Source organism: Drosophila obscura, unplaced genomic scaffold (genome assembly GCF_018151105.1).
Source record: "Drosophila obscura isolate BZ-5 IFL unplaced genomic scaffold, ASM1815110v1 contig_208, whole genome shotgun sequence".
Classification (NCBI taxonomy): domain Eukaryota; kingdom Metazoa; phylum Arthropoda; class Insecta; order Diptera; family Drosophilidae; genus Drosophila; species Drosophila obscura.
The window spans coordinates 1-65,883 of NW_024542799.1; the positions used below are offsets into that span (position 1 = coordinate 1).

The 65,883-nt window shown below is 45.5% G+C and overlaps 16 protein-coding genes across 21 annotated transcripts in view; 7 read left to right on the forward strand and 9 right to left on the reverse strand.

Moving 5' to 3' along the window:
• Positions 1–5,708: 5,708 nt before the first annotated feature.
• LOC111080212 (cuticle protein 16.5-like) lies at positions 5,709–6,130 on the forward strand. The gene is made up of 2 exons (XM_022375692.2): positions 5,709–5,720; positions 5,780–6,130. The coding sequence occupies exons 1-2, from the start codon at positions 5,709–5,711 to the stop codon at positions 6,128–6,130; spliced, it is 363 nt and encodes a 120-aa protein (XP_022231384.2).
• Positions 6,131–6,902: 772 nt separating this feature from the next.
• On the reverse strand, positions 6,903–7,387 carry LOC111080211 (cuticle protein 38-like). Its single transcript, XM_022375691.2, has 2 exons — positions 7,336–7,387; positions 6,903–7,262 (listed from the first exon to the last, which is right to left on the reverse strand). Exons 1-2 carry the CDS (start codon positions 7,345–7,347, stop codon positions 6,903–6,905), a joined length of 372 nt encoding a protein of 123 aa, XP_022231383.1. The 5' UTR covers positions 7,348–7,387.
• Positions 7,388–7,710: 323 nt separating this feature from the next.
• LOC111080210 lies at positions 7,711–8,173 on the forward strand. The gene is made up of 2 exons (XM_022375690.2): positions 7,711–7,740; positions 7,811–8,173. The coding sequence occupies exons 1-2, from the start codon at positions 7,729–7,731 to the stop codon at positions 8,171–8,173; spliced, it is 375 nt and encodes a 124-aa protein (XP_022231382.1). The 5' UTR covers positions 7,711–7,728.
• A 1,312-nt stretch (positions 8,174–9,485) lies between these two features.
• Positions 9,486–9,910, reverse strand: LOC111080209 (cuticle protein 16.5-like). Its single transcript, XM_022375689.2, has 2 exons — positions 9,880–9,910; positions 9,486–9,809 (listed from the first exon to the last, which is right to left on the reverse strand). The coding sequence occupies exons 1-2, from the start codon at positions 9,889–9,891 to the stop codon at positions 9,486–9,488; spliced, it is 336 nt and encodes a 111-aa protein (XP_022231381.2). The 5' UTR covers positions 9,892–9,910.
• Positions 9,911–10,232: 322 nt separating this feature from the next.
• On the forward strand, positions 10,233–10,654 carry LOC111080208. The gene is made up of 2 exons (XM_022375687.2): positions 10,233–10,284; positions 10,358–10,654. The coding sequence occupies exons 1-2, from the start codon at positions 10,273–10,275 to the stop codon at positions 10,652–10,654; spliced, it is 309 nt and encodes a 102-aa protein (XP_022231379.2). The 5' UTR covers positions 10,233–10,272.
• Positions 10,655–15,193: 4,539 nt separating this feature from the next.
• On the reverse strand, positions 15,194–17,422 carry LOC111080207 (polycystin-2). The gene has a single exon (XM_022375686.2). It carries the CDS (start codon positions 17,420–17,422, stop codon positions 15,194–15,196), a length of 2,229 nt encoding a protein of 742 aa, XP_022231378.2.
• Positions 17,423–19,967: 2,545 nt separating this feature from the next.
• On the reverse strand, positions 19,968–24,133 carry LOC111080192 (venom acid phosphatase Acph-1). Its single transcript, XM_022375671.2, has 5 exons — positions 23,913–24,133; positions 21,890–21,988; positions 21,385–21,468; positions 20,976–21,134; positions 19,968–20,823 (listed from the first exon to the last, which is right to left on the reverse strand). Exons 1-5 carry the CDS (start codon positions 24,072–24,074, stop codon positions 20,113–20,115), a joined length of 1,215 nt encoding a protein of 404 aa, XP_022231363.2. The 5' UTR covers positions 24,075–24,133; the 3' UTR covers positions 19,968–20,112.
• A 1,547-nt stretch (positions 24,134–25,680) lies between these two features.
• Positions 25,681–27,997, reverse strand: LOC111080191 (venom acid phosphatase Acph-1). The gene is made up of 5 exons (XM_022375670.2): positions 27,717–27,997; positions 26,896–26,994; positions 26,749–26,832; positions 26,534–26,692; positions 25,681–26,470 (listed from the first exon to the last, which is right to left on the reverse strand). Exons 1-5 carry the CDS (start codon positions 27,897–27,899, stop codon positions 25,760–25,762), a joined length of 1,236 nt encoding a protein of 411 aa, XP_022231362.2. The 5' UTR covers positions 27,900–27,997; the 3' UTR covers positions 25,681–25,759.
• LOC111080190 (venom acid phosphatase Acph-1) lies at positions 26,918–30,228 on the reverse strand. Of its 2 annotated transcripts, none has more exons than XM_022375669.2 (6): positions 29,651–30,228; positions 29,422–29,505; positions 29,210–29,368; positions 28,617–29,144; positions 28,346–28,556; positions 26,918–26,994 (listed from the first exon to the last, which is right to left on the reverse strand). In XM_022375669.2, exons 1-5 carry the CDS (start codon positions 29,948–29,950, stop codon positions 28,356–28,358), a joined length of 1,272 nt encoding a protein of 423 aa, XP_022231361.2. In that variant the 5' UTR covers positions 29,951–30,228; the 3' UTR covers positions 26,918–26,994; positions 28,346–28,355. The 2 variants fall into 2 exon arrangements, with proteins under 2 accessions (XP_022231361.2, XP_022231359.2); XM_022375667.2 differs by lacking the exon at positions 26,918–26,994 and adding an exon at positions 27,833–28,120.
• Positions 30,229–33,967: 3,739 nt separating this feature from the next.
• On the forward strand, positions 33,968–36,428 carry LOC111080189 (polycystic kidney disease protein 1-like 3). 2 transcript variants are annotated; one of them, XM_022375665.2, is made up of 2 exons: positions 33,968–35,769; positions 35,830–36,428. In XM_022375665.2, the coding sequence occupies exons 1-2, from the start codon at positions 34,060–34,062 to the stop codon at positions 36,274–36,276; spliced, it is 2,157 nt and encodes a 718-aa protein (XP_022231357.1). In that variant the 5' UTR covers positions 33,968–34,059; the 3' UTR covers positions 36,277–36,428. The 2 variants fall into 2 exon arrangements, with proteins under 2 accessions (XP_022231357.1, XP_022231358.2); XM_022375666.2 differs by having other exon boundaries at positions 35,825–36,009.
• Positions 36,429–43,350: 6,922 nt separating this feature from the next.
• Positions 43,351–43,991, reverse strand: LOC111081790. The gene has a single exon (XM_022377931.2). The coding sequence runs from the start codon at positions 43,989–43,991 to the stop codon at positions 43,386–43,388; it is 606 nt and encodes a 201-aa protein (XP_022233623.1). The 3' UTR covers positions 43,351–43,385.
• A 1,397-nt stretch (positions 43,992–45,388) lies between these two features.
• Positions 45,389–46,110, forward strand: LOC111080194 (adult-specific cuticular protein ACP-20). The gene has a single exon (XM_022375673.2). The coding sequence runs from the start codon at positions 45,410–45,412 to the stop codon at positions 45,992–45,994; it is 585 nt and encodes a 194-aa protein (XP_022231365.2). The 5' UTR covers positions 45,389–45,409; the 3' UTR covers positions 45,995–46,110.
• Positions 46,111–47,053: 943 nt separating this feature from the next.
• Positions 47,054–52,489, forward strand: LOC111080196. Its single transcript, XM_022375675.2, has 3 exons — positions 47,054–47,158; positions 48,460–48,618; positions 51,159–52,489. Exons 1-3 carry the CDS (start codon positions 47,147–47,149, stop codon positions 52,362–52,364), a joined length of 1,377 nt encoding a protein of 458 aa, XP_022231367.2. The 5' UTR covers positions 47,054–47,146; the 3' UTR covers positions 52,365–52,489.
• Positions 52,490–54,087: 1,598 nt separating this feature from the next.
• LOC111080198 (MICOS complex subunit Mic10-like) lies at positions 54,088–54,588 on the reverse strand. Its single transcript, XM_022375676.2, has one exon. It carries the CDS (start codon positions 54,463–54,465, stop codon positions 54,259–54,261), a length of 207 nt encoding a protein of 68 aa, XP_022231368.1. The 5' UTR covers positions 54,466–54,588; the 3' UTR covers positions 54,088–54,258.
• A 3,076-nt stretch (positions 54,589–57,664) lies between these two features.
• On the forward strand, positions 57,665–63,411 carry LOC111080202 (mucin-12). Of its 4 annotated transcripts, none has more exons than XM_041594139.1 (6): positions 57,666–58,301; positions 58,878–60,006; positions 60,286–62,037; positions 62,094–62,518; positions 62,589–62,835; positions 62,898–63,411. In XM_041594139.1, the coding sequence occupies exons 1-5, from the start codon at positions 58,296–58,298 to the stop codon at positions 62,832–62,834; spliced, it is 3,558 nt and encodes a 1,185-aa protein (XP_041450073.1). In that variant the 5' UTR covers positions 57,666–58,295; the 3' UTR covers position 62,835; positions 62,898–63,411. The 4 variants fall into 4 exon arrangements, with proteins under 4 accessions (XP_022231375.2, XP_041450073.1, XP_041450072.1 ...); XM_041594138.1 differs by having other exon boundaries at positions 58,878–59,993; positions 60,273–62,037; XM_022375683.2 differs by having other exon boundaries at positions 57,665–58,301; positions 58,878–62,037; positions 62,589–62,846.
• Positions 63,412–63,780: 369 nt separating this feature from the next.
• The window catches only part of LOC111080201 (dynactin subunit 1), a 4,383-nt gene continuing 2,280 nt past the window's right edge, over positions 63,781–65,883 (reverse strand). Inside the window, 3 exon segments of the mRNA XM_022375681.2 lie at positions 63,781–65,530; positions 65,590–65,668; positions 65,670–65,883. The exon segment at positions 65,670–65,883 is cut by the window's right edge and continues 1,589 nt beyond it. Coding sequence (XP_022231373.2) covers positions 63,915–65,530; positions 65,590–65,668; positions 65,670–65,883 — 1,909 coding nt within the window. The 3' untranslated portion in view covers positions 63,781–63,914.

The window sequence follows — 65,883 nt, forward strand, 5'->3', positions numbered from 1 at the left end:
AGAGCAGTGGAAAGTGGAGGCAGATAATGAGAAAAATTAGAGCAAAAAGAGAGAGCAACAAAACACAAAGAGAAACAAGAAAAAACGAGAATTTAAAAAAAGCAGCGACCCTCTGCTGATTTCTGTGCGCCTGGTATTTCAGGTTTGAATTTAACGGTTTTTTGCCATTTGAGCAGTGGAAAGTGGAGGCAGAAAATGAGAAAAATTAGAGCGAAAAGAGAGAGCAACGAAACACGAAGAGAAACAAGAAAAACCGAGAATTTAAAAAAAACCAGCGACCTTCTGCTGATTTCTGTGCGCCTGGTATCTCAGATTTGAATTTAACGGTTTTTTGCCATGAGCGGTGGAAAGTGGAGGCAGAAAATGAGAAAAATTATAGCGAAAAGAGGGGGCAACGAAATACAGAGATAAACAAGAAAAAAAGAAAATTCAAAAAAAGCAGCGACCTTCTGCTGATTTCTGTGCGCCTGGTATTTCAGATTTGAATTTAACGGTTTTCTGCCATTTGAGCGGTGGAAAGTGGAGGCATAAAATGAGAAAAATTAGAGCGAAAAGAGAGAGCAACAAAACACGAAGAGAAACAAGAGAAAAACCGAGAATTTAAAAAAACCAGCGACCTTCTGCTGATTTCTGTGCGCCTGGTATTTCGGGTTTGAATTTAACGGTTTTTTGCCATTTGAGCGGTGGAAAGTGGAGGCAGATAATGAGAAAAATTAGAGCGAAATAGAGAGAGCAACAAAACACAAAGAGAAACAAGAAAAAAACGAGAATTTAAAAAAAGCAGCGACCTTCTGCCGATTTCTGTGCGCCTGGTATTTCAGGTTTGAATTTAACGGTTTTTTGCCATTTGAGCAGTGGAAAGTGGAGGCAGAAAATGAGAAAAATTAGAGCGAAAAGAGAGAGCAACGAAACACGAAGAGAAACAAGAAAAACCGAGAATTTAAAAAAACCAGCGACCTTCTGCTGATTTCTATGCGCCTGGTATCTCAGATTTGAATTTAACGGTTTTTTTCCATGAGCGGTGGAAAGTGGAGGCAGAAAATGAGAAAAATTATAGCGAAAAGAGGGGGCAACGAAATACAGAGATAAACAAGAAAAAAAGAAAATTCAAAAAAAGCAGCGACCTTCTGCTGATTTCTGTGCGCCTGGTATTTCAGATTTGAATTTAACGGTTTTCTGGCATTTGAGCGGTGGAAAGTAGAGTCAGAAAATGAGAAAAATTAGAGCAAATAGAGAGAGCAACAAAACACAAAGAGAAACAAGAAAAAACTAGAATTTAAAAAAAAGCAGCGACCTTCTGCTGATTTCTGTGCGCCTGGTATTTCAGATTTGAATTTAACGGTTTTTTGTCATTTGAGCAGTGGAAAGTGGAGGCAGATAATGAGAAAAATTAGAGCAAATAGAGAGAGCAACAAAACACAAAGAGAAACAAGAAAAAACGAGAATTTAAAAAAAGCAGCGACCTTCTGCTGATTTCTGTGCGCCTGGTATTTCAGGTTTGAATTTAACGGTTTTTTGCCATTTGAGCAGTGGAAAGTGGAGGCAGAAAATGAGAAAAATTAGAGCGAAAAGAGAGAGCAACGAAACACGAAGAGAAACAAGAAAAACCGAGAATTTAAAAAAACCAGCGACCTTCTGCTGATTTCTGTGCGCCTGGTATCTCAGATTTGAATTTAACGGTTTTTTGCCATGAGCGGTGGAAAGTGGAGGCAGAAAATGAGAAAAATTATAGCGCAACGAAATACAGAGATAAACAAGAAAAAAAGAAAATTCAAAAAAAGCAGCGACCTTCTGCTGATTTCTGTGCGCCTGGTATTTCAGATTTAATTTTAACGGTTTTCTGCCATTTGAGCGGTGGAAAGTGGAGGCATAAAATGAGAAAAATTAGAGCGAAAAGAGAGAGCAACGAAACACGAAGAGAAACAAGAAAAACCGAGAATTTAAAAAAACCAGCGACCTTCTGCTGATTTCTGTGCGCCTGGTATTTCGGGTTTGAATTTAACGGTTTTTTGCCATGAGCGGTGGAAAGTGGAGGCAGAAAATGAGAAAAATTATAGCGAAAAGAGGGGGCAACGAAATACAGAGATAAACAAGAAAAAAAGAAAATTTAAAAAAAGCAGCGACCTTCTGCTGATTTCTGTGCGCCTTGTATTTCAGGTTTGATTTTAACGGTTTTCTGCCATTTGAGCGGTGGAAAGTGGAGGCGGAAAATGAGAAAAATTAGAGCGAAAAGAGAGGTCAACGAAATACAAAGAGAAACAAGAAAAAACGAGAATTTAAAAAAAGCAGCGACCTTCTGCTGATTTCTGTGCGCCTTGTATTTCAGGTTTGATTTTAACGGTTTTCTGCCATTTGAGCGGTGGAAAGTGGAGGCATAAAATGAGAAAAATTAGAGCGAAAAGAGAGGTCAACGAAATACAAAGATAAACAAGAAAAAAAAGAGAATTAAAAAAAGCAGCGACCTTCTGCTGATTTCTGTGCGCCTTGTATTTCAGGTTTGATTTTAACGGTTTTCTGCCATTTGAGCGGTGGAAAGTGGAGGCGGAAAATGAGAAAAATTATAGCGAAAAGAGGGGGCAACGAAATACAGAGATAAACAAGAAAAAAAGAAAATTCAAAAAAAGCAGCGACCTTCTGCTGATTTCTGTGCTTCTGGTATCTCAGATTTGAATTTAACGGTTTTCTTGCAGTTGAGCGGTGGAAAGTAGAGTCAGAAAATGAGAAAAATTAGAGCGAAAAGAGAGAGCAACAAAACACTAAGAGAAACAAGAAAAAACTAGAATTTAAAAAAAAGCAGCGACCTTCTGCTGATTTCTGTGCGCCTGGTATCTCAGATTTGAATTTAACGGTTTTCTGCCATTTGAGCGGTAGAAAGTGGATGCATAAAATCAGAAAAATTAGAGCGAAAAGAGAGAGCAACAAAACACAAAGAGAAACAAGAAAAAAAAAGAATTTAAAAAAAAGCAGCGACCTTCTGCTGATTTCTGTGCGCCTGGTATCTCAGATTTGAATTTAACGGTTTTCTGCCATTTGAGCGGTGGAAAGTGGAGGCATAAAATGAGAATAATTAGAGCGAAAAGAGAGCGCAACAAAACACAAAGAGAAACAAGAAAAAAAAAAGAATTTAAAAAAAAGCAGCGACCTTCTGCTGATTTCTGTGCGCCTGGTATCTCAGATTTGAATTTAACGGTTTTCTGCCATTTGAGCGGTGGAAAGTGGAGGCATAAAATGAGAAAAATTAGAGCGAAAAGAGAGAGCAACGAAACACGAAGAGAAACAAGAAAAACCGAGAATTTAAAAAAACCAGCGACCTTCTGCTGATTTCTATGCGCCTGGTATCTCAGATTTGAATTTAAGGGTTTTTTGCCATGAGCGGTGGAAAGTGGAGGCAGAAAATGAGAAAAATTATAGCGAAAAGAGGGGGCAACGAAATACAGAGATAAACAAGAAAAAAAGAAAATTCAAAAAAAGCAGCGACCTTCTGCTGATTTCTGTGCGCCTGGTATTTCAGATTTGAATTTAACGGTTTTCTGGCATTTGAGCGGTGGAAAGTAGAGTCAGAAAATGAGAAAAATTAGAGCAAATAGAGAGAGCAACAAAACACAAAGAGAAACAAGAAAAAACTAGAATTTAAAAAAAAGCAGCGACCTTCTGCTGATTTCTGTGCGCCTGGTATTTCAGATTTGAATTTAACGGTTTTTTGTCATTTGAGCAGTGGAAAGTGGAGGCAGATAATGAGAAAAATTAGAGCAAATAGAGAGAGCAACAAAACACAAAGAGAAACAAGAAAAAACGAGAATTTAAAAAAAGCAGCGACCTTCTACTGATTTCTGTGCGCCTTGTATTTCAGGTTTGATTTTAACGGTTTTCTGCCATTTGAGCGGTGGAAAGTGGAGGCATAAAATGAGAAAAATTAGAGCGAAAAGAGAGGTCAACGAAATACAAAGATAAACAAGAAAAAGAATTAAAAAAAGCAGCGACCTTCTGCTGTCCGCCGTTCGGTTTGTTACGGTCGCCATTGAGCGGTGGAAAGTGGAGGCGGAAAATGAGAAAATAGGAAAGGAGCAACAAATAAAAGTAAACAGAAAAAAGAGAATTAAAAAAAGCAGCGACCTTCTGCTGATTTCTGTGCGCCTGGTATTTCAGATTTGAATTTAACGGTTTTCTGCCATTTGAGCGGTGGAAAGTGGAGGCATAAAATGAGAAAAATTAGAGCGAAAAGAGAGAGCAACGAAACACGAAGAGAAACAAGAAAAACCGAGAATTTAAAAAAACCAGCGACCTTCTGCTGATTTCTATGCGCCTGGTATCTCAGATTTGAATTTAACGGTTGCTGAGCGGTGGAAAGTGGAGGCAGAAAATGAGAAAAATTATAGCGAAAAGAGGGGCAACAAATCAGAGATAAACAAGAAAAAAAGAAAATTCAAAAAAAGCAGCGACCTTCTGCTGATTTCTGTGCGCCTGGTATTTCAGGTTTGAATTTAACGGTTTTTTGCCATTTGAGCAGTGGAAAGTGGAGGCAGAAAATGAGAAAAATTAGAGCGAAAAGAGAGAGCAACAAAACACAAAAAGAAACAAGAAAAAACGAGAATTTAAAAAAAGCAGCGACCTTCTGCTGATTTCTGTGCGCCTGGTATTTCAGGTTTGAATTTAACGGTTTTTTGCCATTTGAGCAGTGGAAAGTGGAGGCAGAAAATGAGAAAAATTAGAGCGAAAAGAGAGAGCAACAAAACACAAAGAGAAACAAGAAAAAACGAGAATTTAAAAAAAGCAGCCACCTTCTGCTGATTTCTGTGCGCCTGGTATTTCAGATTTGAATTTAACGGTTTTCTGCCATTTGAGCGGTGGAAAGTGGAGGCAGAAAATGAGAAAAATTATAGCGAAAAGAGAGAGCAACGAAATACAAAGATAAACAAGAGAATTTAAAAAAAGCTGCGACCATTTCTATTCTGTTTCTAATTTCAGATTTGAATTTAACCGTTTTCTGCCAAAACCTAAATTAAAATTCTAGACGCACCTCTGCCAATGTGAACGTCTTTTCTACTTGATTGCGTCTATTCCGATATCGATATCGGCTGAAAAGGCTATACGCACTAACCATTCGGTATACAGTATACTGTATGGTTAGTGTTTATAGCCTTTTCACACTGAGCGCGTGTCCTATCGATATCGGAATAGACGCATGAAATAGACAAGTTTCTTTTCTTTTTTACAGTATACTGTATGGTTAGTGCTACAAGTGAGTGAAAATGGTAAAAAAGAAACTGAACATATTTAGCATTGGAAATTTCAATTTCTTGCCTATTTCATGATTAAACGGAAATGATGCTAAACCTTAATTTTTGTTGCCATAAATTTGTGGTATTGTCTGTCATCTCTATCCCAATAAAACACTCTTTTTAAGAACATTTCCTGATGCTCTGACTTTGCTTTACTTGCAGCTGAAAATTGTATGCAAAGCACCTGTACGAGAGTATTTTTTGGCACTTTATAAACGCGTAGACATGCATAGATATAGCCACGCAACAGAAGCAGCGCACTTATTACAGCTAGCCGTAGAGGCGTACGCTCTGAATGCTAATTTCCTGGGAGACCTCCGTCACGTTCGCTTGTCGATTTGCTATAAAAATAAATCGAATACGTTGCCCGGGCATCAAACACATTTTCGCTCCTCAAGCAACCACAAACTCAAACCGAACCAAATCAATATGTACAAATACGTAAGTGGAGTTCAGCATTTTCCTGAATGTCCGATAATCATCTTATTCCACCTTTCTAGGTGTCTGTCATTTGCGTTCTGATCGCCTGCGTTGCCGCCAAGCCAGGACTGCTTCTGTCGGCTCCACTGGCCGCTGTTCCCGCCCCACTGTTTGCTGCACCTGCTCCCGTTGTGACCGCCACCAGCAGCCAGGTGGTGGCCAGAAACTTCAATGGCATTGCTGCGGCACCCGTGATTGCCTCTGTGCCGGTTGCAGCTCCAGTTCCGGCTGTCAAGGTCGTGGCACCAGTGGCCCCACGCATAATCTTGCCCTTTGCGGCTCCCCTGATTGCAAAATATGCTGCCACTGCTCCATTGTCATACACAACATCCTTGGGCTACGCCGCAGCCCCTCAACCAATCTTTTTTTAGGCCGGTTCCTGTGATAATTTAGTAATAATATTGAAATTAAAAAATAAAACCCTCTGAGCAACAAAAACAATTCAAATTAATTTTCTGGGAACTACTGCTGACGATTTGGATACGCTGGCATGTTATAGTTCACGAACTAGTCGGGTAGTGGGAGATCCGAAGTATAACTGGGTGAAATCATAATTTTAGGTAAAGATGGAAGGGCCACACAATTCTTGGATGAATACCTATCCAATCGATCTCTTAACTCGACTGCATCCAAATGCAAATTTATGGATAAATTTCACCCATTGATCTACTCATTGTATGCCAGTTCACGATATGACTGTCACATTTGGGGGTAAACAGATCACGGTCAGAAAGCGTACAATGAAGGTGGCACGCTGCCCTGTGGCTGTCAAAGCTTGCAACGTATTGCATGGCACTGCATATAAGGCACCTAAAAATTAATTAGCGAATCCTATTTTCATGGCCATCCTTTGACCGTGACATTATTGTAAATGACCAACTAAAATTACACCAAAAAAACAAATTAATTTCGAACAAATGAATTAAACGAACAATGGACACCAGCACCAGCTGCTGTCTATGTGGACAATAATTTTTATTTCATTTATGTGACTAGCATTAGAAAGTCCTCAAACTGGCGATCAGTTTGCTGGGCCTTTGTTTAAAAACTACCGTTAAATCCAATTAGCAGAGTCCAATTTCTTTTTAAAAATGCAACCAAGTCGAAGTTTCTTAAATTCAGATTTCTTTTATTGAAAGGTTCCTAGAACAGAACTGGCGCAGGGGCAGCAAAGGTGCTATAGGCCAGAGGGGCTGAGTATGCCAGCGGACTGTTCAGAGGCGAGGAGTAGGCAAGAGGAGCCGAGTGGTAGGCCAAAGGAGCGGCAAGAGGAGCAGCTGCATACTTGGCGATCACTGGCGCAGCCAGAGGAGCAGCAACTGGAGCTATCACGGGGGCAGCAGCGATTCCATTGTAGTTCCTGGCAAAAACCTGGCTACTGGTGGCGGTGACAACGGGAGCAGGAGCAGCTACGAAGGCGGCGGGCGCAGTGTAGGCTAGAGGAGCACTTAGGAAGCCAGGCTTGGCAGAGGCGCAGGCCAGGATGGCGAAGATGACAGCAGCCTGCAGATGGAAATGCAAATGCATTAGGCCACGGATTCGCAGTCATTCGCAGTCTTCAGAATTGTATACTCACGAATTTGAACATATTGTTGGGGTTGTTTGGTTGTTGTGAGCAGCTCGGAAACTTGAACTTGTCTGATGTCGCTTAACACCATCCCGGGCGGTATTTATATCATGGATCGAAGGCGCGACTCAGCCAGACTCAAAGTACGACTTTGACCTCGCATTTAGTGGCAAATCCGAGCCGACGCGCTGTACATTCAAGAGAAGGAAACACCACAAAGTGCAAGTGAAGCGGCACAGCGGGCCAGGCGTGGCATTTAAATGAACCACATAACGTACTCGGATTCGTACTTCTACTTGTTGTGGACACAAGTCAATGCGGCAGACAGACTTGGGTATAAATAAGCAGAGCTAACGGCAGTGGCTATCAAACGCAATCATCCCTCAAACAAGCAACACCAACATGTTCAAATACGTAAGTTCTTCTCGGAAGAGTGCGGGATAAAGTAACAACATTGAACAACATCCTTCTCTTCCACTTGCAGGCTGCTGTCATCCTCGCCATCCTGGCCTGTGCCTCCGCCAAACCCGGTTTCCTGAGTGCTCCTCTGGCCTACAACGCCGTTCCTGCCGCTGTCCTTGCTGCACCTGCTCCCGTTGTCACCGCCACCAGTAGCCAGGTGTTTGCCAGGAACTACAATGGAATCGCTGCTGCCCCCGTGATCGCTCCAGTTGCTGCTCCTCTGGCCGCGCCAGTGATCGCCAAGTATGCTGCTGCTCCTCTGGCCACTCCTTTGGCCTATCACTCGGATCCTCTAGCCTACTCCTCGCCTCTGACCAGTCCGCTGGCATACTCAGCCCCTCTGGCCTATAACACCTTTTCTGCCCCAGCTCCAGTTCTGTTTTAAGGACCTTTCAATAAAAGAAATCCAAATTTAAGAAACTTGGACTTTGTTGCATTTTGGGGAAGACATCGGACTCTGCTAATTGGATTCAACGGTAGCCTTAAAACAAAGGCCCTACAAACTGCTCGCAAGTTCGAAGTCTTTACAATGCTAGTCACGTAAATGAAATACAAATTATTGTCCGCATAGACATCAGCTGGTGCTTGTGTCCATTGTTCGTTAAATTCAATTGTTCGAAATTGATTTGTTTTTTTTTTTTAGTTTATTTGGTTAGTTTCTGTATACAGCTATACAGCAATAATGTCAAGGTCGAAGGGTGAACTGTTACCTTGGAAATGGGATAGGATAATTCATTTTCTGATTTTGAGTTAGATTTAACTCATTGCAAGCATTGATAGTCCCAAAGCAGTAAGCAGGCTTTTATGTTCACCTTTGACCCAAAACTGTGGAAATTGCCATATACATACATATTTATATTATGAAATACTTACATATGTATGTACCGACATATGTATATGGCAATACGCGTTCGCCTGAAAGGAATTACTCGTCCATCTCCCATAGATGCTTTGGTGGTATCAGCATTTGTCTTCTCTATTGCTTCGTAGGGAAAGACAGAAACTTAGTCGCTATAAATTATGTACATAAATATGTGTTCAAAAATATAAATCCGTAGCTACCACTTGTAGGATGTATAATCTATTAGTCATAATTGATTGTTATTATTCTTTCGTTCTTAATTAGTTTGAGAGATGCCAACGCGTGTGTAATATGCTTCTCTTATTTGTACTTATTATACATATTAGCTTTTTAGAATACATTTTATATTGCTACACAGTAGTGGTAATATTTTTCAATTTTATCAACAACATACATCTATAAAACCTCTATTGTTGTTGGTGTTAATATCAGATACACAAAATATCCCAGTCAAAGAGTGACACAAACCTTCGGAAAGTTCATTGTACTTTAAAAAGCGTTTGCGGCCCTGCGACCTTGGCCTAATTGAACGCTAATGCTAAAAAAACCTGACAAACAAAACTCTTTATTCATCTTAAACGTCACGCATCCAGCGGCGGCCACCAGTGACCAATAACTCGTCCGCTGGCTACGTGAGCTGCATGCACTCGGGAAAAAACAAAGAGTCTTGTATATGGACAGTAGCTGCCGTCGTGTTTTGTATTCGCCATAGACAGCTGATGATTCACTTAAAATTGTCCCCGCCAGGTGAGACGCTGTTAATTATGGATTTAAGAGATGTTTATTGTTCATTCTAGATTCTTACAACAGAACTGGAGCTTGGGCAGAAAAGGTGTTATACATAGGTCAGAGGGGCTGAGTAAGCCAGCGCACTGACCAGAGGCGAGGAGTAGGCAAGAGGAGCCGAGTGATAGGCCAAAGGAGCGGCCAGAGGAGCAGCAGCATACTTGGCGATCACGGGCGCGGCCAGAGGAGCAGCAACGGGAGCGATCACGGGGGCAGCAGCGATTCCATTGTAGTTCCTGGCAAACACCTGGCTACTGGTGGCGGTGACAACGGGAGCAGGTGCAGCAAGGACAGCGGCGTTGTAGGCCAGAGGAGCACTCAGGAAAGCGGGTTTGGCGGCGGCACAGGCCAGGATGGCGAGGATGACAGCAGCCTGCAAGTGGAAGAGAAAGATGTTGCTCAATGTTGTTACTTTATCCCGCACTCTTCCGAGAAGAACTTACGTATTTGAACATGTTGGTGTTGCTTGTTTGAGGGATGATTGCGTTTGATAGCCACTGCCGTTAGCTCTGCTTATTTATACCCAAGTCTGTCTGCCGCATTGACTTGTGTCCACAACAAGTAGAAGTACGAATCCGAGTACGTTATGTGGTTCATTTAAATGCCACGCCTGGCCCGCTGTGCCGCTTCACTTGCACTTTGTGGTGTTTCCTTCTCTTGAATGTACAGCGCGTCGGCTCGGATTTGCCACTAAATTCGAGGTCAAAGTCGTACTTTGAGTCTGGCTGAGTCGCGCCATCGATCCATGGTATAAATACCGCCCGGGATGGTGTTAAGCGACATCAGACAAGTTCAAGTTTCCGAGCTGCTCACAACAACCAAACAACCCCAACAATATGTTCAAATTCGTGAGTATACAATTCTGAAGACTGCGAATGACTGCGAATCCGTGGCCTAATGCATTTGCATTTCCATCTGCAGGCTGCTGTCATCTTCGCCATCCTGGCCTGCGCCTCTGCCAAGCCTGGCTTCCTAAGTGCTCCTCTAGCCTACACTGCGCCCGCCGCCTTCGTAGCTGCTCCTGCTCCCGTTGTCACCGCCACCAGTAGCCAGGTGTTTGCCAGGAACTACAATGGAATCGCTGCTGCCCCCGTGATAGCTCCAGTTGCTGCTCCTCTGGCCGCGCCAGTAATCGCCAAGTATGCAGCTGCTCCTCTGGCCGCTCCTTTGGCCTACCACTCGTCTCCACTTGCCTACTCCTCGCCTCTGTTCCTGTAAAGCTGTCTACGTTGTCTTGAATAAACCTCTCGGCGACTGATTACCGCCTGAACTGCCAAAGCTTCTCCTGTTTTTCCTTTTTTGCTCCTCCCTTCGCATCACACACACACATGAACGTGTTAGTTTCCGCTTGCGCTTATCTTAAGCGCTTTCAGCGCGTATTTCATGCATAGATGCACAATTTAAATGGCCATTTTGGGTTCGTGCGCACAGATAAAGGGTGAGCTACTTGCCAGCAGCTGCCAAAAGCCAAAGCAGGAGCCGCAACAATCCCTGGCATATGTTATCGCCTTCGACAGGCACACATGCCACTGTTGGCAATGGGAATTTCTTAGGGACAGGTTTCCATCGCGCTTGGATTGCCTTTAATTTAATAAGTCGCAAGTGGTTGCTGGGCTTGTGATTATAAAAACCGAAAATTGCATATAGGGAGACAGAAGTCGCTGCATAATTAAGTTTACCTCTGAAAAAATATCTACATCTGCAACAAAAAAATATATATATATGAAATGTGACAAAGCGACTTTTGCGTTTGCTCGTCTAAATAATTAAAAGTTTGCCCTTGCCCTGCGTCCATGCCCTATTATTTTTTTTTGTTAGCAGGTTTTTGTTTGCCATTTTGTAATTGCTGTTAATGGCCAAAAAGAAAAAAAGAAACAGCACAACGAGTTCATGGAAAGTGGGAGAGTAGGAGCTGGTACTCGTACAGCGAAATTCTCCCAGCAGTACACGAATTGTGCATTAAAAAATGTCGCGCATGTTGGGACAGTACCAAAAAAAAGCCGACAAGGAACGCAAATGAAGTTCATCCGGCAGAACAGCAACCAGATTCAGGTTCAGATTCAGATTCGGAGCCAGCCTAGTTGCGAAACTTTATGAGTGGCTTATACTCCTCGGTCCCCTCTCTGTTTGTGTGTTGTCTGTTGGTACGTAGATGTTTTCTGCTGGCTGTTAATTTTGTTTGTCGACAAGACACAAAATGGCTGAATAATGGCCAGGCGACATTTCACTTAACACGGAACCTGATGCAGATGCCACCACTGGGTACAACACCCGAAAGCACAGTCGGAGAAGGCTTGCTAAGATTATTTTCTAGTCTGTCGCTTAATTTAATTATTCCTCAAATTCCTCAAAAAGTTGACACTGCGTCGGGGAACTGGATGAAACCACGGAATGGCAAGGCAAGGCTATTTTGGAGAAAAGAGGTCAGAATTTATTCTATACCTGAATTTTTGACGAAGAAAGCGATAAATCAGTGCGCTGTAGAAACCTGAAGCTTTGGTTCATTTTCCACTCGTAATTAGTTTTAGTTAAAATTCTTATAAAATCCTCCTTAAATATAGAATCAATTGAGAGAAAAGTTAACTCTGAATTAAAACCATCCCAAATTTAATTAATACTGACCTAACGCCACATGCTCCACTTTCTAGCAGTGACACAAGACTCTTTGGACCATCGCTAATGATCCGCAAGGCAGGCCAATGGCTTATGGCTTATCCCATGGGGACTACTCCCCTCGGTTTTCTATCTATAAGGCTAATTAGGCTAAACAAATTACGGAATATGATTAATAGAGAGCACGGGCTGGCAATTAACTTTTTGCGATAAATACGCAACCAACAAAAACATTTGTATGTGTATAAATTAAAGCAGATTTATCGGCCCGCCCACTCAGAGAAGAGCCCAAGGGCCAAATCTGAGTTCTGAGGGAAGGAAGGATTTGTTTAACAATTCACGTAGTGACATTTACATTTTTGATTGCTTCAATATTTCTTGCATTGCTTTCGGCTTTATTGCCGTTGAAGGTGTTGCTGTAGCTGTTGCTGTTGCCCAGCAGTGAAGTGTATCCCACCGGACAAAAAATGCGACTCGAGCAACGTGTCGTGTAAATTAAAAAAGGTTTTTTGTTTTTGGGGAGTTTTCGTTTTCGGTTGCAGACTGATACACGAAAGGTCAGCGAGGCTTTAAAATTTCCCCGTCCGAGTTTTATGCAAATCATGTTCAAAGAGTGGGTGGGGGGGGGGGGGCTCTAGGTCTCGTCCCAAGCGTGACAAGGTCTAATTATGCCGGTCCGTGGTTTGTCTTCTGTCTTTTTTAGGTTCAATATCATTTGTCTAAACTGATTGTTGTTCCTTTCCACTCGGCCATCAGTGTGAGGGGAAATTTCAATCAAAAGGATTCTCCTTTTCTTCGCCGTGGATTAGAGACAAAGCAAAAGTTGGTGCAACCCACAAAGACCCAACAAAGACCCGCTGTACGTACATATATAATATTTCCTCCGCAATTGTTTATGGTATCCGTCCATCCATGCTGCGAAACAGAAATCGAGATGATGGGTCGACAGTTCTAAGGTTGGGAGATTCGTGCTCAAGCAGCGGGTCAAATAAAAATAAGGAATAAGGAGAGGCAAAGGCAGGAGGCAAACGAAAGGCTCGAGAGTTGCGCCTCTGGACTTCAGGACTCAAAAAGTGACGTGTTTGCCGTTGCAGCAATACTTAACCTTGGCTGTATACGGCCGAGGACACGGCACTCTAGTCATGAATTAAATTCCTGCCATGACTCCTGCCTGTAGAGATAGCACATGCCAGGATATACATGTGTACATCTATATCTTTGTCAGAACTTTAGCCCAAAAGCCCTGCGGAACGACGTTCGTTCGCTCTGTTGTGGCAGAGAGAAAGCTTTCGCTGCTTTCCATTCAGCAGCTGCTCTTTGCTAAGAGCTTTCCGACTTAAGAGAAATGTGTGCCCATCAAGTGAGCAGAGGCAGAGAAATTGAACAAAAATGTTGCAAATAAAATGTTCTTGGGGTTATCTTTATCCTATTATGGCTTTCGTGGCTACAAATTTAAATCTTAAATTTCAAAGCCTGAGCAAGTCGATCAAGGGATCAGTTTACAGAGTGTTAGGAAGTGGATATTATAGCAAGCATGGGACCGTGACCATTTCTGCCAGATAGATTAGAGCAAGTCTTCATTTTTGCAGTGGAGAAATAGGTATATAAAATAATTGTCCCCAACGGTTTTTGTTTTTTGGTTTTCGGTTTTTTTCTTCACGCCTATTTAAGTATTTTTATCGATCAATTAAAATCCTCTACAGCATACTTTTCGGTCAATGTTTTCTATATGCACAATGCCGTAGCATGCAGCTTTCGTGATGATCATAATTTGCTGGCCTGGCGTACGAAGTGCGCGCCTATTGCATATTTTTAGCTGCAAAAAATACACAGTCGAGTGCCTTCGACAGGGAGTTGGAGCTCAACAATGTTAATGTTGTGCAACTTCTCGCATTTTAGTATTGTGAACAATGTTTTGCAGCTTTCTGATGCTGTCTAGTGCTTCGAAATTTATTGCAGTTGCCTATTTTATGACTATATGTACCTACAGCTTACTTTTCGATGCAACTTTTCGGGGACGGGAACACATTTTTGGAGCTATACGTAAAGTGAGAGCATTAGCTTTAGCTGCACTGCTGATTGTGGTATCCATGCAAAAAGCGATCAAAAATTAAAAACTTTCTGCCCAACTCTTCCACCCCACACAGAGGTACACACACACACACACACACAAATGTGGGAGATATGTAACTTTAGGTGGCTTTGATTCGGGCACTCTTTCTTTTGCCGTTTGTCTTTGGGTACGTAGCCACATACTTCACATCCGCATGGAGGGTGGGGAAGGGAAGGGAAGGGAGTGTGGAGCACAGAGAATAGTCAGGTAGTTAAAACTTTTAAATTGGGGGCGGGGATCATTTGTGATTCTCTGTCTGGGCAGAGCGGCAAAAAGCGGAGAGGAGACCAAAATCAGTGAGAGGAAGCCAAAGGAGGTAAAGTTACAGTCATGCTAAAAGCGCTCTGTCACTGCTCATTTGTTGCTAATAATTATAAAAGTTTCGTTCAATTCCCTCAAGTGACATAAGTGCCACAAAAAATATAGAAAAACCGCTTCAGACTCTCTGTCTCTCCCTCTCTCTCACCCTTTGTCTGCCTGTCTGCTGATGGATAAAAAGAGGCGAAGGCGACGGCGACGACGTAGGGCGGCAAAAGTTTAGCAATTGTTTAGTTTGGCCAGAAGATGCGTCGTTGGTTTTGGAAAATGCTTGAAAATGTTTGCTGGAGCTCAGATTTCACCAAGAATAGTTCTGCAGGCGGCGCTGCACAGCCTAAAAGCTAGTAGTATTCAATTTTTATTTGCTTACACCACAACAATAGAGTGGGGCGGTGGGGGTGGGGAATGAGAGGACCCTTTTATATACATAAGTCATTTAGTTTTTGGACTTGGACCGCAGCCAGAATGCCACGCTAGCAAACAAGTCGAAGAAAGCGAGCGCCAAATTGCCTTAAAAGCCTTTTGAAGTCAAAAGTTTGGCCTGTTTGCGCATAATTATTTACCCATGACATAAAACAAAAATCCCTCGAGCCCCGGATTCCGAACCCCGATCCGCGAACCCTCAACCAGTTTAACTGAATGCACATACACATATGTATTTATAATATTATTATTTTCCTGCAGACACTTGCAGACAAAATTCAGATATCACTTTACACGTATTGTCTGGGAAGATCCGGAACCTGCTCGTGCAGGTCATTCTCGTCCTCGCCGAGGAGATTTCCCTCCTTGTCGCCGAAGAGGGTTCGCTCAGCGATTTCCATCTGCGTCTGGAGAATGGCTGCTATCGTGTATGTCCTGGCAATGCGATCCTTGTGCTGGGCCTGCGCCTTGCGCTCATGTTCCTCGGCTTCATCATCCGTCACGACCCCGCCTTTCAACTTAATTGACGACTTATGGCCTTTTCCCCGCTTGAAACGAGCTGAAGCAACAGCAGCCGCTTGAAGGTCCATCGTGTGCTTGATGTTCTCGGCAACGGTGCGGTTCTTGCGCCTGTACTTGTGCTCACACCCAAATGCTTCCCGTACGGTACGGATGATGTCCGCATACTCGACGCAAAGGAATTCCCAGAATGAGATCTGATCCTTGCGTTTACGATCTCGCACTGCCTTGGCTGCGGTAAAGTAGTTGTTGAGTATCGACACGAACACATTTGTTAGCAATATTGCGATGGTAAAGGACATTATGCCGTAGATAAGAATGCCCATCCATAAGCCACCGTGGAAGAGATCTTTCGGCGCGACGTGGCTAGTGAAGCCAAAGGAGAAGCACATTACGGTAGCCATGCCTTGCAGCAGGCTCCTAAAGTTATCACTGTTGTTGCCATTAATGCAGACCGTGGCAATGCCGAATCCCATCATGAAAATGCCGATCACACAGGCCGTGCTGAAGAGCGCTTGCCAGGCCAAGGACAGCGTCATCGTAAAGACCTGAAAGATGCTGGAAAACTGCATCACCTTCCACAGACGCAACGTGACCAGGCAGACGAGGAAGCCCATTAAAATCACGGTAAACTCGGTCATGCGCGCCGGTATCCGAAAGTCAATGAAATCAAGCGTGTTGGACATCTCTAATACAGCGAGCAGTCTGGAGACAACGCCATCCCTCATAGCCATTAAGGTCACAACTATCATGCTGAGTAATAGGATCGCCAGGTCAATTTTCACCCAGAACAACTTCAATCGCTTTGGCTCAAACCACAAGGGCACAATCACGGTCATGCCAAGCTCCAGCCAGATAATCACGTAGGCGAACAAACAAATCATGCCAAACCATGGCAGGGTCTCCGCCGACTCCGTCAACGAAACACTATTGACGTACATGCTGCTGTGTATAATGCCGTAGGGCAGATTCTCGAACCGCAGAGTGATCACACTGAACATATTTGCATCCACATTGTACAGCGTGAAGTCCAAGAAGAGAGCTGCGGTCCTTTGGTCGAGCCAATTCTTTTCGTACAGATATTCGAGCACCTTAATGCTGTCCTTCCTCGTATTCCGCAGAGTAGTTGCGTAGCCTGTCAGCTCGGGATACATTGCAAAGTATCCGTACTGTCTAATGCTAAGAAAAAATTTCTCAAAGAAACTGTAGTTTTTGGACATCGGCAGCCAAGGTAGATAGATGGACCAGTACTTGTTGGTGTAGGGTTCGCGTACATTAGGCAGGCTCCAGCCCTCGGAATATTCCTTTTTGGTGTACTCCGGATCACTTAAGCCGTAATGTTCTCCGGTGTCCCGTAACAGCCGCATTTGTATTACGCCCACCAGCTGTGTGCTATTCACATGGTTCCAGTGCGAGGTGAGACGATGATGATCATTGTTCAAGAAGCCATTGATCAGCGTGTGCTCAATGAAGGGATACAGTTGATGTAGGAACAGTACGTTGCTCAGGCCAATCGAATCGGTGTGATTATACTTCATTAGGTTCTCGATGGACTCCCCATTGTAGTACAGCAGCCGGTTCACCAGCGCCAGATTCAGAAACAAGTGAATAAGGAACAACTTTCCGTACACCCAGAGCTCGCGGACAATGGTCCTGTACTTGAGGTTCAGCTCCTCGTTGCGATGTTTCTCCGTGATCAATAGCTGACTGCGCAAGCTGCGTAGCCGCAGCTTCAGATAGTCCATGCGGGTGTGCCTCTTTGCTTCCGGGTCCGGAACGGGCGGCCGTTGCAGCCTTGGCCAGCAGGCCGCGTCAATGGCAAGTACCAAAAATCGTAATGGATCGAAAACCAGGAACTGAAATAGCATCACCATAAAGAACGTTATCAGGATCGCCTTGAACTTTCTATCCTCGTGTTCCATGCCCGAGTACTTCCATATGGTCAGGAAGCACACAGAGAATATGCACAGAGTGACAATAAATATCACGTTACTCGCCATTGGACTATTTCGGGCTTGGACGTTGATTTGCTAGTCGGAATATATTGTGTTCTTTCGACAGAAAATTGAGAAGTTTTCCTGAGTAATAGATTTTCAAGAGGTCACTCGGCTCGTATCATTTTTCAATCAAGTATTTTCTCTCAGTCTCATTCATATTTTTTCTTTCAGTTTTTGCCACCCTTTAGCTAACCTTGCATTTGTCTTGGCCGTGTACAAATTATCGCACTATCATTTGCTCCCAGCAGCAGTTGCCACTTAAACCCATCCGAGCCCCTGCTGGCACTGCAGCAGCCGACGGACTGGGTGCTGGCAATAAAATAGCTAAACCTAAACCTTTTTTGACAAATGAAACGTGCAACAAATAAGACGCCCAAGCAGCTGCAGGCCAAACGAAAGCAGGAGTGAACGGGGCTCCAGTTCCGGACACAGACACAGACCCAGACACAGAGCCCGCTCGAGTGCCAACAAAGATTTATGCATTTTACAGGGAAGACTACGCTTTATGCGAAACTAAACGGCAAACAGTTTGAGTGAGTAACGCTTTTACTCCCTCGGCGCTCCTTCTGTTCCGAGGAAGCGGAAATGAAGCATCGCATGGCCCTGCTCCCATCCGGCTGGGGGCGGCAGCGCTTTCCATGGGCCACGGAACGGCGTCTATTGTGCCTTTTAATAGACTGGAACTACACGGCACTGCGTCCTGAGCCCCTGCCTCATCGTCATTCTCATCCTGGCACTTTGTTTGCCGACAAACATTTGTGCAGCTTATTAATATGCATGCCACCGGGCCCGCACTCCGCACACCCACTCGCTGCCGCCCAGGATTAGCCCAGGGAACAGGTGCGGCATAGCCGCACCTCCTCCAGCTGGCAATCGGTAAATTTTATCTCCTAGGCCAAGCGCAAAAGTTTTTCGGCCTTCGGTCGGTATCGAAAAGTCGTTAGTAAGCTGACCACAGAAAGATGTGAGCCAGAGAAAAGTGCAGCCGCCAAGAGGGAAACTTCCACTGTCCACCAGGCAATGGCAACGGACCCGGCAACGGCAACCGGGCACCCAAGGCTCTTATGTCTTACGTCTTAGTCGCAATCGTCCTCCAGCAGGAGGAGCAAGAAAAAAAAATGCAAAAGTTTACCCAAAGACTTGCACTTAGCCCAGCCCGCACAAAAGTTTGCTCTCTCTCCATCTAAAGTTTTGTGACTGAGTCGAGGTTTCAGCTCCAGCTCTAGCTCCAGCTCCAGCTTCAGTTCTAAGTAGATTTGTTGGCCTGGGCATATGTCTAAGGCTGAGCGGCAAAATGGCAGAAAGAGTGTGAGAAAGGGGCAAAGACGGATGACTGGCATAAGTAACTGCATAATAGGGTTAATAATTATGATAGTCTGGGAAGCAGGAGCCTGAAATGATCAAATTTATGAATATGAAGTCCCCAGATGATGAGAGTGGAGTTACTTGTGATTGCATTAGGAAAGAGAGATGCACAGATGGTTGCAGATCTGTAAAGGTGACTGAAGATGTTTCAGAATATTCTTTAAATAACAGAAGCTATAAAGAAGTAGAGGAAATATACTGAAATCATTGGACAGCATTACATATCAACTTGGTATACATACATCTGGATTAGCATCTTAATCATATGAAACTTCCTGTCAAAGTCCCATCCAAAGACACACATGGCGCATACTTAATTCCGGCAACACCCTGTCTTCCTCCCGCTCTCTCTATCTCTCTCGCTGTCTCATTAATCATTGAAGTAGAACAAGTACTATAGCTCATGGTCTTATAGATTTGTCAGCCACCCACTGCCATTTCCTCGTGGCACTTCCTGCAGCCAGCAAATCAAATTAAGCGAAAATTAAACGGAACAACCAACACACACAAGAACTGAATGCAATGGGGAGTGCTCCGAATACATGGAAGGAAGCGGGGGGTATTCGTTTATTTTTTGGCAAACACAACATATGCGTCCCGTTGACAAATAAAGTTTACAGATATGCAAACAGGGAAAAAAAAACCCCCCGACTATCCGAGAGCGCGACTCTCATCTGAGGATGGAGGATGGAGGATGGCGAAGGAGAGATGGCAAACGCACACGAGCAAACAATGCCGGAGCAGATGCTGGGGAATGGGTACGGGAGTGGAGGTGGAACTGGAACTAACGTAGGAGCTGGAACAACTCCCCAATGAAATAGTTTATGGTAAACCGCAATGCGAAAAATGTCACCTCCTGGCAAAAATGAGCAAGACAAGGCAGCGGCAGAGGAAGAGGAGACGGGATGGCTGGCTAAACAAGTGCGGAAGTTGTTTGCGTTTGCTGCTTCTGCTGCTGCTGCTGCTGCTGCTGGCAAAGGGCAAACGGAAGCGGCCTATTGGGCAATGGCAATGACAGGCGACAGTCGACAGGCGGCAGGCGACGCCACAAAGCGGAAATGAGCCAACTTGGCTACCACATGAGGCGCACTGGGAGCAAACTGGAAGCCATAGGCACAGTCACAGACACAAACAGCCACAGACTATGACGATGACGTTGACAGACAATATCTGAGCTGAACTCTGAACCTTTACACATTTATTAGGCTTAGGCTAAATGACAACGACTGACTTAACTAGTTATTTGAGGCTTACTGGCAGGACTGGCATGTCCCACTCCCTGAGATGTGTAGCACCTGTAAGAATTCTTTCGACCTTTATCACTCTCTCTATGGGCCACGCAGCGGTGGCTCCGTGAATGCCTCGTTGCGGGAGTCGCACCGATTGTCATCCAGCTCCGTGGGCACCACATCCCTGGCCAGCTGCAGCAACTTGTCCAGCGGACATTTGAACTCGCAGCCGGGCACGGTCAGTTTCTGGGCCTGCGCCTTGGGTTCGTTGCGGAAATAGATCTCCACCCAGTGCTCGCCGGTCTCCTTGCTCTTGTGCAGCTCGAAGATTGCCATTGACGAGTAGCGCGGCAACTGACGCTCCCAGATCTTCAGGGCGGAGAGAATGTTCACCACCGTCGAGTCGTGGCCGGTGTAGATAAACATCTTTCGGGCACTCGGCTTGAGGGTGTCGTTCCGTTTCTGCTGCATCTCACCGAACATCTTCTTGAGGAATGGCCCACCCTTGATCTTCTGCATCTCGGGTGTGTACACATTGTACACGTAGCTCTGCTCGGCGAGGAACTGAAGTTTCTCTGGGAAATACGCGTTGGTCCACTCGGGCAGCTTCAGGCCCCATTCCTGTTCGGCCAGCAGCGTCAGATACAGGGATTGAACGTCCTCAGGCTCCTTGAAACTGAGACCTGTATGCGTCTCCAGCTCCTTGTACATATCCAGATAGGGTGCCACTTCCTGCTTGACCTCAGGCAGGTCATAGACCTCATGCAGCGCCTCGAAATAGCGCGGACAGGGCGTTCGAACGAGCAGCAGCTGTGCGATCGATTATAAATAATTAAATTGAATTCCAGCCCAGTTAAAAATAATTGAGTGCCAAGCTAAATCATAGTATGAACCTAATGAAATACCACTCAATGCGAATCTGGCTGTACAATAAATCATTATAGTTTATGAAGTATACGCACCGTGTCCTCATTGAGCTCCTGCGAGAAGACAGGTATGGGCTGCCAATTAAACTTGCTATTCCACTCCATGTCAGTGCCCTTCGGGGGCAGGAAGCTGGCCAAAACCGTCTGCATGGTCATGTGGGTGCGCGGCACTCCCGTCGCCTGTGCGTGCACCAGCTGCACGGACGGAAATCATCGGGAAAGCACAGAAGCGAACCCGGCAACGAAAGAGAACAGCAAAGCAGAAGAGCAGCGAGAACGAAAAGAAGGAGAAGAAGAAATTGAGTGATGAGCCGAGCGCGCTTGAGCTTTGCAATTTGTAAACGTCCGCACTATCAGACACCAGCCGCCCCAACCCCACACCCCATGGATGGAACGTGGTCATGGATAGTGTGGGGTGTCGGTTCGTTAGTGACTGCTTACTCACATCGGGACTGTAGTGGGGCGCCAGAAATTTGCCATAACGCTTACGCAGCCAAGTACCAATGTTGAACAGCTCGCGTTTGCCATTCTGTAGCGTTGATTTATTGCATGGCATGAGCGGATGGCACGTGAGACAACACCAGGCCAGAGGAACACCAGAAAGAGTCCAAGCAGCAACAGCAGCAGCAGCAGGCATGGAGCAGACGGAGACAGCAATCGAGACCGAGACAGAGATGGAGAGAAGTGTTATAAAATAATAAATGCCTTGCATTTTTGCAATTGCATAAACATATGCATGTGTATATGTTAATGCAGCCGTCCCTACTCCTCCCAGACTGCCACCCCCCCAACCAAAACCGAGCATCCTCTCCCCAGCATTCCTGGAAAACATTTGCATTTCAATTTATTTAAATGCTTTGCTGGTTGGGCGGCTCTCAGCTCTGGGTTTGGGTTTGGGGGACAGAATGATGGTGCAAAAGTTTTTGCAGCACAACTTTTTCTCCACTCACATTTGTTACTTGTCCCCAGCCATAGGGATAGTAGGTCTCATTTACATACGGATCCCTTGGATACGTATCCGCCGGCGTTCGTGGTCCATGTCGGAATACCTGAAGTTTAGCAATTACAATTTTTATTAGTCAAACAGAGTTACCACCTAGAACCCTACCCTCCTTCCCTTTTCACAAAGTGAAAGAAAACCACTTTAATTAGCTCTCCCAGCTTTAAGGCTCACTCGCACTGGCACTAGCACGCGACTCGCGGTATGACCACCCGGAGTATCGAGAGAGAGAAAGAAAGAGAGAAAGAGGAGGGGTCCAGTGCCGCAATCAGACATGTGCCGTCACCCAGCTGATTCCAAAGTGTCGGAAGTATTTTCCGCATCTATTTTAAATGCTGCTTCTCGTATCTCTGCGGCTGATAAGAGTGCGTCTCGGCCGAAGGTCAACCACGAGCTCTGCCAAATGGGCTTCCATTTCATCAAAGGCGTCAAACAAAAATCAAAAGTGCGTCGCAGTTTTACACATTTCTGGTTTGTTTGTAGACTGGTTTTTTGTGCGAACCGTAATTTTTGTAGCCGGTTTTATATTTTTTTTGTGTTTTTGTTTTGATTTGCTTTTGGTTACTTTTTGGTGATTTATAAGCTTGTGAACTTAATTAAAGTAAAAGTTATTATGGATGAATTCGTGTGTTTTTTTTTGTGGGACTAATTAGTGAATTTAAAACAGGTTTTTTCCAGGTTCATTTAAACACACAGAGCTACCACCAACAAGGTTCTAATTGAGTCGCAAATTTTAAATTTAAATATATAAAATACGTATTTATTGTGGCAGAGATTAAACAACTTGAAACTAGGTTTCGAATCCAATTTTTGAGGGTTCAAAGTACATAAAAAAACCAACAAAAATCATCCAAGACATTATTTAATTGGGCCTGGCCACGTTCCAATATATTTTCCCAGAGTTAGATATAACTCACTTTGAACTGACGTTCCAAGAAAATGGAATTTCAGCTTGAGAAATAATTTCCGTTGAGCTCTCCGCTTGGCTGCACTTGAATATATATTTATTTTTTTTTTTTGAAAATCAAGTGTAATTGATAATAATTATATATGTAAAGTATTATTCAATTCAGTGGCAGTGCCCGACAGCTGATGTAGCACTGCGCGGTCGGGTCGAGTGCCAACAACAGCTGAGACAACTTTTTTGGTAATTCCACCTGTTTCAACAGCCATGGCTTTATCGTACACCTTCACTTTCCCCACCCATTCCCATGGTTAGTCATTTGACTCGCTTTGATAATTCTACTCGCGGTACTTGACTCTTATCTGCTACCGCTGACGACAGCCTATTTAATTCATAGAATTCCATCGAGTAATTCTACTTTTACACCCTGCTACAGCAAATTGGCGATTTGTGTTGTTATATTTTGTTTTGCCCGCATCTTTATAAACGAAATGCTTTATCAACGTAATAATCTCTCACTTGGCCTCTATGCAAATGTCAATGCCAGGGAATTCTCAAGGCTGTGCAAAACTAAATTTTATTTTGTACGAAAATACTCGTAATTCGTGTTATCAGCTATTCTGGAACGGGAAAATAAACAAAACAAACAATTCTGCAATAATTTGAGTTACGGCTAATGATTGTGGGGATTTTTTGTATGTATGTAAGAAAGTATACGATAGATCATAAAGATGTTTACTTGTTTGCCGTGTCTTCCATGTGATCTCAACGATGTTTATTTCCATTGTAGCATAACCTTCTTGGACTGATATTCACCTTGACTATCAACTATCCACTGTAATTTTGACGCCTGAATTTCTGTGGAAACTTATAGTTTCGCCAAGCAAATTTCTTCATTTCTATGTATTCACATTTCAGATCCACTCTCAGTGTTTGGATGCACTACAAGCTCTTGCTGTCTGGACAGTTTCGTTCATTGAGAGCTCTTCGCCACAGCTGTTAACACGTCTTTGTTTTTGTTGGATGCACACGAGATGCTCACGATTCGCGACACACGCCCCTGACTTACCACATGAAGCAGCTCGAGCGTAGATTTATCAGCGGCGGGATCGTACAGCTTTCCCGATACGATCGTAGAGTGTGCCAGACACCAGATCAGCAGCAGCCCCGTTGCAATTAAACCGCCCGTCATCGCTAGACAATGCCTCCGAGTGAAATGCGAACGCGGCATTTTGACAGACGCTCTTTATAGAACTTGTGACGGTGGTGCTCGGATTCCGCTTGCGTTTCGGTTTGGTTTGGTTTGGAGAGCTTGCCCGGTCCGTCCACAGACTCGCGACAGATCACCGACTAACGTGTTCCTTTTGCCGTTGGCTTCGCATATGTATATTTGGCTTTTGGCTTATGTATCACTTTTTCGGGGTTTTTAATTATTGTACCCATAAAACACGACCACGAAACTAGCTAATTTAAAAACATCAAACTGGTTTTGTCCCACTCTCCAAGCAGAATCAATTGATTACATGCGTTGCTCCAAGTGTAGCCATGCTGCTATCATTTGTTTGCCTTGGACTAACTTTTAAAAATAATTTCAAATTTTGACTCCTCGATTTTCGGCTGTGGTCTTCGCACACGACTGTGTCAATGTCTGAGCGATGCACTATCTACAACAATACTGTGGGCCTGTATCACTGCAAAAGGCAGAGCTCAAAAGCATGTGTTCCATAGGTCTTTTATCGTTTCATTATCGCCAAATGCTGTCGTCACCGTCGCCGTCGCACTTTTTTTTTTTTTATTACTATTATTCGGTTTTCCTATAGTGTTTTGTTATTTCTTTTTATTGCTACTATTGTAGTGTCTTTTGTGTTTGCTTGTGTGTGGGTGGGGTTGGCGGGCTGGCGGGTTTGAACCGAACCGAACCGAACGAGCAGAAACAGAGCAGAAGCCCAGAGGGAGAGACTGCGACAACAATGCCGTTGCGTTTGAGGCGATTTAAATCGCGCGGGCTACTTTTAATTTATATGAACTCGATTCTTCCCCGCTTTACGAGTGTTCCCCGTGAGTGTGTGCCCCCCTGACCACTTCCCGCCACAAAGCAAACGAATTCGTCACCAAAATTGCGTACTTAAACACTCGTGTAATAAATCCTTCAGCAACCAACCCGAATCCAGATCGAACATCTTCTTAATTGCACAAACGAAACAGAACTTGAATTATATCATGTTTTTTTTGGCTGGGCTGTGTTGTTTTTTGCTGCCTTATGGTTCCGTCATAGTCCGGAAGTTAATGTAAATGGTTTGAATTTCAAAAAATTATATTCTTTTGCCCTTTTGTTTTTCTTTTCATGCGGCTGTTTTTTTTCTGATTCCGATTCGATTGAGTGGAGCACGTAAAGCCCCAAATGCCAACTGTTTGACTTCGAATGGAATAGCAAACGTTTTATACGATGCAAGGGGATCGACTATGTTGAGAGAAGGGGTTGATCGAAGTGTAACTAAAGATCCAAGTATCCATGCAGAAGGATTGGCAATACATAAGGCTGAGTGTTAGTAATGAACATGGTCTCATTTTTAGTAATATACAATATTTCGAGTAAAGTATACTTCAGCATAATTATCTATCAAAGATAGCCTAAAAGTATGCCCTCTGATCTCTGATATTTGGTCAAACCATCTGAATGGTAGGGTATTTTCTAAGAGCTTTTATTACTGATGAATCTCCCCGGGATTACGAGAGATCGACATCAAACACGCACACTTCAGGTAACACCCATTATTTCTACATCAATCCATATAACAATTAGTCGTGCCAATCACTCAATAAGTCAATTAAAAGTTGTAGAGATAAAATATACTTTATGTAAGCTTAATACTGCACAATATATCATCATTCAACCCATCAATCGTCGAGCAGGTATCACTTGTGATAGCTGATCTTTGCACCATTGACGGGGCCCTTGGCCAGGCACAGCTGCTGGTAGGAGCCGTCTGGTAGGACGTGCTCCATAAGCTCCAGCAACTTCTCAATGGGACACTGTTTAGCGCAGCCCGGAACCTGCAGTTGCTCCGGCTCTTTGTTGGGATCGTTTTGGAAGAAGATCTCCACGAAATACTCCCCCGTATCGTCATGCTGCCGCAGCTCGAAGGCAATGAGGGAAGAGAATCGTGGCATCTGCGGCTGCCACACATCCAGTGCAGATAACACGTTTGTAATGGTCCAATCGTGACCGCAGGAGATGTACATCTTGCGATCGGAAGGCTGAATCTTCCCGGAGATCTTCGACTGCATCTGCTCGAAGATGTGATCCAGGAAGAAGCCGCCCTTCAGCTTGCGCAGCTCGGTCGTGTAGGCGTCATAGATGTAGGACTGGGCAGCCAGTGGCAGCATCTTATCGGGAAAGTACTCCTTGGTCCATTGAGGCAGCTCCAGGCCGTAGGTCTGCTCACAGAGCAGCGTAATGAAAACATTGGTCACATCGTGGGCATAGGTCACATTGAGACCCGTAAGATCGGTCAGTTCCTGCAGCAGCTGGGAGTTTTGGGCATGAAACTCTTTCACCTCGGGGCTGTTCATCACCTCCTGCACGGCCTCGTCGTAGCGGGGACAAGGAACCTTCATCCGTAGACGCTGATAAAACAATAAAATATTTAAATTACTTCACTGTATTATGCTGTTTTAATTTCCACTTACAACATCCGTTTCCTCGGGCTCCACAAGGATTGGTATGGGCTGCCAGTTGAGCATCAGATTCCACTCCATGGGCGTGTTCTCGGGTGGAAAGAGCCCTCCCAGCACCATTTGCAGTGACATCATGGTGCGTGGGGATGCCGATGATTGGGCTCGGATCATCTGAAATGATTTCATTCTTAAAATGGGACCGATTATCATGAGTTTGTGCCACTTACGTCGGGCTGATAGTAGGGAGCCAGGAAATCTTTATAGCGGCCTCGCAGTTGTTTGCCTATCTTGTATAGCTCAACCTTGGCAGACTTTGCAAAACAAAAATATATTAAAAATTTTTATTTTTTCATGAGTTTTGCTTATATACTCACATTGGTCAACTGTCCCCAGCCATAGGGTTCGTATGTTTCGTTGATATAGGGATCTTTGGGATAGGTGCTGACGGGTGTGCGAGGACCATGGCGAAAGAGCTAATATAAAATAATGGTAAATCAATTAAAATACATGTATGTGTGTAGCTACAAATTTAATTTAAAAAGCAATCTATTTTTAATCTACTTTCAATATTTTAACGCTGCTTCACCCTAAGGATTATTTAAGCTTGACCACCTTCTAAATTTAATCAAAAAATCAGAAAAAACTTTTAAGAGTTGACTTGCCTACTAGTAAAATCTCTTAATTTGTAATCTAACAATAATTTAAATAACAATTAATATGGGACTTTTCCAATACGTAATAAATTTAAATTGTACAATAAACTATAATGTAGATATTAATGGGAACACAAATTATACAATAAGTTGCTACATTAATTGAAGTTTACTCAGTTGAACCGGTTTCCCACAGCATACTTAATATATTATTAGGTATACGCCATGTCGCCACGCGCACTGGCCTAGGAACAGTTTCCAGTACGTTCTGCTTGCGCTGTGTGTTAAGAGATTTTTTCTCATGGGAAAACCCATTTGTTGGCACGGTTTACTTAAGAGAACAAACTGAAAGTTAGGAATTAACCAAACACTCGAATCGTTCGCTCTATGACTTCACGTTAATATTTAACCAATTTTGTTTAATTTTATGGTCTGCTGACTTGGCAAGTTGTCAAATTTTTAACAAGCCCTCAATTAGAACAATTTTCACAAAAAAATTGTTAATTTTGTATATAACTATTCACACTTCACTTTGATCTCACCACATGCACCAGCTTCAGGGTGGAGTTGCTGCTGCTTTCACTGCTTGTATTCTTGGCTGTTTCGTTCTCCTCGGGGAGCACCTCCTCGGGCACCTCCACGGGCACTTCGATGCCGGGCACACTGGCTGCGCGAATAGCCATCAGCCAATAGGCCACAAAGAGCAGAAGGCCCAATAGCTTCATAGTTGATTTGGCTTGGATTGTGTTGGGTTGGGTTGAGCGGTAGAATGAAGTAGACCGACTGAGCTGAGGCTTGTGCGTTGAGTGACTGCATCAATAGAACGTCGGTCGGCTTTTAAGTCGCGATTATGTATTCACCCATACATTAAGCAAAACACACACACACACAGTGAAACACACGAAGAGCAACGAAGAGCGAGCGCTTCAATCAGCGCAATCATCCACTATAATAGCAAAAAAAACAAAATTATCTTTAATTTGCTTCACACGAAATAAATATTCGCTCATTGAACTCTTGACTCTATTTTTTGGGGTTTTTTTCATCCATAATTTATTTGTATTATTTGTTTAATTTTTGAATCTTTTGTTAACACAACTTTCATTCGACTGCTATTATAATACTGAGTTCATTGCGACTGAGCAGCAGCAGGGGCGAAAATTGCCCGTACCCAATTATTGCTAGCGTCCCGCATTCTGATCGATCAGACGCGGCGGCGGTTCCACAAAATCGGGGCTGTGGGGCCGACACCGCTGTTCCATTGGCTCGTTGGGCAGCACCTCGCTGCTTAGTTCGATGAGGCGACTCAGGGGGCACTGACGATCGCAGTCACGGAGCTGCAACTGCTCCAGGCAGCCGTGTTTGTCGTTCCGTAGAAAGATCTATGATAGCGAAAGGGGAAATGATACGATTCACATCTAAAGTCACTTTTCATTGCTTACCTCCACATAGTATTCGCCTGTCCGCTTATCTCTGTGCGTCTCAAAGATAGCCATTACCGCAAACCTAGGCATTTGACGCTTCCAAAGCCCCAAGGCAGACAGTATATTGCCCACAGTCCAGTCATGTCCCGCATAGATGTACATGCCCCGATCTTTGGGCTTCAGACTGCCATCTCTCTTCTCGGACATCTCCTTGTACATCCTCTTGAGGAAGGGTCCACCCTTGATCTTCTGCATCTCCGGCGTGTAGGCATTGTAGATATAGCTCTGTTCGGCCAGGAACTGCATGCGATCGGGGAAGTAATCCTTGGTCCAAGCGGGCAGCTCATAGCCAAACTCTTGCTCTGCCAGCAGTGTGATGTACAGGGAGTTCACATCCTCGGCATTCCTCACCGGCATCCCAGTCAGATTGGTCAGCTCCCGGAACATTTGCTCGTATGGCTTTGTCTCTGCAATCACTTCGGGCCGCTTGAACACCTCTTCCCAGGCCTCAAAATAGCGCGGACACGGCGTCCGAACCAGCAAAAGCTGCAGCAAAATTGTAAATTTTATTTCAGCTTACTTTAGTTATACGAGGATGGATATGAACGTACCGAATCTTGGTCTAGAGGTTCTGAAACTATAGGTATGGGTTGCCAGTTGAGTTCCTTGTTCCACTCCATTGGAGTTCCACGGGGCTCAAACATGCTGGCCAGTGTCGTCTGGAGGGACATCATGGCGCGGGGTGACGCTGTCGCTTGTGCATGTAAGCGCTAAGGGATTCAGACTTTTACAATTTGGCAACCAAAGAGTGCACAGATCTTACATCGGGTCTGTAGTAGGGTCCCATAAATTCGCTGTACCGACGATTCAGCCAGTGGCCCATTTCGTAGAGTTCTCGTTTGCCAGACTGCATTGGGAGAGAGAGAGAGAGAGGAATTCTTTAGATCATAATTCTTTAAACGGTGATAAAAACGGAGGATAAGATAACTAGCAGATATCTTAATTGAATCATAAAATAAACAATGGTCCCTCAACTCTTGTGATCTACTCACATTGGTGACATGTCCCCAGCCCGTTGGCTTGAAGCCATCTCTCAAATAGGGATCGTTGGGGTACGTATCCACGGGGGTGCGAATGCCGTGCCTGAACACAATGTGGACTAGTTCCAGTGTTGAGTGGGTTGTATTGGGACGGGTCTTATAGCACTTGGATGTGGCTGCATCATGCCAGGGCACCTCCTTGGCAGACACATTGCTGTTGAGCACAGCGATTATAATTATAGCGCCCACAACAGCGCCACCCAAACCGCACATCGTGAGTATTTGCTTACGCGTCCAGCGGCCGAATATCATTTTGAGGGAATTGTTCTTTTTTATACAAGTCTCAAATTTAAATCGAAGCCGGAAGTGGAGCTTGAGATTTCTGGTTTCACGCACGCACGGACACAGGCACACAAAATACAGGATTTTGTTATATTAATTGTTTTTTTATTGTCTGTTTGTATGATATTTTTATTGGGGGAGCCGCAAGGCGCGTGTAGTTCACAGCACGACCAGAGCTGAAGTAGCGCACCGACAGCTAGAGACAGAGAACTTAAAATAGAGATAAATCCGCGCTAGTCTATGCGTCTGCGTCTAGTTGTTTCTGCCTCGAGCCGCTGACTAACTGTTGACAGTCGTTTTCACTTTCCACCGAACTTCGGGCGAGATCAACTCGCCCCAAGCCCCAAGCCCCAAACCCCAAACCCCAGGCCTAGCGACTGACAAAACAGAAACAAAGTCGAGCAAAAGCGACAAAAAAAAAACCCAACTAATTGGGCATTTCTCATTCAACCTGGTATTTACGAGATATTTTGCGGAACGAGGTTTATCGGTGGCCAATCCGTCCAGCAGCCAAACCCCCACTAGGGTCTATATATAGCCTTGCACCGCCCTCTGTAAGACAGGTTTGGTCATTTCTTTGCCAGCTAACACAAGTAGTCATTACCCACCACCACCCGAGATGATCATGGGGTGTCCGGATCAGGCCATGCCAGGGGTTGCTTGGGTTTTTCATGGTTCGCATAACTGAGTACAAATTTGGGCAGATTTTGAACACCTCGTTGGGTTCATATATTGGAAATGGGAAACCTATTGTGATAATTGCATATAATCATGCGAAATTTTCTATGAATTTTATTTAATTGATTGTTAGATCGTTGGGAAATTACTTAACACAAGTTACGCCAGCAAATTATGGGCGTTTTTTTTTGGATAGGGCTGATATAATACAGTATCAAATGTCGTAGGTTAGTAATCACAGGGTGCGAGATGTTAGCATAACTGGAACTATCCGTAAATTATTGGGGCATAAAGTCGGTTCTACAAATTATTCTGCAATCTCTTTCTTGGCCTGTTTTGTTTCTCTTTTGCCAAAAATGCACTAAATTTCTATTAATATTAAATGTAATTTAATTTCCTTGAATATTTTGTGCACCAAAATCCCCCATCAGATCTCCCATCTCTGGCTGAAAATGCTCTAAAAAACCAACATATTTTAAATGTGCTGTGTGCTTTTGGCTTTACTAATTATTTGAATTGTTTCGTTCTATTGACCCTCTGGATGGTGGAGATCAGATAATAATTTTGTGTGGCTTATTCGTCGCTTTGTTTGTACAAGTTGTTTGGCTTGTTTTTAGCTTGGTGACAAATAAAGAATTTCTGAAAATGTCTCTATTTCGCCCCTCCATTGGCTTGGTTTCATATATATATATGGGCTTATTTTGGTGTATTTTTTTTTCAAGCTAATTATCTGGACGACACACAGGGTAAGCCTGTTGTCAGAGCTGCCACTATTGTACGCGCGTATCGAGGCTTTGCAATGTGGCTAATTGACTAAACTGAATTTTATGGCTAATTAATGGCAGCCCCGAGACCGTTAGCCGATAACTGTGTCTTTGCCAGCTTCCGAAGCGTACAATTACTGGCAGCAGCTAAACAGCTGAGCGCTGAATACTCTACAATTTCGTGATTGCTTATGACTCGTGTCTGTTTGTCTGTGAACTTTCGTCTAGTTTTGAGTTGTGTTGAGCTGATTTCAGTTCAATCTAATTTATACATACGACTACACATGACAGACAACTAAACTAAGTAATGGATCAACGCAATTGACATTTGAATTGCATCAGCTAAAAGCGATTAACATTTTCACAGTCGAATAGTGAAAACAAATGGCCCTGAACGTTTTATGTGAAAGTACATAATGTTTAATTGAATGTTTATTTTTGCATAGGCTTAGGAACATTTTTTGGCTGATTTATGTTGCACCAGAATCAGCATTAAATGAGCCCTTTAATCAATCAGTAATTTCAATAGAATATTTTTGAAAAAAATTCACAGAAGCTAATCAGCTACATACCAGAGCTTCATATGAACAAATATATACATACATATATAATTTGTATTTCTTATCGGTGGTACTGGTCGCTTTTATTACATAGCAATTAAGTACCACTAAAAACTGCCTCCTGCCGATTTATTTATATTATTTCTATTATTTTCGAGAACACTATGTATTATGCAATTCTTGCTACCCCACCCCACAGATACAATTCTGTGAAAAACAATACCGACATGTTCCCATATTGCTGATTCGCAATAAAATCATTATTGACCTTAGAACTGTCCCTATACTGAAACTGATGGCCAATCTCTTCCGCGGCGAATAGTAGTACGAGTATGTACTTGATTTGTTGTCTTAACATTTGAACCTTTACACAAATTTCTACGTATTTATTTCTTAGAAATTTTAAATCAAACTACTTATTTATTATTTATAATTCCAAGAATATTGGATTCCTATGCAATATTTGTACACCCCTTAAAGAATCGAAACAGTTTCAATATATATAACGAAATGTCGATTATGTAATCTCAATTCTCACCCTTTGCCACCCCCACAAAAGACACATGCTCCACACACCGAATTTGTATTCCGATCGTTGTATGACTCTCTTATGCCTATTTGCTAATGACTTTCACTGAAATTTATAGTCACTGCGGCATTGATGCTGCTGCAGCAAAATAAAAATAGCAACTAAAAACAGAAGAGAAGAAAAACTGAAAATATTTTCAAATAATATATTTTCTGCCGGTCAAAGGTGGATTGGTTGAGGGGGTGGGTAGAGGTAGACACGTGCTAAGTTCCCCATAAAACGTGCATTAGACAAACGGCAGAAATGGGCAAACGTTTTGGCCCCGAAAAAGCATCTTCAGGCTCAAGAATCCATCCGCACTCTGGCATTAATATTTATCAGACCCGCAATTACGATTACCGACAGCACAAACTATGGATGGGCGATGGAGATGGAGTATAGGAGGGAACTGGAATGGCCCGGATGGGCAAGCTGCAGGAGCAGGAGACCCGGGGGGAAATCTAGGAAATGCCGGCAAATTGTCAGACAAAACGTTGCCGCGAATGGCTCGGAAAATTTATTGATTCCGACGCATTGAAAATAGTTCTCGGTGGAGCAATTTCAAAGATTTGTACGACACATTTTTCTTGGCTCTCACTCTCTCTCTCTCTGTCTCTCTTCAATGGACCCTGTTTTTGGGTTTTCTTTTTTTTAATTTTCGCTGAAATGGCCGAAAATTTCTAACTGACGAACATAAAAATTCGAACACGCGTAGTTAAACACGCACACACTCACAGATCGGGGACTGGCGGGCCCAAAAGGGGCGTGGCCGGCGTCTATTCAATGAGACAAAGAGCGCCGAACCCGAGCAAGACCGGACCGGACCCCAGTGGCGCTCAGGGATTACGTCTGAACCGCTCTTTTTTTTGGTTTTTTGGCAACGTTCGAGCAGCTGAGAGTCATCTGGGTGTCGGGAAGGGAAAGGGAAGGGACCTCTGTGTTGTCGCCTAAACGATAAAGCAATGACAAAAGTCAGCAGCGATTAAAGTTCAATTGGTGTGACCTGCCAATTGGCATAAAGGAAAAAGATTTCCACTGGCTGGGGCCAGAGGAAAAGTGGCGGAAATGGCCGATGCGAATGGATATGAAATGAAAATGAAAAGTGAAGGCAATGAAAACTACGTACTGCAGAGGGATGAGCAAAATCCTATATAGCTGCCCGAAATCCATCGTGCTGGCAGGCAGATTCGGGTAAAGTATTATATTTTGTTGAATACATATTGTTTGCTTCTACTATACCTATAAAAAAAGTAAAGTAATTTGGCAAATTTCTAATAAAGATGGTAGCTATAAATATACCTTTATCATTCGTTTGAAATCTGCGCTTAGATTTGATTTTTTCTCCACTCCTCTGGGAATGAGCAAGTCGTTGAAAAAGAGAGCTCTTGTTCCGTTTCGTCGAGTGAGCTGTTGAATATCTATTACTTAGAAAAACTTCTAAAGTCAGTCACAAGAAACAGAAAATATTTTTTTTGGTTAGAAAAGGCCGAGCCCGATAATACTAGTTAAATGGCGAATCCCATGGTATTTATTGTCACTAGTTTCGTAATAATTACGTGCTTCTTCGTCACATGCCTTGGCTCCGGTTTCAATCACGAGGAAAGAAAATTCAAGGCGATCCTGGCGATGTTCATAATGGTGGTGGTATTTCAGTTCCTGGTTTTCGATCCATTACGATTTTTGGTAATTGCCATTGACGCGGCCTGCTGGCCACGTCTGCAACGCCCGCCCGTTCCGGACACGACTGCGAAGAAGCACACCCGCATGGACTATCTGAATCTGCGGCTACGCAGCTTGCGCAGTCAGCTATTGATCACGGAGCGACATCGCGACGAGGAGCTGAACCTCAAGTACAGGACAATTGTCCGCGAGCTCTGGGTGTACGGAAAGGTCTTTATTATCAATCTATTTATCAATGTGGCGCTGGACGACTACAAGTACCACAACTGGGACACCATCACGACCCTAATGAATTATGGTCACCGCAAATCGATGGGCCTAAATCACGTGCTATTTATACATCAACTGTATCCCTTCATTGAGCACACGCTGATCAATGGCTTCTTGTCAAATGATCCTCATCGTCTCAACTCGCACTGGCACCATATAAATAGCACTAAGCTCCTGGGCGTAATACGACTACGGCAGCTGCGGGACACCGGAGAACAATTCGGCTTAGGTGAACCGCGATACACCAATGAGGATTATTCCGAGGGCTGGATTCTACCTTATGTACGCGAACCCTACACCGACAAGTACTGGTCCATCTATCTACCTTGGCTGCCAATGTCGCAAGTTTATAATTTTTGGGAGAAAATAGTCATTAACCTCAAGCAGTACGGATTCTATACAAGCTATCCCGAGCTGAAGGGCTACATAGTTACGCTGCGGAATACGAAGTGGGAAAGCCATAAGGTGCTCAGATATCTGACCGAAAAAAATTGGCTCGACGACAAGACCGCAGCTGTATTCATCGACTTCACGCTGTACAATACGGATGCGGATCTGTTCAGTATTTGCAGTATACGGGTGGAGAACATGCCCTTTGGCACTATCCGGAGCAGCGTGGATGTCAATACTGTGTCCATGACGATGACGACGGAGACCCTTCCATGGCATATCTTCATATTTTTCATTGCCTATGTGATTATATGGATGCAGCTCGGAACGGCAGTGATTGTGCCCTTGTGGTTCGAGCCCAAGCGAATCAAGTTGTTCTGGGTGAAAATTGACCTGGCGATCCTATTACTCAGCATGATAGTTGTGGCGTTGATGATTTTGAAGACAAACATTGTCGTCACTCTAATGCATACACTAGAGGTGTCCAGCACGCATGATTTCATTGACTTCCGTGTACCAGGGCGAATCAACGATTGGAACAGCATTGCGACGGGCTTCCTAGTCTGCCTGATCACATTGCGTCTGTGGAAGGTGATGCAGTTTTCCAGCATCTTTCAGGTCTTTACGATGACCCTGTCCTTGGCTTCGAGTGCTCTCCTTAACACGGCCTGTGTAATCTGCATTTTCATGATGGGAATCGGCATTGCCCTGGTCTGCATTAATGGCAACAGCAGCAATAGCTTCAGGAATCTGCTTAGCGCATTGGCCTCCATCATGTGCTTTTCCTTTGGCTTCACCGACAATGTCGAGCCGAGGGATCTCTTCCACGGCGGCGTATGGCTGGGGATTCTTATCTACGGCATAATGGCCTTTACCATCGTAATATTGCTAACAAATGTGTTCGTGTCGATACTCAACAACTACTTTGTCGCAGCCAAGGCGGTCCGAGATCGTAGCCGCACGGATCAGATCTCATTCTTTGAATTCCTGCTCGTCGAGTATGCGGACGTTATCAGGTTCATACGGAAAACATTAAGGCTGGAGCACAGTTACAAGCGCAAGAACCGCACCGTCGCCGAGAACATCAAACACGAACTGGACCTTAGGGATGCTGCTGCTGCTTCAGCTCGTGTCAAGAGAGGACGAAAACGACTTGATAAACCCAAGGTGATACAAGAGATGGAAGACGACCAATATGAGCGCAAGGCGCAGGCCCAGCACAGGATTCGCATTGAAAGGACCTACACGATAGCCGCCATTCTACAGACGCAGATGGAAATCGCTGAGCGAACCCTCTTCGGCGATCAGGATGGAAATATCAGTGATTCGGACGGTGATGGAGATTCCTGGCACGAGGAGGATCTTCCCCGGCAATATAAAACATAAATATTTATGCGCAAAGTCTGGAATAAGTTTTGAGTTGCTCTCAAAAGCCAATGCAATACCTGGAATAACCTTCGCTACGTACCGTGTATTTCGATTTAAATAAAAATGGAACCTACTCCACCTCACTCTGCACATCCGACTCGTCTTGAGTTCGGAGGGACATCTACATCTACAGCCCCACAAACAGCATTTAGTAGCATTTAATGTGTGGCCAGATTATCGTATATTAATGAGTTTATTTAACTTTTTCGTTTGGATTGATAGCCTGCGGGTTGGGGTCAATGTGGGGCGTAGGTCTCGTTAAATGCGTTCATCTCATGCGTTACCGTGAAGCTTTTCACAGCAAATTACAAAAAATTATACACATAATTACGCTTTAATGCTTGGCCTACAACCGCTCCTCCTGCTCCCTGACCCTGCCCCTGCCACAGGCTGTCGTTCCACCCCCACACACCGTTCTTGTCGTGCATGGCATCAATGTAAAGTAAAATTGTGTGTAAAAAATGTGATAATTAACTTAAGTCCTTTGAGAATTGGCTGGGAACAGAGTCCTGAAGCCAGTAGCCAGTAGCTGGGGGCAGGTGCAGGAGCAGGGGAAAGGTTATGTCCTTATGTATGAAAATGCATGTACATACATATATGTCAGTATATGTATGCATGCATGTTGTCTGTTTGTTTGTTTGTTTGCGTGTTTGTTTGTGTGTGTATCTACATAAGCCCATTGTCAGTTAATTATGTAAAATGTCATGCATATATGGGCTCGTATGTATATTCATTTCAAGCGAAACAAAAAAGAAAATGTGTACGCATAAAAGGACTTTCCTTTCACTTCAAAAACACAAACAAGCCACACACGAACACCCACGATTATATTCACTTAAATGTGTGTTTGTTTGTGTGTGCATGTTTGTATGCGTATTGCGACAGGAAGCCTAATTGTAGGGCTGCCATAGAAGCTGCACCTCAGGGTATACCGGTTCTGTTGAGCCAGTTGTTCGTTCACTGTGGAAGAAATATCTATAATTAAAGCCAATAACCTGCATGTTAAAGTGGAACGTAAAAACTGCAGCTCTTCACTTTCGTATAAATTTAATTATATTAATTATATGAAATATAGAAATTATATGTATTATTCTTAAGAAATTTAAGTGGCAGTGTGTCAGCACATGTTATTCGATCAATCACTTAAATATTATTATCCTTTATAAACTATTAATGAATCGTTTCCTATTTAAATATCTATTAAGCAATTATCTGCTGGGTAAAGTGTATGCAATTGGCATTTCGCTTTTGCAGCTCAAATTTCCTGTGGCTTTATAAATTTAAATTATATTTACCCGCAGCCTCTCTCGCACTCACACACACATGCACAGGTGTTTTATAGAATTATATGCCTTGCTTCCGGGGAAGGCGGAACTTGCTGGGAACGTTGAGGAGCTTTCATTTCATTTTTGGCATTCAGTGCTCCGACGGAGCGAACCCTTCGACTTTTCTTCATTTGCTTTGTTAATGAGCGTCTCATAATGCATATAATTAAAGGCAGCAACAATGGAGATATAATTCTGAAGACAAACAGAGATTCAGAGGGGCAGATCTCCTGTCAGTGGCAATTAGTTGTCCTCGTTAGGCAGAGGTTGACTTCCTGTTCTGCTGCCATGCATGACGCCCAGGCTTTCGGTCTCTCCTGCCTGATAATCCTTTATAAATAATGCATTAAATGTTTTTCTGTTCCCGACCGCTGTCGGATGCTGCTGGTAGAGATGCTACCGGCCAGGGCTTCCATTTAATTCAATTTGCATAAAAGTGCTTGGCATTTTATTAACCCACTAAACGTAATTTAGTGCCACAGGCATAACCCTCACCCCGCCACCAGCACACGCTTCAATTGCCCCGCTGATGGTGGCCAGTCCCCAAAAACCATCTCCAACCTGAGCGGCACCAAGCAGTGCGGCGTGCTGCTCCTTGCCAATTTCTTGGCCCTTATCCTTCGAAGCCCTGGTTCCCTGGAGAGCTCCTCCGGTGGTTTAACCCCTCCAATTATCGAAAGTCCGCCCAGTTCCAGCGCAGCTTTTGTAGATTCTGCTGGTCGACCTTGTGCCTAGTCAAGCGTTAAGTGGACCATTTTGTGGGTAGACGGGTTTTTGGCCAAGACTGCGGACGCAGAGTAGGTGGATGAAGCACCAGAGCGATGGGCATTATATTTTGAGCCTGCCGCTGCAGTTTCTTGGGCCAATATTGCCTCTGTTTTCTGCCAGGGATTTATGCAAAAAATTCAGCTGAAATGGGTCAGGCCATGGAGCTGAAGCACTTAATGGGAGGCTTAATACCACGATTGAGTTGCTGGAGTGGGGCTGGTAAGAGGTTTATGAGTAATGTGTTTGATGGAGGGATGGCCCACCTAATTGGATTGTTATCCTATCATTTCGATATGATTCCGTTAGCCTACACTATGGCAGTTTTCTACTGAAAAGGAAAAGGAAAAAGACGTTAGAGCGTCGTACAATACATTACAACCATTGACTGATGGAAGTACGAACTTTATTGCTATTCGAATGCCCTAAACAAATACAAAGAAGACGGTTCCTTTATTTCCTGTAACAGTCCTCAGTCCTTATATTACAAAACATAGCAAAAATTCAGCGTGAATTTTCTCGTTTCAATACCCAAAAACTCAACTAATTTCGTGTGAAAACCCAAACCAGAACGTTCTTCGCATTTCCCGCATTCCGAAGTCCGCTCAACGTTTGCCCATTAGCAAAAGTTTTCTTTTGTCTTTGGCCAACATCTGTTTGGGCCATAATTAAAGCATTTTTAATGGCCATCAAGGATGACCTTCGGGCTAAATCTCCGACTGACACAGTACATAAATACATATATAATTTTAGGTTAATTACGCAAAATAATCATATTTTTTTTGTTGGTTGGCTTGCAGGCGGCAAGGAGTCAGGTCTGACCAACAAGCAGAGGCAGGGTCTGTGGCAGTCTGTGGCAGCGTGTGGCTGCCACTTGGCGTCCACTTTGACCTGCTTTTGTTATCATAAAATGCTGCCACAGACGCCACTGCCACATGTGTGGGGAAAGTTTCGGCACATTAAATGAAATTTAATTCCTGCCATCATAAGCAGCCCGGAACATGCCTGGACAGCAACTGGACAAGCCAAGAGAACGGCAGAGAGCAGCATCGGAGTGCAGGGGACGGCAACCGCCAAAAACTGAAGCCAATGTTGCTGGTTTCTGCTTTGGCAGAGCCTCCTTGCGTCATGTTGGCCTGCCCGCATCCTTCTAGTCCAGACCAGACACCATGCATACACGTACCGCCCCTGGTACGTGGCCTGGGCCTCTGTTTAAATGTTATTTAACGCTGCCCCAAAAGTGTCATGGCTGCCTGCCACTGGTTCCTCGCTCCTCTCTCTCCCACTCTGTGTGTATGTGGGTGTGGCATACTCATAAAATGCGTCACAGTTGTTTCAAAATTTGTGGCCATTCCTCGTTCTGCACTGACCACTCCACTGCTCATCTTTCATGATTCCCATCTTGTTTCGCAATCTTTAAAGTGGATCCCACCAAAAAAGCAACAAATGAAAGGCAATATTCCAGCAGCAGATATTTCCTGATTCCTGAAAGAACTTTTGATTGGAATGCGGTCACAAATCGAGATAAATGTATATGCCTATATGTAGTTGTCCTGTATTTGTGCGTGACAAAACCCCTGTCAAATTGTAAATACCCTCTGTGATGGCATATAGAAAGCAGGGAAATTTCACGCTCATCTGGCTAAATGGTTTTATAGGTTTTGATATTTGCTCATTTGTTGATCCGTCTCGTTCCCTGAATTTCCTATTAATATTGTTGTAGTGATTGTTGCAATTTATGAGGCGGTCAGTTTCGGTTTGCCAGACCCAAATTCCATGCTTCGTTATCCTTTGTTTTGCCTGCTTTCCCTTTTTGTTTTGTTTTTTTTTAGGCGCCGACGCCCCCAATCATATGGGGTGCCTTTTGTGTCTGCGTTGGCAGAATTTGGTTGTGGGCTTTGATATGTTAATCATATTTTATGTTTTATATTTTGCGCTTCAACTATTTGATTGCTCGGTCTGACGAAGGCATTTGTCTGCTGGCCAAAAGGGCGTGAAATCGGGGTATAGTCGGTGGTGTAAGAGAAACCGGGGTGGAGTAGATGCTTTGGGTACAAGTCAAGAAATAAAATTCCCAATAAGAAGGTCAGAAATTAGCGCATACATATACGAAAGAGCTTTATTCTTCTGTTCTTGGGTTCTTATGTAGTTTTTAATTTATTTTCAAGCTTTTCAGGTTTTTCTGTTATGTATATTCCAAGACTTTATAGAGCGAATCATCTTCAAGGAACTGAAGCACTCATATAATCATCCAATTATGTTATTCATATGATAATCAAGGCATAAAAGGCAACATTTTTATAACCTAATCCTTCGTTTTGATGTCGCTCAAGTGCCATAGAGCACATCTTCAGTTGATATGACATTTAGGCCAGTTTATAGCTTGACCTCAATGCCATTTGTGTGCCCCTTGTCCTCGCTGTGTCTGCAGTCGCAGTCGCAGTCCCACGGGGGCGTATGCGCAATATTTCAGTTGCCTTCAGTTGCTCGCTTAGCAGAGCCCAGCCCAGCCCAGCCATCATCGGCCATGCCCATCATCATCAACTGGCCTCGTATTCATCTCCATCATCATATTCCCAACTTAACGTCCACTTTTCCGTCAAACAGGCCGTAAAGTGGCATTTCCGTTGTCGTTCGTTCGTTCGTTCGTTCGTTCGTTCGTTCGTTCATTCGTTTGCCGTTTGCCAGTTGCCGGTTGCCTGTTTGTATCCAGCATAAAATTAAATTATTTGTTGCATAAGCCTCATCCTGGCCCTCGCACTCTCACTGTCTCCAGACCAAGGCTCGGCTAGGCTCGCCTCGCTTCACTTCCCCTTACCCTTGCTGCCGTCACCCTACAAAAGCCAACGAGGCATGCAGCAAAGTGCTAAGCCATGAGAAAGTGTGCACTTGAAGCAGCACAAGCCGCCGCCGTGCACTTTTCCCCGGCCCTGACCACCACACCCCGCACCCCACATGCACACTCTGAGGATGGTTGGAGGATCGCAGGGGTCGTTGGGTCACATTATTATACTTTGAGCGGCGCCGAAATCAGGCAAAACTTTGCACGGCTCCTCCTTGAACTCCGCCTGTCATAACAACAAGGAAGAAGGACCACCAGTATCAGAAGAACAAGAACTCGATGGGAAGGGGAAAAAGGACCACCACAGTCTTCCATGAGCTGCTCTTTTCAACTGCAGCCCCCACTGCATTCAGTTCACCCCTTTGGGATTCATTTCGTTTCATTCATTTATTCGTCGCTCGCTGCTTTCATTCATTTTGAACTTTCGACGATTTAATTCAGCTTTCGAGCTGCCTTTCTGTTCTGCAGTTCTGCAGTTCTCTGTTTCTCTGTTGCTTTTGTACTGTCTCCATTTATCTGCTTCTCTGTAGCTATTGCTCTCTCGTTTTGGGTCTGGTCTCTATGTCTGGCGAACGCCTTTGGCCCCCGCAACAAATAGTGGCAACAAATATGCTGAGGAGGGGAGATACAGTGCAAGTATTCCATAAACTATGCCATTGAGAATACACTTGCAGAAATTATTGATCCAGTGGCGGACTCTAACAAGAGCTAGTTGACGATAACTTCAGTTATGTATACAGTCGAAACTATACCCCATAAGATATAAATTACTTGCAGCACAAACTTCACATGATATTCGATATACTCGCACCTGAGTGGCTACAATAAATTTCAGAATCTGAACCCCTGGCATAAATTTCACTGTGTCTGTGTCTGCTCTTTTTCTGACCTCACCTGGTCGCCTGGCAAGCGCCCCGATTGCAATCTCCACTGCTCATTTGCATTTTTAATGAAACCATAAAAACGAAGGAACGTCAGAAGGAGGGGAACGGGCCAAGACCGACCTGGCCGAAAGTGTGTGTTTGTGGAGAAGCTGCAAATTATGAGCCAAAGGCAAAGGATTTCACCGTCCCTATATTTTCCACACACTCGCCTTACACCCAGCTGCTAGCTGGACAAAATAAATTCGAACGAACATATCCCTTGCCAAACCGAATCCAAACTGTCAACAGTTTGTCGCTTATCGCGCGGCCTGGAATTGTTCTCTCTGTAACCAATAAATGTTTCAACATCATTTACATTTTGGTGGCAGTCTTATCCTTCGAGCATTGGAAATGGAATTTTCCCTTCGAGACGGCTTCAATCATTTTGGGGTTCTGTCCTGGGGTCAGCATCAGCAATCGTTGCGGCTTGGGTCGGGCACAAACAACACTCGCAGATTTATGTGACCGCAAAACTTTGCCTCACAGCATAAATTAATGTTTAATTGATGAATTTATATGACGAGCGCCAGATTCTTTGGTTTTCATGGCAGCATTGCATCAATGTGTGTGGGGAATACTGTCAACTGGGAGTCCAAATTATAAGGGGGTTGGTTGGAGTTTATTTTCCGGTAATTTAAAGAATTTAAAAATTTCGGTCTCAACAAAAATCAAAAGTGAGACCAACAGAGAAATCAATTACTCCTCGATAGGTATATAAACAGACTGTACTGAGCCACTTATAAGCATTGTTAATACGTGATACAAGTACTGAGAAAGTTTCCTGCACTCCCAGGTTCCCAAAGAAGAGGAAATCCGCACACATCACCGGCTCTAAGCGTTTTTGTCGTAAAAAAACAAAATTTCAAATGTTAAACTGCTTGGACTGCTTTAACATATACTGCTTAAGCGTCTGAGTGCAAACAAGCGGTTCAAGTGTATGTAAAATATGATAGTTCCAAAATTGAGCGCTGCCCGGCGCCACTGTTTCTGTGTAATTTCTACACTTACATTTTTATTACATTTATGCGCAAATGCGCGCCAAATTCAAAAAATAAAGTCTTTAGATGAGGCAAAACCAACATTCTCATATTTTTATCGCACTTTCTTGCACTTTGCTTCGATTTATTTAACTAAAGTTCATAATTTTGTCAGTATTTACATTAATTTGTTAGTCGGAATCATCAGTTCTTTCAATTTCTTCAGTCAGTTCTGTTACCACCACTTGCTGCTCTTGTCCACCCACTTGCTGCCGGTATCCTGCTTGACATCCACATAGCTGGTGGCATGTTCATGTCCGTGAGAGTAGCCATGATCCTGCTGCTTGTGCTCGAAATGGTCGGCATGTCCGAGGTGCTTGACTGTGGCCTGGAATCCGTTGTGGGCATCGGCCGTGTACTCGACGACGCGGGTGCGGCCATCGGCTTCCTTCATGGTGTAGCCTCCCTTGACCTTATCACCATCCCGGGTCTCCCACTGCTGCTTGATATCTCCGGTCTTTGTGTCCTTGACTCCATAATCGAACTGGTATTTTGGGTGATGCTTCGGCTCGTCGTGGTGAGATGTCCACTTGTGGTGCTCCTGTGGAACTGCCCATTGGTGGTGCAGCTGCTGAGGAGCTGCCTCCCAGTGGTGGCTGTGCTGAGGTGCCGCCGCCCATTGATGCTGCTCCTGATGATCGTGCCACTTCTTGGGCGCCTCATGGTGCGTCTGAATGCTGAAGCCGACTGCATGTCCATGCTCATAGCCGCCATGGGGAATGTAGCTGGCAGCGGCTACTCCCAGCAGGGCACAGCAGAGGATCGTTAGCTTTTGGGCCATTTTCGATGATTTATTTCGACTGATTGACGGATTGACTGACTTGCTTGGCCCAGATTGCAATTGGAACTGTGATGCCCAACATACACTGCCCAATGCTTTTATACCTAGTTTGGCCCATTCTATCAGTCCATTAATTACATTTTACTCTCGAGGCTAAATAGGCTAGAAAAAAAAGTAAGAGCCCCAAAAAAAATGCTTCGAAAAATGCCTCAAATATTTGTGCAAATTTTCATTTTTCCTCATTCGTATTCATAATCCGGGCGATTGGCAAATTAATTGTGGCTCACTCAGCCAGCAACAACAGCAACAAAAGCCATAAACGGGGCGTGAACATCGCCCAACTATGAGAAAAAACGCAATGATTGTTTTTGTTGCTTAGAAATCAATCAACAAGTGTGGCCCGCTTTCAAATTAGTAGTAAGCCTCGCCTCGCCTCGCCTCGCCTCGCTGCGTTTCTTTGGTTGCTGCCTGCCTGCCCCATCGACTTCACTCCGCGTGACCTTGAGACAGCCAACCGACCGGGTGGGGGAGGAGGCAGGGAGTGCGGCAGAGAAGGGTGGACTGGCCGACAATCGAGTGGAGCAGTCAGTGGATCGGTCTGGGGGGTCCAATGCTTCCGAATTGGTGTTAACGCAGTAAATGGTGGCTAATATTTTCCAAATATTTATAATTAACAATGACTATGCGAGGGTCATTGTTACAAATTTTGGAAATGTTGGTTCGTTTTCTTAGAACTTCTAGAATGCCATTTTGGCGTGGGTAAAAAGGTTCAAATATTGCACAGAATTGTGTAACGAATATTACAATATTATAGCCATGAGGATAATTAATATTGTATTCAGTATACTCGGTGTCAGATAAAGGGCATCTACAAGAACTGATCTTAAATCAAATATAGAAGGGATTAAACTATTAAAATCATATTATAATTGCCTCAAGAACGACTGTTTCTATAGCAAATCTTGGTCTGGTTTTTGTTACCATCGGAAAACCATCAATTTGTAGCTTAAATATTTCTGAATATCTAATATAATACTTTTCTGTTTGGGGCTTTATTACCTCAATTACTACCAACCCAAAAACGAATGCAGCAGCAACGAACTATACAGACATCACATTCATTGTTTACAGTTCTTTTCAACCAAATTTATTTGTAACGGCTCTGCTCTAATATGCAATTTATTAGATTTTCTGTACTGCTCAATAGCCAATAACAATAATAGTAATTATTATGAATTAGTAAAGTAATTAATAAATTTGCCAACACGAATGGTGAATGGCTAAGCCAAGAGAATGACCACCCGATGGTTTCAATGGGTTTCTATGGGTTTTTGGCTAGAGCATGGGGCTATAAAAACCAGCAGAGGCCCCACCAAGAACCAGCAGACCTCATCAAAGGTTCGACAACAACGATCAAAATGAAATATTTCTGCTGTGGTCTGGTGCTGGGCCTATTTGTGGCTGCAAGTATGGCAACTCCATATGGAGGACACGCTACGAGCTACAGTGTGCTGACCAAGCACGAGGAGCCGGTGCATAAGGGTCACGGATACGGCTACGATCACGACGTGATCAGTGCGTATGGAGGTGTCTACGGGCATGGATATCCCAGCCCTGGCTATTCCGGCTACGAAAAACACGAACCGCATCACTATCCCAAATATCACTTTGACTACGGGGTCAAGGATGCCCATACTGGCGACCAGAAGAGCCAGTGGGAGTCGCGCGATGGCGACAAGGTCAAGGGCAGCTACTCCTTGAAGGAGGCCGATGGCACCACCCGCGTGGTGGAGTACACAGCCGACGATCACAACGGCTTCAATGCAGTTGTCAAGAAGCTGGGCCACGCCCATCATCCTCAGGTCTACCAGAAGGGCTCCGGACACGGTGGCATCTATGGAGCGGACTACGGCTACGGCCATGATGTGGCACAATACGGTGGCTATGGACACGGCGGACACGGTCATGCCAGCAGCTATGTGAGCGTGAAGCAACTGCACTGATCGACGAACCGGGACGGGACCTCTGATGTGAATGGAACGTATTTATCTGACCCAGAACAAGATGTTTAAACACATGTAGTATTTTTATTGAAATATATAAGCAAATAATATTTAATAACCAGAAAAACACTCGAAACTGAAGCATTTGACTTGAATCTATCAGAAATTGATTTTAAGTACGAAAATCTGAAGCAAATCTCTCCATGATATGCCAATAATCCAGTCATGTTTTAGTTTTAGTCTCCCTGGGAAAATTTCGCCATGCTTTGGCAAATGGCCGAACCAAAGCCCCACCACCATTGATCAAATGCTATGTTATAGTCGCAGCGACTTGATTTTAATACGGATAACTAGGATTAACAGGCAGAGCAGAGACACATTCGCAGAGCAAATCGCCATTAATTTATGTAAAGTCGAAACGTAATGCTGGCAGATATAAATTTTATAATGCCATTAGACAGCTGCAGCGAAGAGTCGTTGACGATGACAACGTGGTAACGGCAACGGCAACGTCGACTTTTACTTGAGGCTGAAACCAAAAGTTGAGACGGCCAAATTGGTGTGGCACGGAATGAAATGAAATGGAAGCCGGGCGGCCAGTCAGGGAGCTAGTGGTGATAGCGAAACGGGTTTCCTCCGCACCGGAGGAGCCTCTGAGAGCTTCATATAATTGTCAATTAGACTGGGCTTAGGAAGCGACAAAGCCGACCCACACTGCAGCATCCATCTGCAGATGCAGTTGCAGATGCAGCTGCTGTGGATGCGGCTTCGGTTGCGACTGCGACTGCGGCTGTGGCTGTGGCTCATCGCAGTTTGGTTGCGCGTCTGTTTGGCAGGTTGGCAAGTGTTGGAAGTGGAACCGGTGAAGCCGGAAAATCTTGTCGCCGGGAAAACGAAACCGAAGCTTTGTGCCGGTCCTGACTTCGTCTTCATCTATAAATACTTTTGCAATGCCGCGCAAACGCTTTAATTACGGTTTTGTCCTTGACATTGAGACAACGACGAGAAGCAGCAGCAGCAGAAGCAGCAGCCACAGCCACAGCAGTCGAGCGACTGCAGCGCGTTTTGCCAGCGTTATTAAACGCTCAGTGTGTATTGTGCAAGTGATTTTTTGCTAAAGTAATATACAAATAAAGGAAATTATTAAATAAAATGAGACTTTATGTAAGTGTGGGTTAAACAATCTTTAAAGCAAAGGTGGCGTTTGCTGTTGACAGAAACCAAAATGTTAAGCGAAAGTTAAGCAAACAAAAACTTTCACTTTTGAGTGAAAGTCGTGCAAATGTCCACGAATGCAAATCCATATAAAACTAAAGACAATAATGCAATGATGAAGCCATTAGGACAGCAGAAAATTAGCGCCAGACTAAATTACTTTCCAGAACAGAAGTGAAACATCAAAAAGAACCATTTGGAAAATTAATTGAAATGTTTTAAGCATTTTCAACTTTTTATTTTCATAAAAGAAAACTCAGTCAGCATTTAGAGGATTGTTTTCCTCATAAGCATATTCTCTGGCTTGGAGACTCCATATGCGACTCAATTATTTTCATTTTTTCATGGTTTCCGTTTTGCCATGCCTAAACGAATTCCAAATCATTTGTTAAGCCGCATTTCAATCGAAATGCCGGACATGCCATTCTCGGCAACTATGCTTGCACTTGTCTTGGGGGCTCTCTCAGTGTGCTAATTAAACCTAGTCAGTGCCAAAATCTCAATTCCCGCTTAACGGCAAAGCAAGACACACGCCAATCGAGGCTGGGGCGATCCGATGACTGCGATTGCTCTCGCAACCGAAAATCAAATCAAATCAAATCGAAAATGTCCAAAAAAATATTTTGCAATTTGCAAAAGAAACAAATGCACGGCAAGGCAATTGCAATTTCAATTGGGAAAATTGAATTGTACGGTGCAAATGGTCGCCATCCTGCCAGACCCGTTTCCATCTCGAAATCGAGACTGGACGGACAGTGCCAAGAGGGACAGTTCGGAACGGTACGGTACGGAGCAGAGCAGAGCGGAGCCGGGCTACTGGTCTTAAGCAAAGCCATCAATCTCCAAAAAGTTTTCGCCGAGTCCCAGACAGGCATTCGCTGTCATATGCGCGGTACAAATGTGCCTCGGTGTCTATCTGTCTGCCTAATTTTGGACAGCAAGGTGTATTTTGCCATTACCATTTGACAACTGTCACAACGCTGTATGACATGCTCTGGGATGTGGTTTCTGCTGGGACTTCGTTCATTCGTTGTCCAATTAATTTTTGTGCCTCCTTTTTTTTCATTTGCTGCTCCCCGTTTGCCTGCAGATTTTCTTTTGGGCCTGGCCGGGCCAAGCTCGCGTAATAATTTTGTAGGCAATTTATTAACTGTTTGTGGTGTGTTTGCTTAACTCGTTTTATCGCTCCGTTTATTAAGCGCTCGACTGATAAAAACGCATTCATATTTCGCTTAAATGCCTTTTTGCAGATAACAAGCCATTTGCCGCCCCTGCTGCGTGCCCTCCTCCTGCTGCTGGCCCTCGCCTGCCTGGGGACACGTCCCGCACCCGTGTACGCAGTCCGGGGCGGGGCACCTGTTGTGGTCGCCGACAGCGATGATGAAACCATGGAGTATGCCCCACAATATGTAAGTAAACCGCACATCACAGCAGCCCCCAAGGAAATATTATGTATGTGTATCCACTGAGCATACTAAAAAGAAAATGTGTGTCAGGAATATCTATTCATATGCACAGGTACTGTGGCTCAAAATGCGAAAAGGAGTGACCAAAATGAATAGTTTGAAACGTTTGAACTGTCAGAAAATGTGCTTAGATAAAAGAGGAGAAAATAGGAGAGAATTAACTTAAGTACCCAAGTGCTGCCAGTAAATACCGTACAATCAAAAGTTTTTAAGCCCAAAAAGTTATTAAATTAGCCATTCCCATAAATTGTATTTTGAAATCATACTTTCCTTAATACTTCGCCTATGATTAATCAATTTTAATCTATTTGCTGCATTCCGCTCTTTCAAAGTGATCGCCTAACGACTTTTTAATCAAATAAATCATGACAGCTCACAGTTAATTAAATATTTGATCAATCTATCGGAAAATGGACCGGACGAACAAAGTCAGGCAACGAACGATTAATACATCAAAAGCGATCCATAAATACCTTTGGTAATCTTTGTATCATGGAAAACGCATTTTCCGCCATTGAAAGTGAATGTTGTTCCATGCGACTCGTACTCATACTGGTACTCGGACTCGTATACGAAATGTTCAATATCTCTCGATGCCGCCCACATAAATCAACTTGTTGGCCCCCGACTGCAGGCAGACTCCGACTCCGACCCCGACCATTGTCTTTTTTTTTTTTGGAGGGACAGAGAGGACAGGTGGGGCGGTAGCCGAAAATGCGTTTTGCGTGCACACACGATCGTTGGATTCGACAGCCCGGGGGCGCCATATAAGGCCTGCTGCACCTACGATCCGATCGCGATCTCTACGTCTCCGTCTCCGTTGCAGCAACGAAGCGAAAGGAGGCCCCGTGGCAAGATTGAATTCTTTTCTTTTGTAACTGTTTCAGGCTGTGACAAGGTGCGTTTTCGTTTTCGAACAAAACAAAAAATGCTAAAATGTTTTCCATGCTGTCTGTCTGTCCCGTCGATGGGGTAAACGCCTTTGGAACTGTCGGGATTGTCAAACATTTTTGTTGTTGATTTGCCTGTTACCTGTTGCTCCCACGATCTGTCGTGCGATTTGTTGTCAAAATGTTGACAACGCTGCGTATGCGTAATTTGCATGTAATTGTGGAGTGATATTGCGCATACGCCCAGTCGTACAAATCATAAATTGTTCACCCTCATATATTTGTACATATATTTCATAAATTTATGAGTTGGAGTTCACACGCACCCACAAAAATAACGCACACAAAAAACCAGGCAATTGACCACCAACTGGGGAGTGGGACTACAGTGCGTGGCTACTCTCAATGATCTCCTGGGTGGCCCCGCTGCTCTGACTTATGCAACTCTTATTAAAAACTATATATACATATATATCTGAGCGTATATACAGCTGACTGACTGCTCAGGTTACACTCGCTTGTAATCATTTGTTTTGTCCGGACAGCGACAGCGGCCAGAGAGTTAAAATTGATAGGCAGGCAACAACTGCAGCCAGCAGCAGCAGCAGCCAGCAGCAACAGCAGCAGCCAGCAGGCACCACCACCACCACTGCGCTGCATCGCTGCATTTGTATGCGTTTTGTGCGTGGCCATTTATGGACGTCTGCGCTTAATTGAAGCCAGCGCCAAAGCATGCGAAAAACTTTTGCAATTTGCCTTAAAAACCAAAAGGTGCCAAAAAAGAAGGGGAAAACACACAGAGAGACACACTCGCTACTCGGAGGAGAGAAACATAACAGCCGACTTGTCCGAAATGACAACGAATGCTCTACATTTTTATATTAATTGAATTTATGTAAATTTTTTTATGCGGTTATTTAGTTGCTGGCTTTATGGGGTTAATGCGTGGTTAGCTGCCCATAAATAACAATCTAAAATGTCATTTAAGATTCTTTGAAAGCCATTTGCGTTTAGACACAGTAATTAGCGTACCGATATGATTACAATTTTATTTACATATCATACAGCAGAAATATTCCACTGGCAGTCGAATGGTCAATTTCTGATGTTCTTTTCTAACAAATCAAATATTTTTAGATCCCTTTCGCAGCCTCACTAGTGTTGAGGTCCAACTAAATACTTAATTAATACGCTCTTTGCCTTGCAACGGCGGCTTCAGATCAAAAGAACACCCAATCCCCCAAGCTACCAAAACGACGAGACCCAACCCAATGCCTCTCCTTCAGTGGCTCTCAAACTGTGCACAGCGCGATTTTTGCCTTGACACAAAAAAGTTGCATTTGTTTCATTTCATTTTTTATTTGGTTTGGAATTTTTTCTTTTTTTGTCATGAAAACTTTGACACAGCCATTGGGGTCTAGCAACAAACAAAAAAAAAAACAAAAAATTGTGCGTACAATTTTCGAGGTGCGGTTTGGGCCCCATGGGAGCTTTTTTTTCCGAGACGCACGCGTTTCTTTATAGCGTTTCTTAGGTGCGCTTTTTGGCAACGATTGCTAATCAGAAATTTCTCTGATTTGTTCTCTTCCTCAGGAACATCCGGGATATGCGTTCAGCTATGGGGTCAAGGATCTGCACACGGGCGACGTAAAGTCGCAGTGGGAGTCACGCGATCAGGACGGCGTCAAGGGACACTACAGCATCCTCGAGCCGGATGGCTCCTTGCGCACCGTTCACTACACGGCCGATGCCAAGAGGGGCTTCAATGCAATTGTCAAAACGGTGGGTGCCAATTCGCATCCCATCACGGAGGACACGCCGGAGGGCAGCAACCAAGTGAACGATGACACCAGCCAGTCGAAGATCAATCATTACAGCAAGGACCAGGAGCACATCGTTCTCAGCTCGGACATCAAGCAACAGAAGCGGCCCATTGAAGATCTCACCCACTCACACCCGAAGATCCCCAGCCTGGTGGAGATCAAGCCCCATGCCCGCATCAAGCAGGTGCCCATGGAGCTGGAGCCGGGCATCCGCGACAGATTGCAGCAGGCCCGCGACAACTACTACAAAGAGATCGCTGCCGCGCACAAGCTGGAGAATGAGTACGCCCAAAAGCTGGAGAGTGACTACGCCAAGAAGTTGCAGCCCAGCTATGCGGTGCAGGAGGGCGATTGGAAGGCGGTGATAGTCAATGAACCCAAGGAGTACCGTCCACACTACACCACCAGTCCGCCGCAGCACCAGCCCCAGCACCAGCAGCAGCAGCACCAGCATCCGTACTACGACTACTACAAGCCCAAGGAGGTGCCCCACAACTATATTCACAAGGCATCGGTGCCCCAGCAGTCACTGCACACCAGCTACTCGCCCTCAAAGCCGCGCCCGAGCATCCCGGAGCCCATCTCCAACCACATCCACCAGAAGAAGGTGGTGCACACCACGCCCGGCCTGAAGCACTACAAGTACAAGGGCGTGTCCAAGACGTACGTGCGACCCGAATACTCCAGCTACTTCCAGCGCAAGCCCAAGAAGCTGAGGCCATTCCATCCACAGGCAGGTCTGGCTCCCAAGCAGCGTCCCCAGCGGCCGGAGAAGGCGGGTCCAGTGCTCTTTCCCGAACTGCTGGAGGATGAGTTCGAGGATTTCGCAGAGGAGGACGATGATGAGCAGGGCGTCGCATCGGCCAGCCTGGTCCAGAGCATGGTGCGGAAGGACAAGAAGCATATGGTGCCCATGTATGCGGGCGGGCACAGCTTCAATGCGGCCAACAGCCAGCGAGATTTGCGGGGCGTGTAGGTAGAGGGGGGCGAACGCAGAGGTCTGCAGTAGTGTTTCCTTCTTTATTTATTTTTTGTTCCACTTAATTTATTTTTACGTTTAGTTTTTTGTGTGTTTAAATAAATGAAGTTGCCTAAAATGAACGCTCCCCGATTTCCCGCAGCTGCACTTGTCGGTGATTTCCAATCATAAATCATAGAAGTCAGGCCCAAGCCAGGCCAAACAATTATATTGAACAATACGCAAGAAATTCGTGGGCTGACAGGAAATTGCTAACAAGCAAGCCAGCGATCTCTGACTTCTGATCTCTCTCTCACAGAGTGGGCCCAACCTCCAATTGAGTTTTCCGATAATGCCATGCGGCGGCAACGCCATCCAACAACGAAAGCGACAACCATAAATTAACACCAATTCGCATTAATTATTCCAAGTCGACAACGCAACCACAAAAACGCCCCAAAACTGTACACGACGAATTAAGCGAGGGGAATACTCTATCCTAGCTGGGAATCAGGAGACGGTAGAACGTCAGGGATCTGCGAAATGATCCACAAGAATCTATCAATAATATGTACATAAATCTATGTACTTCATATAATGATCATATCAAACAATTCACACACTTAATATAGCATTGGCACTTCCCCACATATGCATAATACCTTTCGGCATGTAAGAGTGCAGTTGTAGCTCTTAAAATGCATACAATTTGACAGCGAATTATGCCGAATGCAATATGCCTGTGCCATGCAGGCATTTCGGAGAATTGTCTCACATTTGTTTAGCCAGCTAATTGCTCTCAGCCAACGTTCTCTGCGCGGGGATCCTTAAAAGGTGTGCGTGTCAGCGGGGCAGCTTTTCCACTGCCTGCCACTCAAATCGGATCGGATCGGCAACGGCTTGGCGTGGCGTGGCGTGGCTTTGCTTGGCTTGGCTTGGCCCAGCTACTGCAGTAAGCCGCAAACCGGATCCAAGTCTCAAGAGTCAACCAGATATGAGTGCAGCTGTGAGTCATAACTATGTAACATACGTTCAATGTCGACTATCGGAGGCGGCGCCTAATCTAGAAGATTGTAAATTATTTAATTGGGAGCGTTTGCGTTGCCAACGCCTCTGCACACCGATGCACTCTGTTAGAGAGAACTTTTTCTGCACTCTAGCTCTAGCGATTGTCAGACATTTCTCACGCCATACCATAAAATCGCTGATCGCTGATCGCTGCCGTCTATGAGCATCAATTTGGAATCAGTTTGGTTTTTATTGGATTCACATTCAGAGTCTGAGAAACTGGTTCGCCTAGAATGCAACGAACGGCCAAGTGGGAGCAATTTGCATATAAGCAATCAATTTTTTTTTGTATTTCTCCCTCTTCATTTGACACTTTGCTCCCTGAAACGCACTCGATGGAGCAACACACAACACAGTCAGAGTCCATGTCAAGCCAAGACTGCAATTTATGCAACAAAATTGCAAGAAAATATCCAAATCCAAGTCAATGCCATACGCAAAACATACAAAATGTTTGCGTTGACAAAAAAGTAGGCACCAGTACGAGTGCGAGTGCAAGTGCCCCCAGTAATTAGAATACTCAATCTCTGGTCGAACTAGTTATGGCAGAGATTAGCTAAATTGGATTAGCCGCTTTGACTGCGACGACTATCTGGCGACTATCCGCAGGTGGGAGCAAGTGCAGCAGAGCACTCATTGAGAATTAAGAATGCCGAAACGAATGCCTAATCTGTGTTAATTATGACAAATGTTTATGGCACTCGAGACTAACTGAAAGTATGTTGCGAGGTTAGCATTAAGAGTTCGTAGGAAATACTAAAAATAAACAACAAAATGTACTTCCTTGACACCTTTTCGAATTGCTTTCCCAGCAGTAAACGCTGCAAGGACTTGGCTGCATTCTTCACTTCAACGCCTTCATGTTCCTCTCACAGCTACGATAGGCCAGTCCAATGCCAAATCCTGCACCAATCCAGACCGGCCAGCGACGACGACGCAGGAACAACAGGGCGACTGTGGCACCCATCACAATGCCGCCAGCTGTCTTAACAATGGCATCCGCAAAGCAACGATTGCGGCTCTCACGATAACGATCCTCGGACGAAGACATTTTTCTGGTGTTTTTTAAGAGAATGGAAATGCAAAAATATTGGTAGCTGCTACTCTAAAATTTTCAATGTAGGTAAATTCAATGAATTAAACATACAAAAATACTCTCAAAGTGATCTAAAAACCAAATGTTCCTTTTACGACTATGATTGAGAAGTATGCGGAAAATGCACTACAAATAATAAATAATAATAATTGGAAAATCCTTTCCAGTGTAAAACTCACCCAACACAAATGTTTCCATTTAATTAATAAGCTTGTCGGCTGGGCCCAGTTGGCATCGTTGTATCGTATCCACCTTAGCTGTCATCGTCCCTCAATCGCTGTGACCGCATTTAATTAGCTGTCTGCAGAGTCTGAGGTCTGCCACATGTTTGGTGGCACCTCTCAAGCTGCCATCGCTGCCACATTGTCCCTGACTTGTGGCTCTGACACCGCATGCCGGGTAAATCAATTAAAAACCATAAGAAAAAACACATACCAAAGCCCAAGCGACTCCTTTGGACTCCGTATAGTCAGATGTGAAATCTAGGCGAAGCTGTATCCAAAATAAATCCGGCCATAAACGCTTGGCTGGAAAATTGATTGAGCAGCACACGCGTTGACATTTCAATTAGAAGCCCAGACGCAGCATAAAAAATACAAGAAAAATCATAGAAAAATAGAAGAAAAACCAAAAGCCAAAAAACCAAGACACGCAATCGCCTCCAAAGTGCAATTGGAAAAGAATGCCGATCCAGATCGAGAGCTAGTGCCAATAGATAAACCTTGTGAAGCAATTAGGTCCACCGGACAGTGGTTGCATGCGGCGATTGATATCGGAGCATCGGAAAATGTGAGTGAGAGAGTGAAAGGCTGTTCTCTCCTACTCCTTCATGAGCCCCCAATAGATTTTCTTCATAGTTTTTCCAGTGAACTGCCGCTGGCTGCTGTTAATTGAACATGAAACATGTTTTGGGGCTGTCGGTCGCAGCTTTTCTTTTTCTGTATGCTGTGTTTCTTTTCAGCTCTCTTGCTTGCAACAGTTTTCGCAATTTGATTGAATTTTAATTTTTCAACATTTGCAAATGCAAAGGCACAGCCGAAAATCGAGTGACCAGTCAGCTGCGCTGCAATTTTAACCTACTTCAGAGGCATTGCTGGACGAGTTTACTTTAGTTTAGGCCACGCATTTGTCACACACACGCATAGCACAGCACAGCACTCCATCGTCAACTGCAACTTCGACTTCGACTGCGACTGCTAAGGGGTTGCGTAAGATATTGGTGGAACGAGAGAGCAGCCACAGATCTACAGCTGGCCATGGCGCTGGCTCACGACCATGCCTACTTAACATCATGACGAAATCCATCGCCCAAACATCGCCCCGACACTCCTTCTCCTCCTCCTTTTGGTTTTTAATTGAAAAATCTTGATTTTCGCCCGAGCCGCAGCCGGAGCCAGAGCCGTACGCCGGATCATTTACATATAACTTTATACTAGTATATCAGCGAATCCTATATCTAGATGGTTTGTCGTTCATTCAATATCGCAAATGGTCCGGCCCAAAAGCCAACACCAAATCGTGTTGTACACAGCCGCTGCGTAAACATTTCAAAATTTGCCAAACATATTTATAAAATTGCTGATTTTATGTTTCTTGCTCTCGAATCTGTATACTCAAATCTGGACTAAGAATTCTACACGCATGACGGGAGTATTATAAAAAACTAAAACCAGTTTAGTTAGAGTGCAAATATTGCTGCGAATATTGCGTGTAAATAGTCGGTACAATATTTTGAGAAAGGCCGTTGGGGCTGGACTGGGGCTGGGACTGGGGCTGGGACTGGGGCTGGGGCTGGACTGGGCCTGGGCTCGGGGCCTGGGTGTGTGTGCACAACATGGCGTATGCGTGTTTGCCAGCGGGGCATTCACATGGCAGTAGCAGTAGCCGCTACAGGATTATCGAGAGCTGAAGCTGAAACTGAAACTGGAGCTTAAAATTATGACTTTAGGTAGCTTATGGCCTGCGCTTATGAGTGGAAAAGCATTTTCCGCACCTCATGGGAAATTTATGCTGTCTATGGTCGCTGGTGGGCGATGCCGATGGCTTGTCTTGTCTTGTCTTGGCCAAAAGGCAAATCCGTGCAAGAAGTGGCACAGTTTCGGTTTGTTTCTTGTTATATAAGATGGCAGAAGGAAGATGAAATATGCAATCACTGGATTTCAATTGCTTTCTGGCCTAAGGATTGATTTTTTGAAAGAATAATGAAGAGGGAGAGCGAGGGAGCGCTTCAGTCGATTTAAATGTAGTTCTACCAGTTAAATGTTCTCGTATGAAAACATATTTGCTTCCCATGAAACACTGCATACAGCAATTCCATGCCACATTAATACCCTTCAAGATCGAAATGTCCAGTGAACAGATACAAGCCATTAGGCACTCGCAAAAGGTGACACTGGGCGCCATAGTGACCCTAATTGCCGACAAGTCAACACTTTGGCCATATCTCCCAGCTATTCTATTTGTTGTATATTGTAACATATTATGTGGCAATGCGCCTTAGAGCCAAGCCAACTAATGCACAGCCAAGGCCCAAGGCACAATCTCAGACCAAGAGACAGACACACGCATGATTGCACTCCATCCACTCCACAGGCCAAGAAAATTTATTGATAGCGACATTAATACCACAATTCTTGTTTTATTTCTCAGATATACGAACTACTTATTCACTGCTCTCTATTTTTGTGTGTGTCGTGTGTGTTGTGTGTGCATTTTTTGCGATTTTCATTTGGCAGGACTGGGGGTCTAGCAAATTGCGTATGCATTTATTTTTGCCCAGAGCTACACGCAATGGCCGCGATTAAAATCTAAATCAAATTAAGTCGCTTTAAAAGCATACGAGTATGCAAACAAAAATGAACCAAAAAATCAATGTATAAAAATCAAAAAATAAATGCAGCTTTGGCCAACAATGCACCACGCGCGTTTTCTGAGCGGCTCTGAGTGTGTGTGTGTTTGTGTTTTTTTGCTGTTGTTTGATTTGTTTCAGCCGAGGCGTTTGACGAGAGTATGATCTAATAAAATGTTACCAACTCTGTGTGTGAGGAGGCTGTGCTGTACTGGGCGACCGAGCGAAGGTGGGGCCGGGCCCAACAATTGGCCAGGCAGGTTGCAGTTTTCAGTTGTGCGGTTGCACTGGCAGTTTTGCGAGAGAACCCCGAGACAAAGCTGCCTCCAAACGAGAGCGGCAGTCATCAATTCTTCATCTGCACGGGCCAAAGTTGCAGTGCACCCGACTTGGCCTGGCCTGGCCCGATCCGATACGATCCGATTCGATTCGACTCTTTCCTTGCTGCTAGATCTATTTTTTTTTTTTGTTATTTTGCTTTTTTTTTGCTATAAATATAGTTTTGTTTTTGTTGGTTTGTGTCGCTTTGTCGCCAAACTGGTGCGTGGCTGCGGCGCATGCGTGCGAGCTTTTTGTGCGAGTATTGGCCAACTGACCGAACGTATATAAGCGATTATAGGGCCGGGCTGGCCAACAGTCCAGTCCAGTCGGCCGCGCTGCCTTGCTCTACATCCCCGAATCGTTCCGAGCGTACCGAGCGTTCCGTTGCGTATCAGTCCGTTTCGTGTCGCGGGTCTACAACGAATCCGTGGCGTGTGTTCTCCATTCCCATAGAGTCTTGCCCCCCTCGTGTGTGTTTGTGACAAAAGGATAACTGAAAGGATTGCAAGCTTGTGATTTCTTTTTTGAAAAGTGCAAATGTTGTGTCATTGACAGAAAGGATCCATAAAGTTTCTTCTTCGATAGTCCAGAGCCAACGAAATTCGTTAGTGGAAATATGAAGGTGGGTCCATGATCGAACACAAAGTATGATGAACTGAACTGAGAAATGACTAATGCATTTATGTGCTGGAATGAAAAACTGTAAACTTAAATCAAAGTAAATTTGGAAAGGATATTGTGATTATATTTTTGAAAGCTGGGAATGCAAATTTTTTTGCATTTTTAACAGACTAAACTGCAACTATACACATATTTAATTTATATTTAATAATATTTAATATATTTATTTAATATATATACTATATATATATTTAATATATATTAAATATGTATACTATTAGATATGTTATAATTGACTGCAATTTAAAAATAATACAAATAATGCAAGAATAATATTTTTGATGTTTGTTTTGAAGATCCTTGGACTAATTGAAAAATATGCAAATTAATTGATTTTTGAACATAATCCTGATAAATAAGGACATGCAGAGGCAGTTCACATCCTTCCTTTTATATTTGACCATTGGAAGTCCTTGAAAGATTTAAAAATATTTTGTATGAAGAATTAATTGAACCCCATTGAAATCGTAGAATATTCTAACATTCTTGCACCCACTTTCTTTCCCTCGCTTTGCAGTTCCATCTGATAGCGCTGCTGGGCTTACTCGGCTTCGTGCTGGCCGAGCCCTCAGCCCTGCCCTCCCCCACACTGGCAGCTCCGCTGCCGCCCTGCGTGCATGCTGGCACCTCCGGCTATGCCTATCCACCGCCAGCCGAGGTGAAGTTCTCCATATCGCCGGGCGTGACCAAGTACAGCCAGTCGCCGGCGATTTCCACGTACTCCGAGAACGGAAAGTTCCTGCACACATCCGTAGGCAGCTCGGGGTCCTCCTACGAGTCCAGCGCGGGACTTGTGGGCCTGTCGCATGGCGGCCTCACCCAGATTGACAAGTACATAGCTCCGGTGCAGAAAACGCTGTTCTCGCCAGCGGCGCAGTACGGAGGAGCAGGTATCACCTATGCGGAAAAGTCACCGGCGGCCCAGTTTGCGACTGTGGTGCCGTCGGGCATCGAGATCAAGAATCTGGTGTCTCCGGCACTGACCAAGACACTGCTGACGGCACCCAGGCTGGACAATGGCTACCTGCCGCCATCGCCGGGCCTGACCAAGGTCGCCACGTACACCTCGCCCGGATACAGCTACAGCTCGGCGACGCCCGGCATCTCGAAGGTGGCCACCTACTCGTCCCCCGCTCCGGGCCCGTCCAGTGTGCCCTACTATGCACCGCAGGTGACCACCAAGGTGGAGTCGTACAGCTCGCCCGGATACACCTACTCGAAGGCCAGTCCGGGCTACTCCAAAGTGGAGACCTACAGCTCGCCCGGCTACAGCTACGGCCAGCTCTCTCCGGGCCTCTCCAAGATTGCCACCTACTCGCCCTCCGTCTCGTACGCGGCCCCGGCAGTAGCCAAGGTCTCTGCCTACGTCGCTCCGGCTGTTAAGCTGGCCACCACCTCATCCCTGCTGTCATCGCACGGCACGGGCTACTCCGCCAGCTATGCGCCAGCCCTCACCAAGTACAGCCAGGCGGCGGATGTTTCCCACCAGTTCATCTCCAAGCCCATCATTGCCGCCTATCCCGCGGCGGCGCCAGCCATTGCCACCTATTCCTCCTCCGCTCCGGCAGTCACAAAGATCGTCGGTAGCTACGGAGGATCTGCATCCGGTGCTGTTTCGCATCAGTACGTGTCGAAGCCAGCGGTGGCCACCTACTCCGCAGCTCCTGCCATCGCCAAGGTTGCCACGTACGCTGCCCCAGCATTATCCACGTACTCCTCGGGCCCCGCCATCACCAAGCTCTCGACCAGCTACGGAGCAAGTGGTTCGGGTGCCATTTCCCATCAATACGCGGCTGCGCCAGCCTACGCCTCTCCCTCCATTTCCACGTACTCTGCGGCTCCCAGTCTCTCCAAGGTAGCGACCAGCTATGGAGGCACTGGCCACGGAGCCATCTCCCACCAGTATGTGTCCAAGCCAGCGGTGGCCACCTACTCCGCGGGTCCTGCCATCGCTAAGGTAGCCTCCTATGCTGCTCCAGCGTACTCTGTGGCACCTGCCCTTTCCAAGGTGGCCTACGCTGCTCCGGCTGTTACCAGCTATTCCTCAGGTCCGGTCGTGACCAAAGTGTCGACTGGCTATGGAGGACACGGTGCAAGCTACGGAGCAAGCGGCTCGGGTGCCGTCTCCCATCAGTATGTGTCCAAGCCGGCGGTGGCCACCTACTCCGCGGGCCCTGCCATTGCCAAGGTAGCGTCCTACGCTGCTCCTGCCATTGCCACCTATTCGGCGGCTCCTGCCGTCTCGAAGGTGGCCACATATGCTGCTCCCTCCATTGCAACCTATTCCTCCGGGCCCGCCCTCTCCAAAGTGGCAACCTACAGCCAGGCGGCGGACGTTTCCCACCAGTACATCTCGAAACCCATTGTCGCTGCCTATCCGGCAGCAGCCCCGGCCATTGCCACCTATTCCGTCTCTGCTCCGGCAGTCACAAAGATCGTCGGCAGCTATGGAGGATCTGCATCGGGTGCTGTGTCGCATCAGTACGTGTCGAAGCCAGCGGTGGCCACCTACTCCGCAGCTCCTGCCATTGCAAAGGTAGCCTCCTACGCTGCTCCGGCACTCTCCACGTACTCCTCGGGCCCCGCCATCACCAAGCTATCGTCGACCAGCTATGGAGGCAGCGGATCGGGCGCCGTCTCCCATCAGTACGTGTCCAAGCCAGCGGTGGCCACCTACTCCGCGGGTCCTGCCATTGCCAAGGTAGCCTCCTATGCTGCTCCAGCGTACTCTGTGGCTCCTGCCCTTTCCAAGGTGGCCTACGCTGTTCCGGCTGTTACCAGCTATTCCTCGGGTCCGGTCGTGACCAAAGTGTCGACTGGCTATGGAGGACACGGTGCAAGCTATGGCGCAAGCGGCTCGGGTGCGATTTCCCATCAGTATGTGTCCAAGCCCGCGGTGGCCACATACTCCTCTGGTGCTGCCATTGCCAAGGTAGCGTCCTACGCAGCTCCAACCCTTTCCACATACTCCTCGGCTCCCGGCCTCACAAAGATTTCCACCAGCTACGGCAGCAGTGGCCACGGAGCCAGCTATGCTCCAGCCCTGTCCAAGACTTATCTTCCGGCTGCTCCGGCCATCGCTGTGCCAGCCCTGACCAAGACGTATCTGCCTGCTGCTTCAGTTGCTGCGGTTTCCAGCTATTCCTCAGGTCACGGCGGAAGCTATGGAGGCAGCGGCTCGGGTGCCGTCTCCCATCAGTACGTGTCCAAGCCCGCACTGGCAGCCATCTCAGCAGGTCCTGCCCTAGCAAAGGTTGCAGCCTATGCAGCCCCGGCCATAGCCACTTACTCGCCAGCTCCTGTCCTAACGAAAGTGGCCACTGGCTATGGCGGTGGTCATGGAGGCAGCGGCTATGGAGGCGGCGCCGTCTCCCATCAGTACGTGTCAAAGCCTGCGCTTGTGGCTGCTCCTGCCCTGGCCAAGGTGGCCAGCTATGCCGCGCCAGCTGTGAGCCACATCTCCACGGGCCCGGCACTGGTCAAGGTTGGCTCTCCCCATGGCCTGGGCTTGGGTATTGGCTACTCTGCCAGCGGACATGGCGCAGTGTCCACTCGGTATGTGTCCAAGCCCGCAGGCGCTGCTCTTCTGGGTGCTCCCTTGACCAAGTTAACCTCTGGCCCGGCCTACGCTCTCGGTGGAAAGCTGGCCAGCAGCACAGCCTACGGCATAAGTGCGGGTAAGTGGATCGATCGGCTGGTGAGATGCCTCACTAACATTCACACTCCTTTCCAGGCAAATTGGGTCTCGGCTCGGGTCACGATGGCAGCTACTATGGCGCCATCTCCCTGGGTCACGGAGGCATCTCTCCGGCCCTCAACTACCAGGGACTTCTCACGCAAGGTGGTGGGCTGTCCCATGGTGGTGTTCTCTCCCATGGTGGTGGTCTCTCCCATGGCGGTCTGTCGCTAGGTGGCTTGGCTCACGGCGGTCTGTCGTACGCACCCATCACATCCGCCCATTTGGACTCCTCGCTGAGCGGCTATGACCATGGTGTGGGTGGAATCGGGCCCTTGGGCGCCGGTTTCTATCGCTATGCACCGAGTGTGCCCGCGTTGAGTGCTCATGCCCCACTGCCAGCCACCGCCTACCTGAAGTCGGCGCCCGTGGCCCAGCCAGCCCTGCTCAAGGTGGTGCCGGAGAAGCATCTGGAACATTTTGTAAGTCAAACGAAGCACCCATTGTGAAGCTGACTCACCTATGTTATCTCTCTGTCATTTCGCCTTCCAGGATGCACATCCTCGGTATGCCTTTGAGTATGCCGTAAATGATCCGCATACGGGCGACAATAAGCATCAGCGCGAGGAGCGGGATGGGGATGTAGTCAAGGGCGAATACTCACTGGTGGAGCCCGATGGCAATGTGCGCACAGTCAAGTACTATGCCGACTGGGAGACGGGCTTCCATGCCGAGGTCATCAACAGTCGCGATCAGGGCAAAATTGTGGCCAAGCGTCAGACGGCAGAAAAGTCGTGAGGTTAGCCCAAGGCAAGTTCTTCCCCCCACGGCATTACCCAGCTAATTCTCTACCGTTCGCAGCTCTACCACACAGTCACAATATTGTTTTGGTTCGTTCAGCAACTGTAAATAGCCTCAAAATCAATCTTCTTCTCATTAAACATTAAACGTATTTATGTAAAACTCGACAACGATAACGATAACGATACACCCCACAAAACACAGCCACGATGTCACACACGGCCCGCCATTTATTGCCATTCTTCTCTCTCTATAATCTATATATGTGTACCTATATCCTATATCCATTGATACCTATTACCTGATACCTGATACCTGATCCTGATCCCTGTGCTCATGTGATAGGCGTTTCGTATTTTATTGAACTGCTTGCGCTGCTCTCTCAACCCCTTGATGCGCGTTTCTTATGCCTAACTATTTGTACATGCCTAAACGGATTGCTTGTATATTGATTGATATACTCGTATATATGTATGTATATGTATGTATGTATATTGTAAAATGTTGACTTCAAATAAACAAGATTTAAGAACGCCCACAGTCGAGAGTGAGTGCTCCGACAATGAGATATAAAATGAATTTGGAATACTAAACACCCACAACGGAGTGGCGGGTTGCCATGGGATAAATGTAAGATTATTATTAGATCATGCATTTTGTGGTAGATCTCTGTACTCACATGGGACATGCTACGATTAGTACTGCTCCATTTTACAGCTTCGCCAGGATTATTTCGATTTCTACAGGGGAGAGTCTCTACGGACTGAGACACTTAAAAAAATATAAATATTGGTTGCAGGAAGGTAAGTTAACACTCACTGGGGTTTTTGTCAATTTTTCTAAGTACGAGTACTGTAAATTTTCTTTAATACCGAATAAACACGAAATGAACTATATAATTGTACAGTTTTGGCATACATATGTGTATCTGTATATCTGTATGTTTTTGTATATATAAGCAGCAAATCACATGTACCTTTTTTATGCTCGAAACTGAATTGGAATACTAGAGTCTGTTTGTTTGTTTGTTTGTTTGTTTGTTTGTCTGTTTGTTTGTTTGCGTATTTTTGTGTGTGTTTAGAAACTGGGCCCAAATGCTCGACGCATATCCTCGCTAATGAACAGTCCAAAGTCCGTATCCTTGGCCCGATGGGGATGCTGCGTGCAATATGTCTGGAAGATTTGTCGCAGAATGCGGCTGCCCTGTTGTTCGATTTCACTGCGCCTCCGGCTGCCGTTGGGACCCAGCTCGAGATGCGCCAACAGCCACTGATTCTTCAACGAGCGCAGATCCTTCTCTAGGATCATCAGCTGGCTGCTGCTGCTGCTGCTGCTCGCCTGAGGCACATGCAACGGCTCCAGTGAGGCAAAAGTCTTGCGCATTTCACTGCCTTGAAGTTGCACCCGCAGCTGCCGCTCCTGCCGCAGAGCACGATGCAGCATGTTAAGTTCCCGGTTGCTGCTCAGAGTGCAGCTCGTCACACAGGCAGTGTCCACCTGCTGCTGTTCCCGCCAGTGCTGCTGGGCCTGCTCCAGGGTCGCAATCTTTTCGGTCAGCATATTGATGGTCTGATTGAGGGCCGCCTCTTTCGACATCATGCACTGATCCAACTGTTCGGCGGCCTCGGCTATGCCAGTGAGCAGTTGGCACTGCTTGCTCAGCTGCTTCTCGGCCATCTCCTTGCGTATCTGCAGCTCCGAGTAGTCCTGCTGCTTCAGCTTGGCCGTGTACTTGAGGGCCTTGATCTCCTTGTCGCGCTCCCCCACCGTCAGCTCGAAGCTCTTGACATCCTCGTAGTGGCGCTTCACCTGGGCGGCTCGCTCCTGCAGCGTATTGGTGGCCGGGTGACGCACATACTCCGTGTTCACATCCGTGGACTCTAGCAGGGCACAGAGCTCGTCCAGCTGCTCCTCCAGCAGTTGCATGCAACGCTGACTGTAGGCATCCACTTCCTTCAGCTCGTCTGCCTCCTGAGTGGGGGCAAACCTATTGTAGTTGAGCACCAGCATCCGCCAGAGCTTCTCGTGGGCTATTCCCCCATTCGACTCCTTGCTGGCCTCGCGCGCTGTCGCCCCCAGTATGGTGATCAGTGCGCCGAGAGCCTCGTTCGCCTCCAAAATGCGCTGATACCGCGCACACTGCATGCCCGTCCAGGCGGCCGTCTTGCTGCCACTCAGCTTCCGCTGCAGCTTCTTCAGCTTTTGCTTTTGGCTGCAACTCTGCTCCATCAGCAGCTGCATGCACTGGAACGAGGCGGTCTGCTCGTGCCCCAGCTGGATGATCGTGTGCATCAGTCCCGCATTCGCATTCACCGCATCCAGCCCCGCCTCGTACACCTCAATCAGTGCCGCATACAGCTGCTGTTCGTCCAGCAGCTCCACCAGAGCCTGCGGCGGCATCAAGTTCTGATGCAGCGCATTCACATAGTGCAGCACTCGCTGTATGGGCTCGCACTTGGTGTGCTCATCCAGTTGGCCCGTCTTCAGGAGCCGCACAAACTCGTCCAGCTGCTGCTCCTGCGTCTCCAAGTCACTGCGGTAGATGGCCGCATGGGTGCATAGCTCATAGTCGCAATGGTTGAGCCCGTGGCGGAACTGCTGCAGCACCACCTGAAGGCTCTTCAGCAGGTAGATGCTCTGCGAGCGGAAGATGAAACGCTGAACAGAGTAGCCCTCGAAGATGGCATCGCGACCTGTAGGGGAACAGCCATTATAGATAGTCACCCGGTAGAACACTCGCAAGAACACTCACCAAACTCACAGGCCGTGGGAAACTTCTCATTGATCGCCTGGCAGACGATGGTCAGCTTCTCGTTCATTCGCTCCAGCAGGCAGCATGACCAGCACGACATCATGCTCCCCGCCACGCAGTAGAAACTGTTCGGGCACAAAGGCCAGGACGTGATCCAAGTGCTGACCCTGCAAACGCAACTCCACGGCCTTCAGCTGCTGCTCGAGTGCCCGTCCGTAGGCCTTGCTCACGCTGAAGATGTGCTGGTAGTCGTTTTGGCTCTGATTCGAGCCCTCCTCCTGCTGCGACTCGTTG

Bases quoted from the DNA above. Each gene is read 5' to 3' on its own strand.
- LOC111080207 (XM_022375686.2), bottom strand. From the start codon at position 17,422: ATGGCGAGTAACGTGATATTTATTGTCACTCTGTGCATATTCTCTGTG.
- LOC111080192 (XM_022375671.2), bottom strand. From the start codon at position 24,074: ATGCCGCGTTCGCATTTCACTCGGAGGCATTGTCTAGCGATGACGGGC. The intron at 21,469-21,889 runs GTGAGTGGAGAA...TCAACGCTACAG, and splicing joins GCTGGGGACAAGTAACAAAT to AATGGCAAACGCGAGCTGTT. The intron at 21,135-21,384 runs GTGAGTAAGCAG...CCGTCCGTGCAG, and splicing joins CGCCCCACTACAGTCCCGAT to CTGGTGCACGCACAGGCGAC.
- LOC111080191 (XM_022375670.2), bottom strand. From the start codon at position 27,899: ATGAAGCTATTGGGCCTTCTGCTCTTTGTGGCCTATTGGCTGATGGCT. The intron at 26,995-27,716 runs GTGAGATCAAAG...ATTTTATATTAG, and splicing joins CCCTGAAGCTGGTGCATGTG to CTCTTTCGCCATGGTCCTCG. The intron at 26,693-26,748 runs GTAAGTGGCACA...AAATCATTTCAG, and splicing joins CTCCCTACTATCAGCCCGAC to ATGATCCGAGCCCAATCATC.
- LOC111080190 (XM_022375669.2), bottom strand. From the start codon at position 29,950: ATGATATTCGGCCGCTGGACGCGTAAGCAAATACTCACGATGTGCGGT. The intron at 29,369-29,421 runs GTAAGATCTGTG...TGAATCCCTTAG, and splicing joins GACCCTACTACAGACCCGAT to CGCTTACATGCACAAGCGAC. The intron at 28,557-28,616 runs GTAAGCAATGAA...TCGCTATCATAG, and splicing joins CAGGCGAATACTATGTGGAG to ATCTTTCTACGGAACGACAA.
- LOC111080189 (XM_022375665.2), top strand. From the start codon at position 34,060: ATGGCGAATCCCATGGTATTTATTGTCACTAGTTTCGTAATAATTACG. The intron at 35,770-35,829 runs GTAATATTGCTA...GTCGCAGCCAAG, and splicing joins GCATAATGGCCTTTACCATC to GCGGTCCGAGATCGTAGCCG.
- LOC111081790 (XM_022377931.2), bottom strand. From the start codon at position 43,991: ATGGCCCAAAAGCTAACGATCCTCTGCTGTGCCCTGCTGGGAGTAGCC.
- LOC111080194 (XM_022375673.2), top strand. From the start codon at position 45,410: ATGAAATATTTCTGCTGTGGTCTGGTGCTGGGCCTATTTGTGGCTGCA.
- LOC111080196 (XM_022375675.2), top strand. The intron at 48,619-51,158 runs GTAAGTAAACCG...TCTCTTCCTCAG, and splicing joins TGGAGTATGCCCCACAATAT to GAACATCCGGGATATGCGTT.
- LOC111080198 (XM_022375676.2), bottom strand. From the start codon at position 54,465: ATGTCTTCGTCCGAGGATCGTTATCGTGAGAGCCGCAATCGTTGCTTT.
- LOC111080202 (XM_022375683.2), top strand. The intron at 62,038-62,093 runs GTAAGTGGATCG...ACTCCTTTCCAG, and splicing joins AGCCTACGGCATAAGTGCGG to GCAAATTGGGTCTCGGCTCG. The intron at 62,519-62,588 runs GTAAGTCAAACG...TTCGCCTTCCAG, and splicing joins AGAAGCATCTGGAACATTTT to GATGCACATCCTCGGTATGC.